A 72,089-nucleotide genomic window follows, 5' to 3' on the forward strand; every position below is an offset into this window, starting at 1 on the left:
CTGCAAAGTTACGTCTTTGAAACCACCATTGTTGCATTGTTGCACGAAAAAAATCGATCAACATAAGTATTGACACCTTACGTGCGTGTCTAGATAATGCATTTATAGACTCTACACTGTTGGACGATATAAGATTGTATCGGTTCCCTTTAAAATGTGCCCTTGACCAAGTTTCTGGATTTATACTTTTTAAGTACTCCCATACTGGTTCTTTTGTCTTTTTCATAACATCCATGGCAGCGTCAAAAGTATCAACTGTGTACGCTCTACAAGCCTCCCAAAAAATTCCTTTAACTGTGTTACTCTTCCCGAATCTAGATACTATGTTGAAATACAAATGAACACCACAAATTCCATGATGAGCGTGAGGAAAAATGTTGGAACCGGATGTTGCTATAGATGGAGACCTATCATATATAATTGTAAGCTCCTGCATATTTCCTATGCAATCACGTAGTTTTTGAAAAAATCATGTCCAAGAATCGGTACTCTTTTTTGCATATACCATACGCAACCGATAATATTTGGTTTTGTCCGTCCTTAGTAATTACAAGTAACATGATACCTTTGAACTTTCCCTTTAGGTGGGCTCCATTTACTACTAGGATCGGTTTACTAAATTTGACAAAAGCGCGTACCTACAATACATCGTATATCTATTCAAATACACCAAAAAAAATTAAAAAATTAATAAATTATTATAATACTAAACGAGCAACGAGTGCGACGTACAAAAACTCAAAGCGATCATCACCATCTGTTTTAATATGTGTGATAGTACCTGGATTATGTTTGGCCAAGTTGTGGAAATAAGTTGGAAGTTTGGTAAAAGAATCCTCTTTCGTACCCCTTAACGACAACAATGCATATTGCTTCGCACGCCATGCCTGATGGTGTGAGATATTGATATTCAATTGAGCATTCATATCATTAACAATATCTTTTCCCCGATAAACTCTACTATAATCTTCAGCCAAAACATCAGCAAGATATTCACCCAAAACATATCTGTTTGCTTGTCGATGATTAAGTTGCAAAATTGTTGAAGAACAAGTATGTACATCAACAAATTTATTCACTTGGAAAAGTCCATCAGAATTTTCAATTGCTTTTGCTCTTAGTAACCAATAACAATTTTTCGAAACACACACAACCTCATACCTTGATTTGGTGGATTTACTTGTCCTCGTCTGAAAACCTTCTCGAATACATTTTTTTTTACCAATACACTGCTTTAAAAGTTCTTTGTTCTTAAATATACTCTCACATTCAATCTTTTGAAGATTCTTGTCTACCATCTGTGTTGAGATATCTTCATTAATATCAACTGGGCATGCTGCTACGGGGGGCATACCGTAAAAAAGGTTATTGGGAAATTTAGCTTTAACTTCATCACCCAAGTCATCTTTATCTGAATTGGTTTGTAGGTCGGTTATATCTAAACGTACATCAGCAACATCAACATAATCCCCGTAAACATGTTTTTTTTCTTTTTTTCTTTTTACTCTGATTTTTTTCTTTTTACTTTTATCTACCACACGCCTATTCATAACTTTAACTTCTTGTTCGGCAACATCATCACAACGACCACCCACATCATTAAGATATGTACCAACATCATCATCACCAACATACTTGCAATTCTCAGGATCCACATAGTTAATAGGTGAATAACTAACATTAACATTTTCAGCAACACTGTGAAACTGAGGTACACTAGGAGTATTGAAACTACCTATCAGATCGTTGCTCCCTTTATAACTGCATAAATTACCAACCGGCTGATTTCCACTGTGACCACCCTCATTAACCTCATCTACTTCATCAACCACCACAAACACTTTCATAGCCTTTTCTCCACTACATTTGATTAAATTTATTAACATTCTAACATCCATGTCTTCAACTATAACTATATAATAATTTAATTCAGGATGATGGAAATGAAGACTAATTTTATATTTGTCTAACAAACCAAATTTGTTTCTCACCAAAGATACAAAATAACTATAACTAATATACTCAGAAAATATCAAAGCAAATTCAGAAATATCTCCCCTGTGGACATACGTATTCCAGATTTGTTTCAATAACTTGCCATCTCCCATCTGTTACAAGACAAATCAAATATTCAATCATTTTTAGAGAGAATTTTAAAGAAATTTCCTGAACAAATAACAACAAACTGATAATTTTCTACAAAACTTTTTATATAGTAATATTATTTCGTAGTTAAACCAATTGATTTCATAGTCAAACTAAAAAAAATAAAAAAATAAAAAACACGCAATTTCGCAAATGGAATACAAAGTAAATCGCAGATGGACACAGTCCATCTACGATTTTAACCGTCATATGCCCTATATATAGAGAAAAAAAATAAAATAAAAATCCACCTGCAAATTTGCAAATTTACAAGCTGCTAAAACACGTTTGTACTTTAGTCACTTGTACATTCGCAGATGGAATGTGCAAATCACAGATGGAGCTATTCCATCTGCGAAATTCGTGGCTATTTTTGCAAATTCGATTTTTTTAGCTATTTTTATAATGTAATTAAAATAAATTGTTATTTTTTTTCTCTTTAAAATATAATTTATGTTGGTAAACAACTAGTAGTATATACAATGAATATAATAAATAAACAACAAATGTAGTAGGGTCATGGTGTAAGTAAAGAAACATCAAGTTAGACTGTATTTTTGATACAGGTTAGACTGTATCTTAGACTGTGTTCGTGATACAGGTTTCAAACACCCAACCCTAAAACGCATCATCTGTAATAAGACGCCACCTTTCCATCCTCTCCATAGACGCAACTTCTTCCACCCTCTCCATCACCGGTCTCCGGCGCTTCTCCTTCCTTCGCCGGAACTGCTGTCCATCGAGAGTTTCCTTCTCCATCACCAGGTTTGTTTTGTTTTCCCTGAAATCTAATTTTTTGGAGTCTAATGAAAGAATTCTAGATAGATTCGTTAGTTTATGATGTTATACATGATAGCTTCGTTATTTCCTGAAATTGATTTTGTGAAGCTGATTGTTACTTCTGATGTTGGTGGAGTCTGATATACATGTTGATTTGATTTTGTTATTTATGATTTTGTGAAATTGAGTTTATGTTTTATGTTAATCTGATTTGTACCTTGCACGATGATATATCTTTCCATCAAACTAATTCAAAAGTTGCAAAGGTAACAAAAATGGAGGTTTATATAGTATAAACATTCTGCATTTCGAGTTCCTGAGATTGAATAGCGCAAAAGACCCAAGGAGACACATACAGATCATGCATTGATCATCATACACTCTTATTTGGTTTCAATCAATATATATCTCATAATCTGCAATTATGATCTTCAAAATTCCAAGTCATTCTATTTTCCTTTTGTATATTCTTGTTTGTTTTCTGTTTCCGTTTCAAATAACAGCAATGTAAGTCTTTGTGATGCTTAATCCTCATGAACATGCTTACAACTCAACCATAACTAATACTATTTTACATTGTATAACTTATAGCTTTAGGAGGCTATTTGCTGCATGCTATCACACTTATTTATTTGCTTATTTTATTTTTTTCATAAAAAACAATTCCATTTACTTTGGAAATGGTTATGGACAAGAAATAGCATATTACTGCTTAGGGAGAAGATCTTATGATTCTCCTAAAACTGCTATATATTTGGCTTATTATCAAACCACTAAAATTCTGTTTTTTGGCATGACATCTTTCAGATAAAATTGATCTCAGTATATAAGAAAAACAACCAATTCTTCACCTCCTTCTCAAGCAATGGAGTTCTTGGAAGCAAAGGAGATCCAAGTCGGAATTGCTGTTGCCATTGTTGCTGTTGTTGCAACTGCAGCCTACTTATATACCTCAAAGAAAAACAAAGGTGTTTGTTTTTATTTCCATTTCAAACAATTTAACTCGTGCAACTATTATTTTCCAAGCTTCAATTTCCCATGGTTTCCATTTGTAAAAACTAAATAACAAAGTATTGTTATTATGTTGTCAGTAGTAGGGAGCATAGACCCTGAAAATTTTAAGGAATTTAAGCTTGTGAAACGCACACAGCTTAGCCATAATGTTGCAAAGTTCAGATTTGAGCTTCCTACACCTACTTCGGTCTTGGGCCTTCCTATTGGACAACACATAAGTTGCAGGTTTATTTATTTATTTTCTTCACTCAATCTCTACATATATCACATGTTATCTTTAAGTGATGAGTGTGTTAGGTTTGTGCTTCCTACAATTATTTACCTTGTTTTGTTTTTGTACTGTAGGGGTAAAGATAGTCAAGGGGAAGAGGTTATCAAACCATACACCCCAACCACACTTGACACTGATGTGGGATATTTTGAGTTAGTTATTAAGGTACACATCAATATTAAAATTTGATGCACTTTTTTGATTTTTAATCTTGCTGTATAAATATATCATATATGTGTAGATGTATCCACTAGGTCGGATGTCCCACTACTTTAGAGAGCTGCGTGAAGGTGACTATATGTCTGTAAGGGGACCCAAGGTACATAAAATCTTCTTTTTCTAGAATGTTTGCAATTGTTAGAAAGAAAGACTGAATTTTTACTTCCATCTATAATTAATGTCTGTAAATTCCATTCCAGGGGCGTTTCAAGTATCAACCTGGTGAGGTGAGAGCTTTTGGAATGCTTGCTGGAGGCTCTGGAATCACTCCAATGTTTCAGGTTTTTATTATTTTTTTTTTTAATGTCAACTGGTTGTATAACTATATATGATGTATATAACATCATAAATTTAATATTTTTGTGATTTTTTTTTTCGATGTAGGTTGCTAGAGCTATACTAGAAAACCCAAAGGACAACACCCAGGTGCATCTCATATATGCTAATGTCACATATGATGACATCCTTCTTAAGGCGAGTAATTATAATTATAAGAGTTGTCCATATTAATTATAAATAAACATGGCTTATTTAAATTTGAGTGATTGGATGATTTTCAGGAAGAACTTGAGGGACTTGAAGCTAAATACCCAGGGTGTTTCCAAGTCTACTATGTGCTAAATCAGGTATTCAGATGAAACCCTAATTTTTGTCCTATTAACATCAGTCTCAATCTCAATCATGTCATGTGTTGTACTTTTGCAGCCACCAGAGGAATGGACAGGCGGAGTTGGTTTTGTATCGAAAGAAATGATCCAAGCCCACTGCCCCGCACCCGCACCCGATATCAAGGTACCATTCAAACATGTTTTCATTTTTTTTTTTTTTTTTTTTTTTAAAAATGAGAAGTATATTGTGAGAGAAAAAAAAAAACATGCAGATTCTAAGGTGTGGGCCACCACCAATGAACAAGGCCATGGCTGCTCATCTAGACGCGTTGGGATATTCAGCAGAGATGCAATTCCAGTTCTAGTTCTCCACTATTCACATACGCCGTGGATTCTACATATTGTTGCTCTATTTTGAACAATACGAACATGCTACTACTTAATCATGATGGAGTCTATAATATACTCAGAATAAAGTTTTTGCCATTGATGTTTGGTTAACTTTTAGTAACAAACAAAAACATCACTATATATATATATATATATATATATATATATATATATATATATATATATATATATATATATATATATATATATATATATATATATATATATATAGAGTAAATTACACGAATGGTCCCTATGGTTTAGAGTAATTTGCGCGTTTGGTCCCTAACTTATTTTTTTAACTCGAAAGGTCCTTACTGTTCGTTTTTGTTACGCGGTTGGTCCCTATCTTACCTAAAAAGAGTATTATGCCCTTGATTTTTTTAATTTATTTAAATAAACACACCCCTAATCCTACCCCCTCACCTTACCTCACCTACCCCATCATTTTTTCCTCTTTAAATAATAGTCTTTTTAGATAAGATAGGGACCAAACGCGTAACAAAAATAAACATTAGGGATCAAACATGTAACAAAAACAAACCATAGGGACCTTCCGAGTTAAAAAAATAAGTTAGGGACCAAGCATGCAAATTACCCCAAACCATAGGGACCATTCGTGTAATTTACTCATATATATATATATATATATATATATATATATATATATATATATATATATATATATATATATATATATATATATATATATATATATATATATATATATTCATCTTGTTGCATATGAAAGATAGGGTGACAATATATGATGGAGGTCTTAGGTTCAAAATCTGAGTACGTTTCTTGACGGGATTTACATCTCAAATGATTTGATTTGCTCTCAACCATTTTATTATATTATCTTAATAATTTTTTGGCAATAATAAAGCACAAATGTAACAAATTCTACAGGGTAACAAACTAATTATCATGTGAGAAGTAGAATTAAAAAAAAATCACTTTGAATTATTTATTCAAATGTTATCATCGTTCTTTATGTTATAATAAATTTAGTCGAATGTCTAAATCTTTTCTTTTGTTCTATATTAAAAAAATGTATATTTATTTGCCCAAAATTTAAATATCTAAGGGGAGCACCGTAATACCTGCCTCATTAATCCCGATTTAAGACTTTAAAAAGAACATGTTCTTGTTGTAACCCTGAATAATTAAGGTGTTTGATTGGAATGAAATTCGGAGGAAAATGTTTTTAATTTGAATTTATGTGTTTCGATGGACTTAGAGGGAGGAAAAGAATTCTTAAATGCAATAAAATTTTCACCATACGGAGGAAAATGGATTTCTTTTAAAGTTTGATGGAAAACATTCTTTTGTATCAAGGAAATTGATAGATTATAAAAATACCCCATTTACTTATCAAAAAACTAACCGCCACTACGACCACCATCTGTCACTACCACCACTACCATTACAAGTCACAACCAATGCTACCACTCTTGTTGTCACCACCATAAGTATTTTAACTCCTTGTTGGAGAAAATACATAATATTTTTATTTACAGAAAAATCATAATATTTTGGATTAGTTTACGAAATAGTCCTAAATTAATTTGGTACCGATTTCAACCGTTCAAAAAGAGTCAAACTGTAAATTTTTACCGGTTTTTAGGATTTTTTCATTCAAAAAAAAAAAATCTTAGGACTAAAGTGTAACTTTTCCGTAAATATTGATACTTTTCTGGAGATTTCCCAATAAATAAATAAAAAGATGTTATAAATCAATATCTCAAAAAGCTTTTAGAGTAAATTACACGAACGTCTCTATGGTTTTGGATAATTTGTACATTTGGTCTATAATTTATCTTTTTAACTCAAAAGATCTCTACAGTTTGTTTTTGTTGCGTGCTTAGTCTCTGTCTTACCTAAAAATATTATTTTGCCATTGATTTTTTAATTAATTTAAATAAGTTGTGTAAGATAATGTAAGGTGAAGTGGAAGTGGGATCGGAGGATGGGGGTGTGTTCATTTAAATAAATTAAAAAATCAAGGGCAAAACAATCTTTTTAGATAAAATAGGGACCAGACGCGCAACAAAAACAAATAGTAGGAGCTTTCCGAGTTAAAAAAAAAATTATTAAAGACCAAACATGCAAATTACCCCAACCTATAAGGACCATTCGTGTAATTTACTCAAATAGTTATTGATAGACAAACAAAAAGCCAAATGATATATTGCTTATAAAGGAACCAAATATAAATAAAAGACTAAACTGCACGAATGGTCAATGTGGTTAGCTGAAAATTGTCACTTTGGTCCAAAAAAGTTTGGACTAGCACCAGAGGTCCAAACTTTTTATTTTATTGCGAGTTTCGTCCGATTTTTTTTGAACTTTTTTACAAAGACGATTTTGCCTCTGATTATTTAATATTTTAATTTTCTTTTATTACAACAATTAAAAAGAATTAAAAATAAAAGAAAAAAGAAAATACCCTCTCTCTCTCTCTCTCTCTCTCTCTCTCTCTCTCTCTCTCTTCGAATATGAATTAAGTTCATCGAAAAAACTTTCGTATTTGGAATTTAACAAACATGCATTCTTCATTCCATCCTCACTTTTTTAGATTAAATATCCAGTTTCCACTAAAATTTATTGTTCTTCACATGTTTTTTTCAACAAAAGCACACATTTGAGTTTTTTTTGGATTAAATGCTTTGATCGTTTTGAGTTGCTTCGGGAACCTAGAATCCATCGAACCAGCAATTCATTTAGGAGCTCATGTATCACTTCAGTAAACACCAAACAATCTTCATCATCAATAATTTTCCGATCAAACACCATACCTAAAAAACTTTCATGTTCTTGATTGTTCTTCGAAGATAATTACACCCACTCCAGGGCTCAAAGATTTCAACCAAACAAAAAACTCTCACTCACACACACATAAACAAAAAAACCCAACTAAAACCTCCATCTCCATCTCCCATCGATCTGTATAAAGATTCTAGTAATGGATTTCTTAGAAAACCCACTTCGTTTGAGCACTTCCGGTTTAAATTTTTTACTTGATTTCTTCATGTAATGGAACAAAAGTGTAAAGTATTACAAAGTGAATCCGAGTTGTATTCAAATACCCATTTCTTTGCAGTGGGCATCACTGATGTCCTCACAGAGGTGGGTTTACATCACACATGTAGGTTTACATGGTTTTCAGATCTATGACACATCATAGAGGCAGGTTTACAAGGTTTTTCAGATATGGGAGAAGGGAGAGAAGGGTTATCAGATCTTAAAGAGGTGGAGAGAAGGGCGACGATCTGAAAACAACATCCTATTTCATCAGAGCTAGGGTTTTCGGTGATGGCTTCCTACGTTGGAGGTGAAGATCTGTGAAAACCCTAATAGCGACGATGACGACTTATGGTTTCCAATAGACGATACCGGAGAAGGTAGAGGGTGGCGTTCTAGATTCGGTAACGTAGAAAATAAGGCATGAAGAAGATGTTGGTGGTCACATTCTTGAAGGTTGTCTGACGGTGGTTGTTGGGGAAACGACGACGGTGGCTAACGGTGGTGATGAAGGCGGCTGGTGATGGTGTATCAGCAATTTTCATCTTCCTGCAAGTGGTGGTGCATCGGTGTATATGAAAATGAAAGAATATGGAGTTACAGACTTTAACAGAGAGAGAGAGAGTATTTTATTTTTCTTTTATTTTTAATTGTTGTAATAAAAGAAAAATGAAAAATTAAATAATAAGGGGAAAAATCGTCTTTATAAAAAAGTGCAAACAATATCGGACCAAACTCGCAACAAAATCAAAAGTTTAGACCTTTGGTGTTATTCCAAACTTTTTTTTGGACCAAAGTGACAATTTTCAACTAACCATAAGGATCATTCGTGCAGTTTTGTCTAAATAAAATCAAAAGTCTTTCTAAATCGGTTCCATTCCATCCATCTCTACTGTATTATTTTTCTTTTAGCAACTAATGTTACACTGTTAATTTGTTTTGCAGCCGCCTCCTTTCAAACTTTTGTTTTTATAATTTACAACTAAATTTAAGTTTTTTTTTTTTTTTTATTTATTTATTTATTTATAAATTTGGTTAAAAAAACATTTTATAATTACCTTATAGTTATAACTTTGGTCTATTTTAATGGAATTTATAGATTGTGATATAAATATGTTTAAAATCTTTCGTTAACTTCTTTTAGAAAATTACTTTTTTTTTTTTAAGTAAGGGGGTGTTTGGATATGGAAAAAAATAGATTGTTTATTGCTTATTGCTTAATCCCACCGCAATAAGCAAATTTAAGTGTTTGGATAGGAGTCTTTAAAAATCAGCTTATTGCGGTAGGAATAAGCTAAACAAGCTGATTTTAATAAGCAATGGAAATGCTTATTGCTTATTGGTCATTTTACTCATATAAGCTGTTTTGTTTGTCAAACACTTAAAATGCTTATTGTTTATTGTTTATTCCCACCGCAATAAGCTAATCCAAACATGTTTTTAAAAAAATATTTATTCCCACCACAATAAGCAAATAAGCAATAAGCTAATAAGCTAAAAACTATTTATCCAAACACCCCCTAAGTCTTTTTAAAACAAAAATTAAAACTTTTTTTTATTTTTTTTTCAAATCTAAATTACATAACTTATTTTACATGTTCTTTTATACGTTTGTTTATAAAAAATTTATATACTTTTTTATAGACTTTAAACATTTTTTTTTTCTTTTTTACAAATTAAAACACTATTTCTATTTAAAAAAAATTAAAACACAAAATTTAATCAACTCTTGATTTGTTTATATTTGTTTTTTTTTTCTTTTTAGTATGCAATATAACATCTAATTTATTGTTTGTGTTTAACATAACTTTTTTGAACGGCTATATAAGTGATAGACAATCAAAAAGATTATGATTAATAGAATAAGGTCTCGTTTGATAGTTATTGATTGACAAAGTGATGACTGAGAAATGTTTGTCTGTCTGGGTAAGAAATCCTGACCGAATAATAAATCATTTTGTTTTGATTGCATATCTGACTGAATGTGCTGGTTGATCAAAAATGACCATTTTACTCTGCTCCTTGATTATACATCCGATCAGACACAAACACTTGATTTCAAATCAAACACATATAAAAAAATGCAATAGAGCAACAAAAGTCCAACATACATAATATATACTTATCAATAATATATATCAACAATATTATTCTTATTCACAAGATACAAGTGCAGATTTCAAAAAAGAAAGATGATATACCCTTCATTAAGCTAAACCTATTAACATATATATTGAACCTAAATTACCCAAAATGCCCTTCCACTACCGAAGATTTCCCAACAATATTTATCTCAATTTAATTAACTATTTTTCCATTTCTACCCCTAACAAACACACTAGGATGAAGTGAATGGGTAGCAATAGAACTAATCAACCAAATAAAGCAAAATAATATTATGAGTGAACTACAAGTCTAAAAAAAGAAAAACATTTTATTTAACATAAAAATGAATGAACTAGTCTAGATCAACTAATTCCTATGGAGCAAAAATGAGTTTAAAAACAATTTTATATAGACAATGTTCACCAATAGAGGCAATTTGTGATGGAAACTCATATCCATCGAATCAAAGAATTAATTTCAAGAATCGATTTAAAGGAAGAATGTGAAGACGAGATGGAGAACCTATGATTGAAGGAGATGGTTCGATATCAATCAATTTCAAAAATGATTTCATGAATCAAATAAAGAAGAAGAATGGAGGCGATAATCCCCGATAGGAAGAAGCATAGTGCAGAGGCATTAAATCGGTTTCATGATGAAAATAAGAGAAGGCATACCTAATGAGAAGAGGAGAATGAGTCGATCAGTGGGGGCATAGGCATGAAAAAAGGAACGTAGGGAAGGACACAATAGGAAACGTTTCTCCCTTTATATGTAAGCCCGTTGTTTTATTCTTACCGAGCGAGACCTTTCTTTCCATGGAAAATTTTGATTTACCAAACAACTTTAACTGACCGAGTCAGCCAAAAAATCCAGACCCGACTCGGTCAAACGCATATCAAACAGGGCCTAATAGTAAATGAATATAATAGACAAACAACAAATATAGTAGGGTCATGGTGTAAAGAAACAACAAGTTAGACTGCATTTTTCTCATAGAATGAATAAAACAGGCTAATAGTAAATAGCTTATGACTCCGTGAGTTTGGAGTATTTAGATCGAATTATGTTTTTCTTTGGGTCCCGGACAAATGGCGAAGTTGGATTCGTGCATGCTTGGTCTCTTCTAGATCTTTGGTTATTTTAAATGGTGCCACTACTGATGAGTTCAGTTGGCTAGAGGGCTTAGACAAGGTGATCCATTGTCTCCTTTCTTGTTTATTATAGCAATGGAAGGTTTGCATGTTATTGTGGAAGATGTTGTATCGGATGGTATTTTCAGAGCTGTGAAAGTAGGGTTGATGGGGTTGTAGGTTTCTCATTTATTCTATGCATATGATGCTCTCTTTTTGGGGGAGTGGGACGAGGAAAATATAAAAAGTCTTATTCGCATTATAAAATGTTTTTATATGATGTCTGGGCTCTATTCAAATCTGGTTGAATCTAATTTGTTAGGAGTTGGGGTGAAGTTTCATGAATGCCAAGTTTTATCCACGGGATGTAATGCAACTACTTTTCCTTTTAAATACCTTGGGGTTCCTATTGATGAAAATATGAATCGTATTTCTACATGGAGGGAGATAGTTGATAGATTTTTAAAAAGATTGTCTAATTGGAAAGTTAAAATGCTTTTGTATGGGGGTTGTTTAACTCTCATAAAATATGTTTTGGGAAGCTGAAGGATATACTACATGTATTTGTTAAAGATGCCTATAAAAGTGTGTAGCATGTTGAAGTCTATTCGAGCCAAGTTTTTTTGGGGGGCTAATGTGCAGGAACGTAAAATTAGTTGGGTAAAGTGGGATTTAATTTTAAACTGTAAAGAGAAGGACATGCTTGGGGCAGGAAGTTTGGTTGCCCTTAACAATGCTTTGATTTACAAATGGAAGTGGCGATATTGTACTAATACTAATGCTCTTTGGACGATGGTTATAAAGGCGTGTAATGACAAACAATTTGGTTTGAAAGGGTGAGAAGGCTGATCGACAAGGGTTTGGAATAATATTATTTCTTTAATTAGTAAATTACATTCCACAGGTAAAGTTGATGAAGGTAATATGAGACGAAGATTGGGTGATGGTTGTCTTATTCAGTTTTGACGGGATAAGTGGCGGGATCAACTAAGATTTAAGATGAAGTATGATCTGTGGCGAATCTAAGATTCAAACTCACGTGTGTCCCATTATAAAATAAATGAGTCAAAATTTTTGGTTATGAGTCGGTTTGTCGATATACTTTGATCAAGGTGTTTGTTATTCATCGTTGGTATCATGATCATACCATAAAGAGCTTCTTTCACCTTTTTATGTAAATTTTTAGCATTATGCCAAAAATAATAAAATAAATCATTACAAATCTATATAAATCATCAAAAACAAATACATATACACTATCACTATATATCTATAATATAAATAAAGCATCTAAACAAATAATATATATAAAAAATACTTTAAAAAATATAATAAAATAATAATCATAATTGTTCATTTTACCTAACAAGAAGAGTGCCTTTTTTTGTTTCATTTAAGCTTTATTACGTTATACATATCCGAAGTATTATTTAGTACAATTTTAGTGAAGTAAATTAAATTAATAATTGCGACTGTTCATTATAGAAAACAATAAGAGAGACATATGATGCCTAACATATGATCACAAAAGCAATGATAGGTTTAGACTATGACTTTTCTAGTTTGTAGGTAGACTATGTTTTTTTTTTCTTTAGTTGCTTTTAGGGATGTAAACGAGCCGAGTCGAGCCCGAGCCTGACCAAGCTCGAGCTCGGCTCGTTTAATTTTGAGGAAGCTCGCGCTCGATTCAAGCCTTAAAATGAAGTTCGGGCTCGGCTCGTGAACAATTCAGTGGGCTTGCGAGCCTAATCGAGTCTAAACAAGCCTCCATGGATATGTATATATATATATATATATATATATATATATATATATATATATATATAGAGAGAGAGAGAGAGGGGTTCGTTTAAGCTCGTTTAGGCTCGCGAGCCCACTAACTGAAGCTCGGCTCGAGCTCGTTTAATAAACGAGCCTCATATTTAGGCTCGAGCTCAGCTCAGGCTCGTTTAATTCGATCTCGATTCGAGCTTTTAACGAGTCAATCCTGAGTAGCTCACGAGTAGCTCGGCTCACTTACACCCCTTGTTGCTTTACAGTCCATATCGACCATATCGACTACTACAAGAAATTTAACCTTAAGTCCTAAAAGAAAGAAAAGAAAGACTTACCCAAATAAAAATTGATTAGAGGAGAAGCAACGCATGTTTCTGGTTGCAGTGCCGGCGATAAATGGTACGGTCCGGTCGGATGAAGGCGGGGATGGTATCCGGTACGAGTGGTGAAGAGCATGTGAGAGATGACCAGTAGTCTAAAACTATGACCCCAAGGCATGTTGAAGACAACATGCGGTCATCGGAAATTGAGACAGTTGGAGTCGTTATTGTCGGCGACACCAAAAAATCAGTGGCGGCCTGAAGGGGCCAATTCTGTTTTTGGAAGACAAAGGGCACTCGAAAATCATAATTTTCTAGGTTTTTGTTTTTCCACTTTACTAATTTCTACCCTTTACAGTTTATAAATCGATCTGAGCTTGCAATATTCTTTCTTATTATATATTTGAAAAATATTTTTATTACTTAACAAATCCTAAATTTCTGCTATTAGAATTTCTTTTGTAAGTTTTAAAGATTAATAAGAAATTGCGATTGACAAATGTGATAAATCAAATCAAAATATTGTATTATTTATTCTTTTGTGTTATTGTATCCAAGGGTGTCCGGACTTTTTCCCAACAGGTGTCCCATGGAATTTACGTTATATCTTGTAAATAAAATTTGAGATTTAGGGGTGTCCATGGACACCCTTTATAACACTGTACACTCGCCCCTGCAGTATGATAGACTTTAATGCTTTATCTTTGAATAAAGGAGTGGTGAAAGATTTTTGGATAGACACAGGGTGGAGTTTTGAATGGCGTCGTGAGGTTTGCGCAGGTGCTAAGTTGGATCAGCTTCAAGATTTGCAAGTGGAGATACATCAAATTCATTTAAATTCGAATAAGGATTCGTGGGGCTGGCATCTCGATGGTGAGGTGGAGTATTTTGTAGCTTCTCGTAGAGAAGCTTTGGATGTGGGGCTTTACCAATTATGCCGGTGAGTATGATATGGAATAAACATGTTCCTATAAAAGTCAATATTTTGATTTGGAGAATATCAATGGATAGATTGCCCACAAGGGTAAATTTGTCGCACAAAGGAATTAACATACCTTCTATTAGGTGTTTGATGTGCGATGATCAGTTGGAACATAATGATCATGTTTTTTTCAATGTGATATTGCTAAACAGGTTTGAAATCGGATTCTTATGGTGCTGGGACTCCCAAACTTTGATTTCAATACCATTTTGTAAGCTCAAGAATGGATTCAATGCCTGCATGTAAGACAAGATAAGAACGAAGTGGTGTGTACGGTGTTAATGACAGGATTGTGGATTATTTGGTGCTTTAGAAATGACTTAGTCTTTCAGAATAAGAATGGGAAGGATATATCATTTGATTCCATTGTTTTGTTTCTTTTAATATGTTTACTTTTAAAAACAAAAAAGATGTTAGAGATTAAAACTTGTGACTCCATATGATTTTGTAATTTTGTTGTCTTAGGCTAGTTTCTTGTGCTAGTCTCTAATGCCTTGTTCCCAAGTTTAACAAAAGAAAAGAAGAAAAGAGAAAAAAAAATCACGAGAAAAAAATAGAAAAGAAGCAAAAACAAAAAAAAAAAATTGTGTTCCCGAATTGGAAAGAAGTGGAATGAAAATGAATCATTTTATTCTTTCTTTTCAAATCCTCCCAAATCGGAAGAAAAATTATGAGTGAAAATGATTCATTTCTTTCCACTTCTTTACTTTAACGAAACACGAAAACACAAATCTTTTTTTATTTTCTTCAAATTTCCAATCAGTTAAAGTAGGGAGGGAACGGGGTGTAACGCTTGTTTCTTTTATAGGCTGCAGTTCTAAAAAAAAATAGTAGTAAATAGTTTGTGATACAGGTTTCAAACACCCAACCCTAAAACGCATCCTCTGTAATACGACGCCACCTCTCCATCGACGCAACTTCTTCTACCCTCTCCATCACCGGTCTCCGGCGCTTCTCCTTCCTTCGCCGGAATTGCTGTCCCATCGAAGTCTTCATTCTGCCTTCTTCAGATTTTCCTTCTCTATCACCAGGTTTGTTTTGTTTTCCCTGAAATCTAATTTTTTGGAGTCTCATGAAAAAAAATTCTAGATAGATTCTTTAGTTGATGATATTATACACGATAGCTTCGTTATTTCCTGAAATTGATTTTTGTGAAGCTGATTGTTGCTTCTGATTTTTGTTAATGGGATGTTTGTGGAGTCCGATATACATTTTGGTTCTAATTTTGTTATTTATGATTTTGTGAAATTGAGTTTATGATTTATGTTAACCTGATTTATTCCTTGCTAAATGATACCAAAAGATGATATCTTTGTTGTTATTTATGATATGTAGATTGTGTCACAGAAGAAGCAAATCTCAAATGGACAAAAGTATGCTCGGAGATCTGGGGAATCTTCCAGCGGAGGATCAGGCTCGAATGGCCACCATGATCGACCAGCTTCAAATCCGTGACAGGTTCATTGCTCTATAAACTTTATCTGCTGATTCATTCATGTATCATAGTATCATACATATGGTATGTTACTCCTCTGATCCCCAATATTGCTTCAGATTTTCGTTTCTGTTTCCTCTTATGCTTTTTGATATAGATATGCACATCAACTTTGAAATTGAAATTAGATGTTTCTGGATTGCAGTTTGAGAATGTATAACACGCTTGTGGAGAGATGCTTTACAGATTGTGTGGATACATTCAGACGCAAAACATTAGATAAGCAAGAGGAGACATGTGTGAGGAGATGTGCTGAGAAGTTCTTGAAGCATTCCATGCGTGTTGGATTGAGATTTGCAGAACTCAACCAAGGTGCAGCTACACCAGATTAATCCTCCATAGCATCTATGGACCTCACTTTTGTAGTCTAATAGAGTTGCTTTAGTCTTTCAAGTAAAAACACCATAAACATATAGACTGAGTTTCATAAAACTTCTTTCCATTAACGATTGCTTTTCTCTATGCTAATGCTATTGATTTTCTTGTGCCCTTCTTCTATCTGTATATTTCACCCTTAGCGTTTGAACCTGTTTTAATGGTCCAAAAACTATCATGTAATAAACGTACATTTATCTAAACCCCTTTAAAAGGCTTGTAAATGGGTACACTTTTTACATCAGTTTCTTGAATTGTCTTTGGTCTTCACTTAAGTTTTGAGAACTGGGCTTTTCACAAAATTATTCAACCTCAAAAGTAATGAGATCGATTCAGTTTAGCTGAGTAAACTAAGATTAAGTTTCATATCAGGTACTTTTATCGTTAAACCTATAAACACTTAAGGATACGAGGTCCAAGCAAACCACATAGTACTAGAGTTTTCAAATAAGTGATGAATTTATATGAAACCCTAGCAACGTGATCATGAAGTGAGTAAGCATCAGAAATTTCAAACCAACAAAATTAATTATCCAATGTCCAGTATGTAAGGATTTAGGAAGTAGGAACACATACATTAATGTAAAAACAAATAAAATTCTAGCCCACTGTTCGTTGAGCGAGAATGCAGTTATTGCATGGTCATACAATCCAATGTTGATTATTGTTTTGTGCTTTGAACGACTATGCCAAACAATTTGCATAATCATGTATGTATGACTTTTGATTTTTTTTAATCTTCATTGTTCTTTAAAGGCCTAATGCCATAGAAGCCTTTAAGTTTGGCACCATTTTGTGTATTTGTGGCTCATTAAAGCTAGAAGTTTGCAACCTTTTATTATTATTATTATTATTATTTTCAATCTTACCTTTTTGCATATTTCTAGGTCCATTGAAGCCCTTAAATTTAACATAAATGTTTGTTTTTATCGGGTAAAACTGCAAAAGGATAAAATTTGAAAAAAAAAAAAAAAAGTTGCTAACATTTGGCTTTAATAAAACAGAAGTAGGCAAAAGTCAAAAGGGTGAAACACAACATTCATGCCAAACTTAAAAGAACTTTTATTACTTTCAACACTACACAACCCAAATATTTATTAAAAAACTACTTTCTCTATCTTCCACATAACTAATCATGAATTTTTATCCATATTAGCAACCCAACCCAACCCAATCCTTTATTTTATTTTTAAAAAATTATCAAAAAATATATCAACATTTTATGTATTTTAATATATTTTATTTATTTTTTAAAATAATATCACGTCTATTTTTTTATAATATAAATGAAATATAAAAAAGAAAAATGAGAAAGAAAGGTGGTGAACTATGGTGAGCTAGGTTGTGGGGGTAATCCGCTCACACTATTTCTTTTCTTTTTAATTTTTATTTTTTATTTTTTTGGGTGAGCCATGGTGAGCTGCTCACCAATGGGGATAGTCTTATTTCATTAAGCCTTCTTCTTTAAAGCGCAATCTTATTTATTTATTCTCTCACCAGTTTTTCAAATTTTTCATCTATTTTCCTATATAATGTTTCCAAGCCCAGAACCCATCTACATGAATCCCGTGATCTTACAAAACTAAAGATTAAGAGAACAGTGTAATGAATATATATTATGTATATCTCTGTGTGTGTTCGTAACAAGGAGTACACCCAACGTATATAAAGACTAAACTACAACTGATTCCTAAATACAAGCAGAAGTCTAGGAACAAGAGTTGACTAAGACTATTTATGTAAAACGTGTTTGATAAATCTTTAGTGCTCGTTATTACCCCCTACAAGGTGAAATGCGGGTCGAATTTGCAGTTTGTTTCGTAATATTCCCAATCTATCCTATTGCAAAGGTTTTATGAAGATGTCCGCTAATTGATCAACCGAAGAAACTGAACTGATAGACAGATCGTTGGATTCCACTTGTTCTCGGATGAAGTGAAAGTCCAAGGCTATGTGTTTTGAGCGCGTGTGGATTACTGGATTCTTTGTCATAAATATGGCTCCAACATTATCACACAGTAGAAGTGGAGGACGTAAGAGAGGAGAATGGAGGTCGATTAATAGTTGGTTAATCCAAATAAGTTCAACTGCTGTGTAGGCAAGGGATCGGTATTCCGCCTCTGTGCTAGATCCAGCAACCACCCTCTATTTCCGTGATGTACAACTAATAAGATTGAAACCATAAAAAATAGCATAGCCGTATTGAAAGCGGCTGTCATCTTTGTCTGAAATCCACCCGACATCTGAAAAAGAAAGGAGACAAGCGCGACGAGAAGGTGTAAAATGTAAGCATTGATGAGCGGTTCCTTTGAGATACCACAAGATTCGTTTGATGGCTTTCCAATGAAGGGTGGTAGGAGAGTGCATGTGTTGACACACACGATTGACGACATAGGAGATATCTGGCCTCGTAATAGTAGCATATTGCAAGGAACCAACCACTTTTCTATATTGTTTTGGGTCATGAAACAAGTCACCGGCTAGAACAAGACGAGATTGGTTGTCAGCTGGAGTTGAGATTGGGTTGGAGTCTTCCATTTTGGTGCGGTGAAGGAGGTCTTTAATGTAACCTTCTTGAGAAATCATAAGACCAGTAGCAGTTTGTTGAATTTGGATTCCAAGAAAATAGTGAAGCTGACCCATGTCTTTGAGAGCAAAGATTTTGTTAAGGCGATTAATGAAGTTCTGAATAAGACATGTTGTTGTGCCAGTGATGATGAGGTCGTCAACATATACCAGAATGTAGATAGTTGCTGTGGGGGAGTGATGAACAAACAAGGAATTATCAAACTGGCATGCCCGGAACCCTTGGGTGATGTAACACTCTAAAAATTTCAACCAATTTAAACTTTTCAAAAACAACCCAATTTCATTAATTCATTACAAAAAGGTTTTCAATACATTTATTATCAGAGTATTCCCAGAACCATATCGTAAAACATGACCATGAGGAGCGGTACGATCACGCCTTTGCCTTGCCACAATCTCCTGAAGTACCTGAAACATTAAACCACAACTGTAAGCCCGAAAGCTTAGTGAGATACCCTCAAAATACCAACCACATATACCATACAAATATCATATCATATCATAAACAGAACAACCATGCACTTTGGGTCTACTGTGTAACTGGTCCGCCGCACCAGGCCTTCAGTCCACCTGGTCCACCCTCCGAGTCTAGCCATATACATCGAGTCTGCAGTGTTCTTCCTGGCGCATCCTTTAGCGAGCTGTTAGGGATGGTATAGCATCTCATAGCGAACCTTTTGGCAAGAGGGGTGGCGAGATCACTCCCTCAAGCCTAAGCAAAAATTAACAACTACATATCGTAATATGTATCTGAAATATAAAAAAATAAGAAGTTATGAAATATTTAAATAAAAAATATTTGATATGAATTTAATTAGCGTCATTAGTAACTTATAAACTAAATTTATTATTACAAATAAGCATATTATTAAAACCCTCCGCTATAGAGTATAGATATTAGAGGTATATGGCTCAAAATATTGCTATTTAAATTATATACATATTGTTGTTTGAAATGGTTGACATTAGAGCTACAAGTGTGGATTTTGGGATACCATTCTTGGATATCAAGAAAATAGTAATAATTAAATACAAAACATAACACAGGAGATTAAGTTTCTGTACGGTGAATCAAATTAATGAATTTGAGATAAATCAGGTCATCAAGAAGTGCAACATGGTTGAAATTTTATCTGCTTTGAATGTCTCAATGGAAACACGCCTGAGTGACAGTCACTTTCACATGTTGCCTAAACTATCTGTTCTTTGGCTTCCTTCAACGTTTAAGACAAACATAAATTAAGACCTCAAAACACGACGCACACATTGATTCGTTTTTCACCATTGAATTGAAGTTGTTCTTTTTCATGATCATGATTAACCTTTGAATTCATATTGTATTTGTTCATGTGTGTATGTTTGTATGATACACCCTTTCTTTTTGAATTGGGAAACTTTTAGTAGAATTTGTTCAAATTAACTTATAATTTAGTTTTAATACCTTATGGTTAAGTCCACTTTAGGTTTAGGTTTTTCTTGGTGATTGGTTTATGGATTATTTGATTATTTCAATTGGGTAAATTTTTTAATGAGGAACATGGATGGTGAGCAATCAATATTTTCAACTTATGGTTATTTGATAACCACTCAATAATTATGTTCATCAATGATTTTCATCTTGACAACCTTCTTTTTTTAAAGAATATGTAAAAACTGTCGCATGATAATTATAATCACAAATAGTCATATAACTAAATTGAGTTGTCAATTTCCAAAAGTTAAAAGGGAAATATGATCACAAGTTGAAAATTATGATAACCAAACCAATTACACCTTACAAACACCTTCTGTAAACCAAAAGATTCTTATATCGATCCCAAATCTTTCCTATCCTTGATCGAGAACGAAAACAACATATTATGCTTATAAATCTCACCGGGATTCACAATCTGCGACGGAAAATTCCGGTGGTTAACAGCATCTGGAAATCCTTGTGTCTCCAAACACAATCCGGCGTGCGCTTCATACACATACCCCCCTTTTCCCTTCACATCTTTTACATAATTCCCAGTATAAAACTGCACCCCCGGCGCATCCGTTGTCAATTTCATCGACCTACCAGACTTATCATCCCACACGACGGCGACGACGTTCATCTTCTTCCCCTTTTCTCCATCCAGCACGTAATTGATGTCATAGCCGTCGGGAAGTCCCCCGATTTTGCTTTTTATCGTGTATGGTTTGAGGAAATCGTAGGGCGTACCTTTGACAGAGACAATTTTTCCGGTGGGGATGAGTTCGTCGTCTGTCGGCGTGATATGAGACCCGAAGATTTTGATTTTTTGCGATAATACATCGCCGCTGTTGTGGCCTCCGAGATTCCAGTATGTGTGTTGTGCTAAATTCACCGGCGTTGCTTTGTTTAGGGATTTTGCTTCCATTTTTACGCGGAGTTTGTAGTTGCCGACGAGTGAATAGGTCACCATTACTTTGAGATCTCCGGGGAACCCTGATTCAGGTGAGAAATTGAATCGAATCAGATTGAATTAAGTTAATGTGAATTGTGATTAATGGAGGAAGAAATGAATAAAGAGATTTGACCTTGTTCGCCATCAAAACTGTGGTATGTGAAGGTGATACAAGGCGATTCACAGTCTTTTTCATATTTTTTGACCTTCCAAACAACGTCGCTAAACCCGGGAGTGCCACCTGAAATTAGAAGTCCGATAGTCAGAAAGTATAGTATAGATGTAACTTATAGCAATTTATTTTTATTTATGTATAAATTTAATAATAATAATAATAATATTGTATTTTTTTCGATTAAGTCTCAACTTTTTTCTTTTTAATTAAAAAAAAAACTTGTATATTTCTATTTTTTCTGAGTAAGGTCTCACCTTTAACTTTATATTGTTTTCCAAAAAAGATAGAACTTTTTTTTTTCTTTTTCAAAAAAAACCTCAAATTTGATAGTTTTTTTTATGTAGAAAAACAAGAAAAAAAACTATTAAAATTGCCAAATAAAAAAATGAAAAAAATACAAAAAGAATTTCTAAAAAAATAAAAATAAAACCATTTGAGGCTTAATTCCATAAAAAACACAAGACATAAGGTCTTTTATAATATTAATTTTGTATATTTTGTAGGGATTTTCTAATATGTGTCCTAAGGGCACATATAATAAGTATTAATTAATCACAATTATTACCATAATTAAATGTTAAATACATTAATTATAAAAAATATTACCATAATTAAATATAAAATTTATTAATAATCTCTATAAATAATGCATTTCACATTTAATTATAGTAATAATTGTGATTAATTAATACTTCTTACATGTGCCCTTAAGGCACATATTAGAAAATCCCTATTTTGTATTTCAACTTTTGTTTTTATAAAGGGATTTTTCTAATATGTGCCATAAGGGTACATATAAAAAGTATTAATTAATCACAATTATTATCATAATTAAATGTGAAATGCATTAATTATAGAGATTATTAATAAATTTTATATTTAATTATGGTAATATTTCTTATAATTAATGTGTTTATATTTAATTATGGTAATAATTATGATTAATTAATACTTCTTATATACATATTAGAAAATCCTTTTTATAAAATATGAATTTGTTCAAATAGTTTCAAAATAAGATTTTTTATTTCAACTGTTAACATTTTAAGATATTTTGTAGTTAACAACTTAACAAGTTCCTAATTAGTGTTCATATATAATTAACCAAAAATAGATCAAGTTGTTAAATGTCTAATCAAATAATGTTTTTTTACTCTTTTTGTTCTTCATTTTAGCAAATATTTATATTGATTTGCAAGAACATTATATCAATATATATATATATATATATATATATATATATATATATATATATATATATATATATATATATATATATATATATATATAAACAATAAATAAAAGTGAATAGTGATCCCATACCATGAAGAATGTTTCCCTTCTCATTAGCATGTAACTTATAAGAAGTCCCATTTAACGTGAACTTAGCTCCTCCTATTCGATTAGCAACACGTCCAACAATAGCTCCAAAGTAGGTTGAATCATTCTACAATCATTAAAAAATTTAAATTATATTGTTAAAATAATTTTATTTATTAAATTAAACAATTTATTTGAGTAATAAGATTGGAAGGAATATTTTACAGCTAAGCTGAATAATAATATTCGAAAGAAATCAGTTGTCCCAAGAGAAGTTGGACTTTTCGAGTCAAATTTGAAGATGTGTGTTCAAGCGATATGAAAGGATTAGATTGACTACAACTTGTTTCTTGGCATTATATATATTGGTCACAATAAAACAAAAAAATAAATCAATAACTTAATATGATTATTGTAGTTCCCAAACATATAAAAAATAAATGGTTTTTGGTTTGGAGTATAAGTAGAAGACAATAGTAAAACTACTTGTAGCAATTCTTAATAAATAAATCGATTTAGGTTATGTTTTATCTTTTTAGGTGAGAAGTGAATCCAAACTTTTAGCTAAAGGATCTTAAACCCAACCTTATTTTTGGTGTAAAAAAATGTATATTTGTTCCAACCTAACACTATTTTTTAGTGTTACACAAAATTTGGTGTGACAAGATTTGTTAACACCAAATTTAATGTTAAACTTCCATTAATCATTGATAATTGTTCAAATTTGATTTTATATATTTAGTTTATTTAAATTGTATTAAATGTAAAAATTATTTCTAATATATTTATGTTTGTAAAAAGTTTTAATAATTTATTTAAATATGCCATAAATTTAAAACTTTCTTTAATAATATATTTGTTTTAATAATATAACATTTAATTTGAATTATTTGTTTGATTATATTTATTTATTAATACAATTACTCTAACTATTGAAAAAAAAAATATGACTATCTAATAATTAGAATCACATTTTTTATAAAAATCTAAATAAATTAAAAGAAAAAATATTATATACATGAATATTTTTTTGATGTAAAAGTAATACAAGATTGAAGATTACTTATTATTTGCACCATTTATACACCAAATATATAAAAATGAACTTAATCGTTCTATTTTTTTTTTGGAAAGGGGACTTCCCTAACGAGGGTTTCCGGGCCAGCTTTCGCGCACCGATTAATCCCCCGCTGCAAACATAAAGCTTTGTCTCATGCCCTGGAGTCACTGCAGGCGAACCTCCATGGCCACAAAGGCTGAGTGGTGCCAGGATTTGAACATGGATCAATAGGTTATCCACCATATCTTCCACATACCTTTACCAAGTCACCACAACCCAAGTCATATTAAGCTGTTTATTATTCCCGTTATCCAACGTGTCTCACACCCCTTGTTTAAAAATAGTAAAAGACAAGTGTTTGGTGAAGAGGTGGTGATTGAGGTTTATATCTAATCTAGGTCTAATGCTTTCATTATTATCGGCATTTCATGCTTTCTAATCACAATGTTATTTCTTGCAATTTGCACTTGTTCAGAAGATAGATCAATTAAGAGTGTCTTTTATTTTGATATTTTTGTGATTAACTTTTTAAATTAATGATAATCACCACTCAAAACATGTTTTTGTCGACTTTGGCTCAAAATGGCAAGAACCAAACTTCAAGACTACTAAAAGCAGCATCAACTTTCTTCAAATAATAAAGATAACAAAACCAACTTTAAATAAAGAGACTTCAAGGTATCATAGTTTTTAATCTCCTTAATAAAATTTAAAAAGACTCAAGACACTAGAGAAAACTATATTCTTATCAACTTTCCATCAACACACATTTGGTCTTTTATCATTGTGTAGTTAATAGTTATTTTAGTATATCTAAATTGGATACAATTTTGTTTATAACAGCGTATTCTCAATAGATCTGAACCTCAAAACCATGAACCTACAAACCTACAGTTTCAAACCGAAAAGCCACAAACCAAATTGAAAAACAAACATATACGGTTTGGGTTCGGTTTTAGACCAAAACCAACCCATGTTCTCCCCCATTAAGATATGTTTGGTATGTCGATTTTAGTTACAACTATCTTAATTTAAACCTAATAAAATAATTATTTTATTTTATGTTAAACTTAATTATTTTAAAAGGGATATGATCTTATTATTAAACAAGATAAATCAAATCTCTAACAAAAATTTAAATGTGGATTCCCACTCTCTACATATATAATTCAATAAAGATATTATATCACTATTTTATTTATTTTCTAACATGATAAATACATATAGTCAAAAGTCATGATCTCCATTTATTTGAAGTGTAGAAATTCGTGATCATCATTTAATTCCCTGTTTTCTAAAACTCTTCATAATTAATGGTGATGATATGTTTGAATCTTATTTCCATTCAATATTATCAAAACATATTATTAGTAAGCCTCTAACAAAATTATTAGTGTGATTTGATTTCCATTAGCTATTCCAAAAAAAAATGTCCAAAAAAAAATGTCACCAACATAAAGATAAGAACATAACAAAAGATCTCACCTTGTATGTATCGATAGAGTCATATCCAAGAACCACATCTTCAACTTTTCCTGAAAACACACTCATATATTATTCTTAATTTCTTCAAAATACATAGGAATTGCCAAAAAGAATTCTGGGAATTTAAAAAAAAAACAACCAAAAAAGATTCAAAGGAAATAAAAAAACACACACAGAAAGGTGAGTTTAGTTTTGTATAACCTTCTAGTTAGGATGAAAAACAAGAATTAAATACATATATGAACGTAGATTTTATCAAAAACAATTAGAAATTACCAAAAAAACATTAGGAATTCAAGAAAGACCTAAAAAGGACTCCATGGAAAAAAAACACAGAAGAAGGTGAGTTTAGTGCGTGTTAGTACTATGCTTGTTAAGATAAACATGAATATGATTATTAAATTCCCAAAAATCCCATAGCAATTCCAACAAAGATTATGGGATTTAAAGAAGAGAGAGAAAGTAAATCAAGAATGTGTACCATTTTTGTCAGGAAGAAAAACAGAGACAATGGTTGCTCCCCAATTGGTTAATTTGACAGAAAAATGGCCATTGTTGAGCTCATAAATCCCTGTATCTTCATGTTTTGTTGCACTCACACATCCCGATAACAACAGAAAACTGTTGATGATGATGATGAAACAGTGGAAAACAGTTGGGGATTTGTACATCGTTAATTTGGATATAGAGAAGAAGAAAATAGATTGATGGAAATTAATGGTGAAAGTGTAAAGAGTAAATTTCAAGAAATGGACTTTGGTTTTTCTTTTTGGGGTTTCATGGTGGGAATATATATAGAAATATAGGATAACTAGTTTGAAGATCTGGAGTGGGAGTTTGGGACTGTGAGAAACTCACGCCCATTTTTTAGACTTTAATATTTATTTGTTTTTTTAACAAAAAATAAAAAGAGATTTGTGTTTGTGTTTGTGTTTGTAAAAAACAAGCTAGTAAACTAAATGATAAATATAAATGACATTGAAATGTATAATTTAAACGAGAGTATATATTATTATATTTGAAAATTTTGTAGAAAAATCATCAATAACTTATCAGTCAATTATTGTAACTAGTTTTTCAAAAAGCTATACTTGAAAACTTTGTGGGAAAAATAGTCTCCGTCCTTTTACCCATCCATCATGTCCCCACCGTATTTAATCACCAACGAGTTTGGGGGAAAGAATCATCGTCGGGTATACGAGGAACCCGTTAGGATAGTAAAAAGAAAATCTGTAAATCTTAAAAATATAAAAATATAAACAATAATCACACAATATTATGAGTATTCAACTATTCAGTATTCACCCATCGATGTGGACAAATGGAAGAGGATAAAGAAGGCGAGACTAAGTCAACTATTCAACCGTTGTGGTTTACACTTTTCCACATCATTCAAGCCCATTATTTAGAGTTTTAGACCGTATATTTACAGATACATAATGATAATTTTTACAATTATGTGAATATAAGTTAAAAAGAGGACATATGAGGCTTGTTAATCATACTTTACTCACATGGAAATGATCTCAGGCTTAGCCATGGCTATTAGTTTCTCATGATTTACCCTGTCTCCTATAACACGATCTTGAGTTCTTGACACATTTCTTCAACAAAGGCATCTTAAATGTAAGTGTCGTTACATATATGGGAAATTATTTATAACGTGATTGAACCTAATTAAAATAAATGTGCGGTTTAAATCTATCGGAACTGAAAAAACTTGATTCCGAACCAAAAAAGGTGCAAGCTAAAAACCACCAGACCATACCGAAAAAATACCAAAATCGGTCCAAAAAATGTCTGACTGTATTAGACTGGTCCAAGAAAGAACGGATTGTTACAAGCAGTGGCGGACGTTGGATAAAATCTTAGGGGCCGCACACATGATTTTAGGGGTAGCACGCTGGAAAATTTCTAAAAAATCTACAGTATACTATAAATTTTTAGGGGTTGTACTGATCACCTCGGAAACCCCCTAAATCCTCCCCTTGTTATGGTTACGAGACTAATCTCATAAAGGTTAGACTGTTTTAAAACCGAAACAAGATCAATCCAAAAGAACCAAAACTGTGAACGTACAAGTTTCTTTATTTCTTACTTGTTTCGGATTTCCGTGATATAAGTGTAGATAATTGTATTATGAATTTTGATATTTATAAAAATACATATTTTATATGAACAAAAAACAAGAATGATGGTAGAAAAATTACAAACAAAAAAAAAAGGCATTTAAATAAGTTAACAAAGTCTAAATCTCGAATTATATACACTTGAAATACCAAAATTACCTTTTGGTAAAAACTAAGAAGATATCCGTTAAGTCCAAAATGGGTTGCAGCGCATATTCCACCCCGGGTGGCCAGCTCATGGGGCCCACACTTTCTGAATTTTTCCATGTGTCATCTTCCAATGATATGATAAATTATTATGTTTCTTAAAATATACTGTAATTAAAATATGACAGTAAATATTTTAATAATTATTTTATAAGAATATCGTTAGAATAGTCAAACTCCTAGTGTATTTAATACTTAAAAGGATAAATTTCAGAATAATTCATACACTATATATTTCTTTATCCAAGAAAAATCACTAATTCTTCTTATAATCTTATCTAATACATGTTTGGCAAAATTAGCTGTAACTTGAATCTGCTAATTTGCAAATGGTAAGTAATTATAGTTTTTATATTTACAGAAATACTTAACAAAAATAGTTAATTTTTAAAATTGTAAAATTAAATTAAACCTAAAAGCTCTTGAAAACTACTTTAAATAGCTTTTAGATTCAAGCTAAAATCTCCTATTATCAGCCAAGTTTTTTTTATCAATTTTTTTTAAAGCTAAAAACTCCAAAAAATCTCAAAAGCTTTATAAACTAGCCCTTAAGCTCTTTTTCACCTAGTAAAAGCCATTAGTAATTTAAATACTTACAATAATTTCCTTATAATCATTTGTAACCTGCTAACTCTGATTTTAACATGTAAATAAAAGATTAAACAAAAACATATAAAAATCAAATAATCACCAACTTTTCTATAAAAAATTCGTAACAGCTTTTCAGATAGAAGGCCAAAAAAAGTAAAAACTTTTCCAAAATTTTCCCTATATATAAAACATCATTTAATAATTGTGGATAACATATTTCTCATTGTAGTTATAAACACCAAAAATGTTGGGTACTAAAACAAAAACATGCAAGTCACATTAGGAGTCCTAAAAGAAAAAAAAAATCATGAAAAACGTTGAATAACAATACAACAATCCATAAGTTAACAAAATTAGACTATAAGACGCTAAAATCAAATGCAAAAAAACACATCTATGGTCTTTTAAAAAGCGACTATAAATAATTAAAAAATATAAAACAAACCAACTTTTTTTTGTCTGGCTTCATTACTACTGTACATTACAACATTCACTAACACTCATAAAACCAAAATTAAACTAAAATTAAAATTTAAATTAAATAAAACAAATAACAAGATTTCTCCACTCACCTCACCTCTTCCACCCTGCTAAAAGCAAAACAATGAAAAGTTAAATGCACGAAATAGCAATGTACTTCATTATAACAATTTACTAAAATAACCACAAAACAAAAGAATAAAGAAATATACTTACCATCTCCACCAGGGGTAATTTGGGGTTTATTATTTTTCCCCCCTCCTTTAACATTAACTTGTAAAGGCTTCTGAACACGAGGCGACTGTAAACCAAGTTTTCCGGCGGCGGTGGTGGTGGTGGTGGTGGAGGAGGGAAGAGAATGCCGCCTGACATTGACAAAACCATTTTCACCGCCATCTTCCGCCACCTTTGCCGCCGCCTGAGCTCTCAGCTTAGCCTTTGCTGACTCGGTTGCCGCCATGTAACTCGGTACATGATGATGTTCTTGTTTTACTGGAAAAGACTTTCTTCTCCTCGTTTTCTCGTTTTCCTTCCCATTTGACTCTATATTTAATGAATTGTTTTCGAGGGTTTTTGGTTTTTTTGATTGTAATTTAATTGGTTTTCTCTTTTTGGGTGGTGGAAGTGGGTCCCAGAAGTGGCAAGTTGACCAACGGGAAAGCCAGTTGGTGACTGAATTCGGTTCGGTTGGATCGTATTGGATGTTCAGGGGCATTTTGGTCTTTAATGAAGTAACAAGCTGAAATTATCAGAAAAAGGGTATATATGTCAAATTCTTAAAAAATCATAATAGCAAGTTAGCAACCTCTTAAATTGCTTTATTCAATAAATTAGATCAAGGCAAATAACTAAAAAACCATTATATTTTTTTAATCATAATTAATACATTAATTATGTGTAAAAATCCTCTAATACAATATATCAATAAATAAATAAAAAGACTATTTTATTATTTATAAAAGTTTATAAAAAATTGAGAGTACCTTAACAGCAAACGCATTTGTTGACAGCTTCTCTGATTTGAGGGATATTTGAAGCAAGTCAACCTCTTCCTTTTGCTAATAAAACATACAAACAGGATTAATTGCACAATTTTTTTTTTCTTATTAAACTTTAAAAAATATCTACCCAATTATATAAGCGAAAATTGCTAGGTAGATTATTCAAAATATGTTGCTATACCTAGGAGCACATGAAAAGAAAAAAAAAAAAAAGATGAGTAACGAGTTACCAAATCCAAATGTTCTTGTGGTGTTTCTTTTTGAAGAATTTGAGGAAAGCTTCCGGAAAGTCTGACTATTTGACCACGAACAACTGCCTGAAACTCAACAATTGCACGCATACATTGTAAAGTTGCAACAGCTTGTCTCCTCACCAAATGCCCACGAATAACTGCTTGGAGCCTTATAATGCCTTTAAGTGCCCAAAATGCCCTTCGAGCCTTCACAGAGTTATATTTATATCAGTAAAAGTATCACACTTATTAAGATTTAAAAAAAAAAAAAAAAAACATTTTTCTTAAATAAATTGTTATTATGTGTAAAAAACAGTAACTATGTTGCTATTATAAGTAAAAAAAAATTGTAAGTATGTTTCTATTTCCTGCAATGTTCTTGTAATATGCTTCCAGAAGCTTACCAAGTATCCCCTGAAAGCTGCTTGTGTCTTTGTAGCAGCCTGTTCTAGTCTGATTAACTCATCATCATTTGCAGCATTTATTAAGTTGCCACTGGAGCTGGAGTTCTTCTCTAACTGTGATTCTTCTCCATTTATGTTGCTGACGTGGCACACTGGTGTTGATATGATAGTAGAGTCAGCAGCAAGATCATTTGATTGTGTGTTGAGAGTAATAGAGGTCTTTTTGTCTAAAGTAGCATCCTTCAAGAATAATAAGATATCAAATCAACATGTATATGTGTTTTACAAGTAACAGGTGTAACTGTGAACTGTAAATTAACGCTTTTACTTACTTTTGAGAGATTAGATTTTGATGACTTCTTCCCAAAAAGAACAGTTTTCATCCACTTTCCAGGAGATTTCCCCATTGTTGAAGTGTAACAAGTAACAACCTCAAAAGTCCCTGTATTACATAAATGAATTCTTAACAAACTAGAAGGAAAGAATCATAAATCCCACAAAGTAACAAGAACAAATGATGTCATTCATGCATGGATTTATTTAGTATTAAAGTTTAATGTTTCAAAAACCAGTTTTTCCCCATTCAAACTCTTTCTCCATCACTTGTACAAACATGGAAATGTGTCAAGAGTTTTTCCTCCTTATTAGAGCTTCACGTTGTTAATAAAAAAGATTCAGGAAAAAAAAAAAAAACTAAAAAAACAATACATTTACTCACCAGTCAACGAATTCATGTATCAATAATAAGAAAATTAACAAATTCACTTGTGCTAATCGTATTATCATGGTCTATAAGTAATAAAAACCTAAAAAATCTCCCAGATATAATTAGATATAAACAAGTTTGGTAAGTAAAACCAAAAGTCCAAAATAAGCACCGAGGTAATTATAGAATACGATTATCGTGTAATTATGTAACAGGTAGAGATACAAAAGACAACTAAAAGCCTATTGCAAACATCATACGCAATACAGGCATCGAATTAAAGCAATGTATCTATAACTTAGCACAGATCTGTAACAGCGCCAAACTTCAAGTTATGAAAAATAGAATTACACGACGACCTAGGTTTTTAACAAGTGTGCTTCGGATCTGGAAATGTACCTGATCAATAAATCGCTCTTAAAACCCTATTTTGTCAACTTGCAAAACCGCAACAAAATTTAAACTGGAAGAAAACAGAGACAATATCTTTGAAGACACATAAAATTAGCGAAAACACAAACAAACGAGATTGAAAACCAAAATTTTGATGGGTTTTACCATGAATTGAAGCATGAAGCCTGCGTCGCCTCGCCTCTACTTTCTCTCACTAGACAGAGTGTGAGTGTGGATTTTGGTTTCGCTATTGATTGTTGGGAGCATGTAAAAAACAAAATTTCGAATTTCGAACTTAAAACTTCGCACTTTTAAGCTATTTTTTGTATGTTTCCTTTTCCTAATTATTATTTTGTTGCACACACAAAAAAAAATAAAACAACTTTTTACTTGATATATAAATATACAACTATTGGGTGGCCTGTTGTCCATATAATTTTTCTAAGGCCGGGAGAAATGGACTTGATAAGCACTCGCTATGGATAAGGAATACCGTTCTGACACTACTCGTCAAGGTAAGCTCGTTATGGATGTAGCGAGAGGAAAGAAGGTGGATTGGTGGCTTCTGATTGGTTTTTAGCTATTGTTTTCTTTCTTTTTTTTCCTTCAAAATCATATCTATTAAATTAATAATTACAATCCCTATTTTTTTGTACTAGACGTACTAAGCTTATATGACATAAAGATTATATATACTAAGCTTATATGTATAAACATACGTGACAATATACTCGGAGTGTTACCATTTCCTCCAAGCTAATATTTTCTTACATATGGGTAAATTTGCTATTAGACAATGACAATTTATCTGGTTTTGTGAAAAAGGTGGGTTAATTTTTATAATTTTGTTTTTTTAGGGATTATTTCTGTAATTTTATGAAAAACATACATACTTTTGTGAAATATAAGGCCCATTATGAAAAACATACATATTTATAACTTTATGAAACATAGGAATCATTTCCATAAATTTGTTATTTGGAGGGACCATTTATGTAATTTTTTGAAACATCAGGACCATTTTTGTATAAATAGTTCTATAAATTACAATACCATTTTTATAAATTTTTGCTATGTAGGGGACAATTCTGTAAAATGCAACGATGGGATAAGAATACCCTGTAAACATTTTATAATTGGTTCTTTTGCCTGGCTTCGTGTTGGGCTTCGTTTTTCTTTTTCCTTTATAAAAGATTGGTTGTTTCTAAAAAAAACAAAGAACACATCAACATTTAATAAGTAGGAAGCAAGATTTAAAAAATAAATAAATAAACGCCTTAATAGTCGCAAAAGCAAGTACGGGCACCACAATCACAACCATGCAAAAGGAATAAAACGACCAAAGTAACAATCGACTTAATTTCATGTAAGTTAATCTTTAAACCTTAAGCCATATAAAAACAATGTAGGTATCAAACAATATTGGTAATGTTGGAAACCATCAATTCACCAATAAAGGCAGTGTCATTTGTTAAAATATATGAGAAACATCGACACTAGCATGAGAACCAATAGAGAGACCCGTGAAAAAAACCTCTCTTCATCGCATTCATGTATGTGGCATGCAAACTTTTCATGACCAATAAACAAAAACGGAGAAAATGAGGAACCCTCTATGAAACTAGAACTTGAATGTGAGAATACCAACGACCATGATTGTTCCCCTAGAAGAACTCATACAACATCGGAATCCAGCCCCTCCCTTAGCACCACGACATATACTATCGAGAATGTCATCAAGAAAATCTTATTGTATACCGAAGCTTTTTCAAAATCTATCTTGAACATCACAACTTTATTATGATTAGACTCGTACCAAGCCACAATCTCATTCATAATTATGGGCCATCCAGAATCCATCTAACTACAATAAAAGTTGTTTGCTCAGTACTAAATATATGATGCACCACCAAGCTCAAATGATTAACTAATACTTTGTCAATAGTTTTATATTGACAACCTATTAAACCAATAGGTTTGAAGACATTGACAAATTTTGCATCATGCACTTTGGAAATCAATACGATAAAATATGAATAACATTCTCTAAGAAACATGTTAGAATTGAAAATTTCTAACACCTTAACCACATCACCTTCTGTGAGGTACCATAACTTTTTGAAAAAAAATCAAAAGTTAAACTATCTAGCCCTAAAGATTCTCCAGATTGACAATCCCCACTATTCTTTTACATTCATCACGATTCACAAGTCACATCAATTCAGAAAGGAGTAAAAGTTTCAATCATAAAGGAAAGGATTATTGATTACTCGGTTGACATATTTCAGGAAAGACTCGAAGATATAAGTAAGGATGCAAACAAGTCAAGCTACTTGTGAGCTACTAGGAATCGAATCGTTAAAAGCTTAACTCGAAACCGGTTTTAAACGAGTCCGAACCTAGCTCAAGCTTAATATTAAGCTCTGAGCTTAAGCCTATGTCACTAAGCTTGATAGGTTTGTGAGCCTAAACGAGCTTGTATATAATATAATTTAATATTATGTCTATATATTAAAATAAAAACATATTTGGAGATTAAGGATTTAGAATATTATTAAAAGAGCTTTTTAACGAGTTCGATCTGAGCTTAAGTTTATTTAGACATGTTAGACAAAAAATAAATCGAACTCAAGCCCAAACCAAACTTGTATAATTCTTTACGAGCTCGAACCAAGCTCAGTACAATAAAGCTCGAATCAAGTCGAGCCCAAGCCCCGTATAATTTAAATGAGCCCAAGTCGAGCCTAACCAAACTTGAGCTTAACTCGGCTCGTGTGCACCCCTAGATACAAGTACAAGACCTACTAGGTTTGGAAAACCGATCCACCAACTAAGGGGAAAGAATCCAACTTCACTCAATCATGAACAACGCCCGAATCACCATCAACTAACACCCCACAAAAAAAAAAAAAGTTAATTGAACCCATTGTGGAGTTGGTGTTGAAAAAAAAAACGACTATTTTGTGAAAATGCTTCAAAACAATTCTTCTGAACTTCAAGTGACAATATCGAGTACAAACTATATCGATAATACACAAGATTTAGTAAAGTAGGTATGAAGAAGTAACAAATACTAGCATAATTTAAGACCCATAATACAGTACAAGAAACCATCGTATGTACACAGAATATATGTCCAACAATAAGCAAACAACAACACATAGAATAGAAACTAGAAAGCTTAAATTCCCTAAATACTTCCATGCCATAAAAAGCTTGAAATAAACATAACTTTTACTAACCAGTCTTATTATTGATAATAATATTTGGTGGGGTTTTGATTTTTGAAGCAAATACATATCTCATAGAAACAGACCACCATACCACGAGAATTTGATCTTAAAATGATTTGAGTACATATATATTTAGTCGGCTGTCCAGCTCTGCTCCACAATTTCACGCACTTTTCTGTTATATTCGCGCTTATTCTCACTAAACATTCTTGCTGCTTCTGAATTTGCTGGTGAGTTTGGATTTGGATCACATAGCAATGACTATATAATAATAACAATCATAGAAAAAGATTAGCCAATAAAACATTAGTCAATATGTTGTGTTAACATTGAATCAAAGAAACTGTATACCTGAATTGATGTAAGGATGGCAGCAACATCATAAATTGGACTCCATTGATTTTGAAGAATGTCCAAACATATGCTTCCATCTGCATAAACTAATGAGCGAAAAAAATGCAATGGAGTTAAGACAATGTCACCATGTGAAGAGCAAGAAACACTCAACTTACTATTGGGGTGAAACATTCGAGAAATGAATCGCACTGTTGGTGGTTTGTTGGGATAATCTTCTGAAAACTGGAGTGTCAGCTTGAACGTACCTGAGATCAGTTACATATCAAGAAGAAAATACACAAATTAATAAAATAGAATTTATGATAAAGATGGGAATCCCTTTAATCATCTGTCATTTATGGACTAATGAGTGAAAGATGAAATCCAAACTCACCTCCATCCCATGGAGTGTCATCTGGTCTGAAAAGCAAATAGAAGTGATCAGTGAATGATCATTTCATTTCAAGAAAAAAAAAAAGACCATATGATGATGAAAAGAAGATGAAATTACACTTCCACATACCCAAAAATGACAGCATTCCATAGCATTATATTGTTATCCACAGGTGCACCACTGATACCAGCAGGGGGATCCTGCTGCAACCTCTTAAAGTCCCTCATTAGCCTCTTCCTTGAAGGTGTAGACATTTTCCTCCCCTGTTACAACTGAATTCAATGAACAGGAAAAAGTAAGAACATTCTCGTGTCGTCTACATGTTAATCATCTACATAATTGATGCCATGAGTGTTTGGATGTGTGTTTCAGTGTTTGTAAAGTGATTCTTGCGTATTATTGTGAATAATTAGTTTCGAACTTGTTTACTTACTGATCCAGAGAGTATATAATCAGAAAATTAGAGTCATAAGCTCGAAATCGCACTTTTGCATGCAATCAAAACGCAATAATCATTTTATAAGAACATACAACCCCTAGAATCATCGTGAAAACAGAACCACACAAAAGAAACAAGTTCCCTAATCAAATTATTAGAATGTGAACCCTAGATCTATAAATACGGACCAATTTCACAAAACATGAAGCGATTTTAAAACCGAAAACCCAATTAGAGACGGTTTTGTTGTTCAATTCTAGGATTCAGGTATGTACGTTGACTATGGAGATGATTATGTGACAATATGAATGTGGAGTAAGAGAGAAATGGAAGACATGGAGGAGGATTTTGCCTGAGGGGTTAAGCAGCGGAGATCGGCGGTGTGGGTGAACCAGAGTGAAGAGGAAAATGATGATCAGCCGCCGGTAGCCGTGGGGGAATCCGTGACCTCCCTCTGCAGTTTGGCCTTTTAAACTCGTGTATCGGAAACGAAGATGAAGGTTCGACTTCGCGTAACATGTAAGCTGGTGATATATCGTTTGTATGTCGTCATGTCGGCATAACACATTTGTTAAAATAGAATAATACCAAAAAGTAAATTAAAAAAAATAATAATAACATATATTTCCTATAAACTTTTTACGGTTTATTCATTTAGTCATTTAACTTATTTTATGGTTTTATAAGGGAACAAATTACACTGTGTCGGGTCGATTAGGTTCTTTTGGGCAAAATGAAATGGTCATCCGGTTACCCTTTTGCCATATCAGATATTTGTTGACCAACTATTCTTTAACCCAGTACTATTCATCTTCTTCCTCATCGCATATCCCTCAGTCATGTTACCTGATACACATTAGTAAACATCAAAAATCATGTTGTCATGTTCTGATTACGCCGATAATTATGTGAGGTTAACAAAGTACACACCCTGTAACATTCATCCCAAAATATTGTCGCTAATTTCTAATTTCTTGTTACTAGGACCTTCGCTTTTATACCATTAGCTCCTTACTCACCTGATTCTTCCTCTTATTATCGTCATTGGTGCTACAATGGTGAAAAAAGGGATCGAAGAATGGCAAAGACAACAACAGGTATGTTCATAAGTTTGAAATTAGATATTTCATGATTGAATGGTAGATCTTATAGGAAGTTAAACCTCATTTATTTTCGAAATTTCTAATTTATTTTCAGGATCATGAGGTTAGTAATCGAAAAAGTTAAAGTTCATAGTAGTGGTGGAGTTTTCGAATCGAGCCAATGGAAGAAACTAAGAGTGGTTATATAGTGAAAGTAGAAAAAGATGAATTCTTCCCTGCAGATCTTCTATTGCTTTCATCCAGCTACGATGATGCAATTTGTTATGTTGAAACAATGAATCTTGATGGCGAAACACAGATTCCAAGCTTCGAAGCACAGATTACATCTATGGCTCCCCTGCAACTACACCGGCCACCGCCTACAAACATCGATTGCATCTTTTCTGCTTTCGTTCTCCACCTTCGTCGAGTCAACCAGGCATCGAAGTGCTTCCCACTTTTCTGATTTTAGTTGCATTCCTCTTCATTCTCGATCAACTGCCTTTGTTACAAACTCTTCGATTTTAACACACAGGAAAATGATGAACAAGAAAAAAAAATAGGCCTAATTTTTGGATATGTGACACTCAAACCGGTTATAACAAGTCAAGATGACTAAAAAGACAGGTAGCCCATGGGTTTGTTCCCTTATAAAGTCACTTAAAAAGTTGAGTGATTAAAAAAGTTAACCCTAAAAAGTTTATAGGGAATATGTCATTTTACCTATAAAAAAAAAAAAGAAAAAAAAAGGTTATACATTTGTAACTTTTATTTTTTATAGGTTTAAGCATTTAACTTGTTATGTGTGTTTAAATATTGTCATTGTCATCGACTATAGCAGATGACGATGGTAATATATAAACAAATTAACAAGTTAAATGGTTGAATGTGTATAAAAAAGTTGCTTAAATATGAATAAAATGAAAAGTTAATTACCCTAATAGTTCGTTTTCTCTATTTTTTTATAGCGTTTTTCCGGGGTGGACCTAGAGGGGGTCCACCGACAACCCTTGATTTTTCCGGCCTCAGTGGAAAAATTTTCAAAATTTTTATTTTTTCTATTACTGTGCAACTTCTGACTTTCCCGTGCAACCCTACAGTAAAATCATACGTCCGTCCTTGACGATTTTATTTTTCATATTTGTTTGTATTATTTTTTTAAAACGTTATTTTTAAAATATCCATAATTTCCTAAATATTAATTAAATGTTGATAAATTTTAGAGTTTACTTTTTAATTAATAATTATGTTTTTGTTTTGAGAAATATTTTATATAGCTTCTTATAATTTTTTTTAATCATATACAATATTTTTAAAGTAAATAATATCTAACAATAAAATTAAATAAGTTAACTATGTAACAATAAGTATAAAGACTCTTTTGAAAAAATAAAAAGAAAATATTATTTAGCAAATAAAAATCTATATAATGTAAATGTTTTAAAATTATTTCAGTTTTTTAATACTTTTTTATTAGAAGTTTATAAACTTTTAATTTTTTAATACAACGTTTTAAATTAGTATTAAACGAAAGTATTTTAAAATGTTATTAAAAAAAATAATAAATTGTCATACAAAATCTATAAAACACTTTAAAAATGTTGTAAAAGAAAAAGTATAAATAAATGTATGAAAGTTATAAAAAAATTGTATGAAATGTAAAAAAAAAAAAAAAAAAAAAAAAAAAAAAAAAAAAAAAAATTAAAACATTTATAAAATATTTGTTTTAAAAGCACTTTTACTAAAATTATATGAAAGTACAAAAAAAAAAAAAATTATAAGTAAAGTTTAAAACATTGTATTAGAAAAACTTATAGGAAAAAAATATCATAAAAATGTTATAGTGTGTGACAGTGGTAATATGTGAACACATTTAACAAGTTAAATGATTAGATGTGTAAAAAAAATGAAGTTACCTTAATGTGATGTAACATCCCATTTTTCAAGACCAAAATTTCATTTTTAATATAACGACTTACAAAAACAATTATAAGAAAACGTCATAGTGTCACATCATATCATAAAACCATATTCATATGTCTCAAAAAGCATTTTATGAAATAGTAATAATGTCAAAGTATAATCCCAAGAATCTCATAATGCGAAAATCCTGTGTGGGTGTGATGTGCTGCTACCGTGTCATCTCCTCCCCATTCGTTGAAAATGTACCTAAAAACAAAACTGAAAACCGTAAGCACCAAGCTTAGTGAGTTCCCTCATCATACCATATACCACATAACTAACATAATGTCGGACAATTCGGTGGTGCCCAAGCTACCCTGTCTGGCAATTATGGGGTGTCGACTTGCCCTGTCTAGCATCTATAGGGTGCCGACCTACCCTGTCTGGCATTTCTGGGGTGTCGACCTACCCTGTCTGGCATTTATGGGGTGCCGACCTACCCTCCGATTTATCTCAACCAGCTATGAGGACTATTCCACCCTTACTACTACCACATAATAGCATAACCATACTGTCGGGCATATATGGGGTGCCCGACCTACCCTTCGGCCCTTACAACTGTCACACGGGGACTATTTCCCCTACTACCTACTATGTAACATCCTGATTTCCCAGGTATATTATTTTATTTAATTATTTTGGAGTTTAAGGAGGAACTCAGCGAGTTGGAGCCAAGACTCGCCGAGTAGGGTCGCGGATGTTCATTCGGGTTCACGTCCGGACTCGGCGAGTCCAAGCTGTTTAATGAAACCCTAATCCCCCGGGTTTGGAGCCTATTTAAGGGCACTTATAGCCTCCCATTGCGGCTACTAGTCCCTTGAGAGAACCCTAAGTAAGCCAAATCGTTGTGAGGGAGAAGAAGTCACTTTTTGATCCTTGAACCCTTGGTTTAGCAAGAAGAAGGTGACAAGAGCAGATAGGAGGTGCGATTCAAGCAGTTCCAGAGTTCAGAGACATCATTTTGAGGTAATGGTTCGAACCTCCTTCAGTTTTGGTGTTGATCATTAGATTTAGGGTTTTCTAACCCCATTGGAGAGTGGTTATGTGGAGCAAATGGTCCCTCTTCGAGTTTGTGCCTTGGATCTGGACTCAAATAGGTCCAGAGACCTTGACCCTTGGAGCTTTATGGACCAGTTTGGGGTTATTGGCCTTAGGTTGCCATTTTTGGGACTAAATGTCCTTTTGATGCCTTATTGTGGTTATACAAGCATCAAGTTTCGAACTTTACGTGACATTCATGCTTAGGGAGGCCATATCTATGGTTTGGGGAAACAGATCTGACCTCAGGAGGTCAGTAGAGTTTGTGCATGGCATGAACTCGCTGAGTTGTTCTTGAGACTCGGCGAGTAGGGTTAGGGTTTCACGTAAATTGCTCAGTGAATAGACTTTCCGAGTTGGGGGATGACTCAATGAGTCGTGAGGGGGTTAGAGGACTGGAGTTCAAGGCGGTACTCGCCGAGTTGTTCTTGAGACTCGGCGAGTTGAGTCGGGGTGGCCCCGCGATTCCTGTCTAGTATGAATCGTCGAGCATAGGGAGGGACTCTACGTACCAAGCGGGACAAAGAGTTAATGGACATGTGTGTACTCGTCGAGTCACCAGAGTGCACTCGGCGAGTTGGGTCAAAGTTTGACCATTGACTTTGTTGACCTTTAGGGTTTGGTCAGCAATGTGGCCTTTGGGCCAAGAAGGGGGTAAAATGGTCTTTTACCCTTAAGAGGGTGCCAAGAGAGGATTGAGTCTAGTCTCGAGAGTTATGTTCAAGAGAGCATTTGCCTTATGTGATAGATGGTGGCGAGTTCGAGATGCAAGCGTGAGGATATCTGCTTCTTACTTGCCAGGTGAGTCTTCTCACTATACTTTACCTTGAGTAGGTAACCAGAGTTATGTGACAGAGTATTTGTATGCTATGTATGTTATGTGTTGTACTACGTTATTTCTATGTGATTTATGTTGTGCATGTTTACATAGTTAGAACCGGAAGGTTCCCAGAGTTAGAACCGGAAGGTTCACAGAGTAGGGTTCACGGACCCACAGAGTTATAGCCTCGAGTGGCTAATATGTGTTATGTGTCGTATTTTGGGTAACTCGCTAAGCTTCGTGCTTACAGTGTTTTGTGTTATGTGTTTCAGGTTTCTCTCAGGATCACGGGACGGCACCGGCTTGATTGTACACACCAGAGAAATAGTCATGTCTTGAGGATCCTGGTTTATTATGCAAGTGAAAATGGAGTTATGTTTTGTAATTCGATTATGAATGAGATATTAAGAAAAGTGTTTTTAAGAATTAAACCATTATATTTAAATGAAAAATTGTTTTGAAATTTACGGTGTTACATACTATCACATAACATCATATCATACTAGTACATAATCATAACAAATAGCACATACCAAATAATTATCACGGTGACAATCATCTCTACTATAACCCTTACTAGTGGGCCGACCTTGGTGCCTTAGACCCACTTCTACCGGAAAGGTAACTCACCTCAATGTCGTGCAGTAACTGAACTGTCCTCGACGTTGGGATCAACTCCTCTCAAACTCCTACACATAACAACCTTCCTTAATTACCATTTCATACTTGTTACCCTTTCAAGGGTCAACTCAGGTCAAATTCAAAGTCAAGGTCAACACCTTGGTCAAAGTAAACTTTTGGTCAAAGTCAACATCTGGTTGACTCAACTCGCCGAGTTGGTCCACCAACTTGTCGAGTTCCATAATCCACAAAATACTGGAACTTCGATCCTACTCGTCGAGTTCTCCTTCATACAGACGCGGGACCTTTTGCTCATGACCCGTCGAGTTCATCATTGAACTCGTCGAGTCCTCCTTCATGTAAGTTGGAACGTTTAGCCCTTGACTCGCCGAGTTCTTCTTTGAACTCTGATATGTGCATATTCAGTGTGTATTAAGTATAGTTTTTTATTCATATATTAGCTAAATTATCACATATTATGGACAAAAGGTACTTAAAAGTGTTAAATTATGTTTTTCAGTCCAAAGATGAAGCTCGGAAGCAAAAGGAAGCAGGAGAAGCGGTTAGGGGCTCGAGAATGGAATGAAGAAGAAAAACACTAAAAATGGCACCTACTCGTCGAGTCAGATAGCCTACTCGACGAGTCCGGTCGAAGAATCAGAAAGATAATGACTCAGGATTCCAAATGGTTATCGCAATACGGGGAATGTGAGAGGGACTCGACGAGTCACCACTTGACTCGACGAGTCGATTCGCTTATTTAAAGATAACTCCACAGATCGATTAGAAGGAGTTATGGGACGGTTCAGAAGTGTTTTGCTGCGATTGAGAAGCCAGAAAAACCCTAGAAGTCGATAAAGAAAGCTAGAATTCAATTCCGGGGAGTAATTAAGGCACAATTTCATCATTCCACTTATTCTTTTGTTTTATCAATATGATTAAGCAACTTGACTTTGTTTGTTTGCTGTTATTTACTTTAATTATGAACTAAAACCTTTAGACTTCTGTTTGGGGATACAAAGTTGACAATATGGTTTGATTGATTGGTAGGATTAATTCCAAGTTAGTGAATTTTTGTTATTTTAGCTTGCTAAAGAACCTTGTGTGTGAATAATAATTAATTTTCTGTTAATAGGAAGATAATTGATTAGCATGAACATCTATTGATTATCAACCTCATATGATATGTGACCACTATACTATATGTCTAGGATTAATGAATATGAAACTAGAATTAATAAGAAAATTGAGTAAATTCATATGCAAACTTGTAAGATGACCATCAAACAAGAGGTTAATTAAAAATAATAAATTAATTAGCTATTGCAAGTCTAACTTAACCCGAGTAATTAATCTAGTAAATATAATTAAATTAAACAATTGGCCACTGTTTGAGTTAAGTTTATTTGCTAAGGATTAGGGTAGTGAACATGAACCTAATCACTTGAATCGGTAACCAACGAAAGAATTAATCCATTGCACTATTACCTTGAAATCAACCATAAAGTTAACCAAGTTGAACTAAACAGAAGTTCCTTTCCAATTATTGAATCTAGTTAAGTCGTTATTTTCTAGTCTTAAATTAGTAATAGTAGTAAGTTTCTAGTCTTGTAAAACTAGAGAAAAACCTCTATTTCTTAATTAACCTAGATAGAATTAGTTTTTAATTTAATTTGTCGTTCCCTGTGTTCGATACCCTGCTTATTTAGCTATACCACAATTGATAGGTTCACTGCCTTTTGTGTGTTATTTGATAATTAAAGTAAGTTTAAAACTAAGTGAGTATTACACACATCAAGTTTTTGGCACCGTTGCCGGGGAACGGTTCTAAAATTAGCATTAAAATTCTAATTCAATCGATCATTTGTGTAAGATTCATCTTACACAAAGTTAATTTCTGTTTAAGTTTTTAGGTAAAAAAAAAAAAAAAAAAAAAAAAAAAAAAACTTGATTTTGCCTTGGACTCGCCGAGTGCATTCGCCCAGACTCGGCGAGTACGACGCTGAATCAGATTTAATTTTTTTTGTTCTTTTTACGCGTTTTCTGTTTTGTTTGCAGTTGTTTCATGACCCGAGGATCTGATACACCTCTGGTTCCCCCTCTTGAAGATCCGGAAACCGCATTAAGAAGGAACAAAGGCAAAACCGTTGGAGAATCCGCTTCTTCAAAGAACTCACCACTCAAAAACCTCAAATCCGTTTTTAGCAAGAAAAGGAGCAGCAAATCAGGAGCATCCAGTGCATCGTTGACAATCGAAGACCCGATTCAAAAAGACACCGAGTACGAGACCAAGGAAGAAAACGAGCCCACATACGAGCACACATCCGAGTTTGAAGACGATTTAGCCACCGCTATGGATAATATTGACGAAATCCCCATGGGGGAATGGAAGAAGATGATGCGTGATGACACCGGCCCGGGACTTGTGCAACCCGCAATTCCCGCAACCTCTACTTTTGAGCTAAAGGGCCATATTCTCGCTCAACTCAAGGAGATTCCTTTTCACGGGAGAGATCACGAAGATGCCTATAATCACTTGGATGAAGTAAATGATGTGGCAGATTACTTCAATGTACCCAATGTGCCTCGCGAGATCCAGCTTCTTCGCATGCTTCCTGTCACATTTAAAGGAGCTGCAAAAGATTGGTTAAAGTCACTCCCTCCCGGATCGGTCACCACATGGGCCAAGATGAAAGAAGAGTTCATAGACCATTTTTGCCCACCTTCCAAGATAGCCAAGCTAAAGAAAGCCATTGTCAACTTCGAGAAACAACCCGGAGAATCTCTTTATGAAGCTTGGGAAAGGTACAAGAGCCTACTTAGAAATTGCCCACACCATGACTTTAATAGCCAACAAGAGGTCTCCATCTTTTATGATGGAGTTAATGTCACCACGAGGCAACTACTCGATTCACAATGCCCGCTCACCAGAAAGCCGCCTCTGGAAATAAAGGAATTAATTGAAGAATTCTCCAAGCATTCTAGAGAATACCACAATCCGAGGAACGAAGTGAGTCGTGGAGCAGTGAACTCGGTGAACGATAGCATGACGGCGATAATAGCTAAACTCGATAGCCTAGACCGAAGAATGACGAAAATGGATCAAACAATCCATGCTATTAGGGTAGGATGCGAAAATTGTGGCGGCCCCCACTTCACCAAGGATTGTGATCAAGACGAAAACGGAAATAAAAAGGCTCAAGTATTTTATTCCAGTGGCGATAGATACGATGAAGATTGGAGGAAACCAAAGAAGGAATGGCTCCCATACGAAGAATATAAAAAGGCTAAGGAGGAGAAATACAAATAGAGGGAGAGGGGATTCTATCAAAAGGAAGAGCCGGTGATGGAAAAGAAGGCCAGTTTAGAAGATATGCTCACAAGATTCATAACCGCATCCGAGAAAAGACACAATGATCATGATGTAGCAATGCAAGAAACCAGAAACATGTTGAGGAATCAGCAAGGATCCATTCTCAACATTGAGAAACAGTTGGGACAACTTGCACATCAAGTGAATGAAAGAAGACCGGGCCAACTTCCGAGCAACACCGAACCCAATCCAAGAATGGAGAACGTAAGCGTAATGACCTCCAGCAGTGAAGGAAAATTTACAGAAGCACTAAGGATCTCCAAGAAGAAGGAAGAAAAGGTAGAAGAATCGGAGCCAGCAAAACCTGACCCGACTCGCCGAGTCACTCCATTGGACTCGACGAGTCCATGCGAAATTGAAACACCTATCAGTTCTTCGAAACCTTATAAGCCTCCGCTGCCATACCCAATCAAAGCCATGCCTGCAGAAAAAGTAGAAGCATACAGAACCTTCATGAATCATGTTAACGCTCTACAAGTTAATGTGCCATTTGTGGAAACAATACTTCAAACACCTAAATACTTCAACTTGCTTAAGGGCCTTTTGCTGCTAGGAAGGATTTGGCTGAAGTCGCAGAAGTATTGATGAGTGAGCTACCTGAAAAGAAGGGTGATCCAGGAAATATTGTGCTTCCGTGCCAATTTGGTAATAAGGTCTTCACCCGAGCATTAGCTAACTCGGGGGCAAGCATCAATCTGATGCCTTTTTCATTCTTTAAAAAGTTGAATTTACCAGAACCAAAACCGGTGAATATGAAGATCCATTTGGCGGACAAGACAATAATTCATCCACAAGGCGTTTGTGAAGATCTCCTTATAAAAGTTGACAAGTTTATTTTCCCAGTAGACTTCATGGTTGTTGATATGGAAGAAGACCCCGAAATTCCAATTATTTTGGGGAGATCATTCCTGAACACCGCGTGTGCTTTAATTGATATATGTGAGTCTACATTGACATTAAGAGTGGGTGATGAGGCTATGACGTTTAAAGCTATTCCAGAAATCAAGCAAGAAGAGGAAAAGATTGAAGAAGTCTCAATGATCCAATTGGATGATGAGATATTAGAAAAAGAGCTTGCACGTTTGATAAAAGAGGATCCAAGCAAGTTTGTGATACACTCTGAAGAAGGAGGAGATGTTAACAAGGACTTGGATGAATTAGAAAAGCTACTGGAAGGAGCCCACTCAGAAAAAACCCAAGAATTGATGGAATTCATTCCGACTCGCCGAGTCACTTTAATGGACTCGACGAGTCCAGACGACTTGGGCAAACACTTGGCCGACTTAGATCTGCTTGTTACTAGTTCTTCACATACCTTGGATTTCGATAATATACATGATTCTTTAGAAGAACAAACAACAGAAGGAGGAAAGGGAAGGAAAGTTCAATACGCCGATGTAGCATGTCTTGATACGGTTCATTTCGAGGATGGGTTAAGCACTGGAAAGGACGAAGAGATAAAGGAAAGGAGGGAGGAAGCTGATCACCTATTCACTACTAAAACTAAAGCACGGACCATCATGAAATGTGAAGTAATTAAATTTAAAGAGAAGGAGGTTCAAGAGAAGGTGAAAACGAAGGGGGTAAAGAAGAAAAAGAGAAAAAGGGAAGCCCAAGCAATTGAGGATGAGGCAGTGAAAAAGAAAAGAGATGCATTGAAAAGGGCTTACAAAAAAAAGATCCACGCTTACAAGACCAAGTACAAATCACAAAAAGTTAGGCGTGCATTCCCGATTGTAACATCTGAAAAATACAACCAATTTAAATTTTTCAAAACAACCCGATTTTCATTAAAATGTTTACAAAAAGGTTTTAAATACAAATCATTTGAGTATTCCCATAATCACATTGCTACAAAATCATGAGGAGCGGTACGATCGCGCCTTCGCCTTGCCACGGTCTCCTGAAGAACCTGAAAAACATTAAACCACAACTGTAAGCTTGGAAGCTTAGTGAGATACCCCCAAAATACCAACCACGTATACGCCCTTCTAGGCTGCGACCTTCCGGTCCAAACATATAAAACATACATATCATAACAGAATATAGAACAGCCATGCATATCGGGTCTACCGTGTGACTGGTCTGCTGTATCGGGCCTTCAGTCCATCGGATCCATCTCCAGGTCTAGTCATGTCCTTCGAGTCTACAATGGGGTTGGTCCGCCCGCATCGGGCCTTCAACCCACCTGGTCCACTCTCTGAGTCTACAGTGTGACTGGTCCGCCCGCATCGGGCCTTCAGTCGGCCTGGTCCATTCTCCGAGCCTCGGCACGTCTGGCCCGCCCTCGTGGGGCCTACAGCCTATCCGGACCGCTCGCTGGGCCTTTGGAACAACCGATCCGCCCTGGGTATCTTGGCCTACAACACAAAGCAAGACCCGCCTCAACCCATCTCCAGTCCAAACAACCATGTGCACAAAACATACATTCATACAACAATCATAGTCAACAAACCGAGCAAGCAGATCACATAGCATATCATTACCCTAACCGGGTTACCGACCTAACCGGTCACTAGCATAGCATCACTCTGTATATCGGGAAACTGACCTTAACAAGGTCTCCAAGCATGTACCATCCTAGCTACCAGGATGCAGACACATCAAACAATAACATAATAACCATATCCGAATCTCAATCCAATAAAGGGTCGGCCTTGGTGCCTTAGACCCTGTTGATATAGTGAGGATAACTCACCTCGAAACTGTCGGCTAAAAAGATAAGATCTCGCTGCTCCGAACTCTGACACGAACTCCTCCACTGAACATCAAAACATACAACTCAATAAATACCCTTAATTACCAAAATACCCCTGGAAGACAACTGGTCAACCTTGGACAAGTCAAAGTCAACCCCTGACTGACCCTCTTCGCCGAGTCAACCCGATGACTCGCCGAGTCCATATGCTCAGAACTTCCTTCAATCAACAACCCAAATCGCCGAGTCACCCCAAGACTCATCGAGTCCAACAACTCTGAGTCCACTCGCACCCAACTCACCGAGTCATCCCTTGACTCACCGATTCCTCGACTCAACCAGAAATATTGGGAATTCCTCGACAAGACTCGCCGAGTCCAAATGGACTCGTCGAGTCCAAGGCTATCTTCAACCTACTCACCGAGTTGTTCTTCCAACTCGTCGAGTTCCAGGCCATCTTCAAGCAACTCGTCGAGTCGCCCCATGTGACTCGACGAGTACCACCGGTCTGAATCCATACAGAAGCATCTCAGGGCATGCAATTGATCCAAAACATAGATCCAACCTCCTACAATCCATCCATCACGTAAAGTGGCAAACTTTACGTGAATCTAAAGAGATCTAGGCCTTATTCACCTTAGAACCAAGGTTTGGGACATGGTGGCTTCACTAAGCACTCAAACACAGGAACTTTAATGCACTCTAGGCCTTCAATATTCCAGATCTGAGGTAGCAACCTCAGATCTAACCTCCAAACTCCAAAACATTCCAAGATATACTCCCCACAAACCCCAAAATGAGAAACTAGGAAGATACCGCCCAAGAACGAAGGTTTTACCTCCAAAAGATGCCTCAATAGCAACCAAACTCGAATTCACTCAAAGCCCTTTGATCCAAGCCACTTCTCCTTCAAGATATCTTCAAACAACACCTCTCCAAGCTCTAATTTGCTCAATAATGGGACTCTCCACGAATATAGGGTTTCTGGAACTCAAGGGGGGGGGGGAATAAGGGAGGCTGTGGAGGGGTATAATGCTCTTTATATAGGGCTCAACCCCGAAAATTAGGGTTTTCTCCATACAGCACCTACTCTCCGAGTCCATCTTTGGACTCGCCGAGTAGGCCACTTGATACGCAACCATAGTCGCGACCTGACTCGCCGAGTCTATCCATGGACTCGCCGAGTCACCCTCTAAAACTTACACTTTTAGCCCTTCAACTCTACTCTTGCGATTCCGGGATGTTACAATTCTCCCCCACTTAAATTAGGCTTCGTCCTCGAAGCCTACGGCATCTCATCTTCAAATTACTTCTCACGACACACCGCCTGGCCTTGACCGAACCCAGTCCCTCAAGGCACAACCATAAAAACCAGAAGCTCACTTTCTCCTTCCATACGGTGCCCCAACCACCTACTCAACCCGGGCACCAGCTGTACCCTCCGATAACCACACTCAACAATCGAGAATTACCCATGATACCTTACTGCTCCAATTCTCATCTTTTACTTGACTCATATGGCTATAAAGCCACGAACCATCGGATCCTCGATCCGAATTCCACCCTATCCATCCCATGATGACCGAAAGACCCATTCTTCCATTCCGGAGCAACTCCCCCGAGTTCTCCTCTCGCAATCACACACACATGCTGATCTAGCTCTAGCACCCTCAGGTTTGGAAAACCCGATACACTGATGATATCTTCAAACATCCTTCCAGGATGAACCGCTGATACATACCCAAAACCCGGTTCAGAATCTCACTGGGAGTCCAAGACTCTTTCTCTGTATCCCTTCCGAACCCCTCCCCCTGGCTCTACGCCACGGTATTCCCTCCGCGCCCTGAGCAACATATCAAGTCGAATGAGATTTTATTCTACCGCCGCAACACACTACTCAAAGACCATCGACGGACCACTCCAATCGTAACTCTACACTGCCGCTTTCACTTCCGTGAATTCGCACTCCCTTTTCGGAATTTCATTCCTCCCTCTTTCCTTACCAAGGAAACCACTCGTCCGCCCAGTCACCATGACAGGCACTATGGTGCTCATCCCACGCTACGTTACCTCTTTAAAGCGTACCCGACATCCATGCATCCCCACTACTTTGACTCTCATCACAGGGACTCTCAAGCCCATGCACTACCTTCACTGCTCAAGATCGCTACCCGGGGCCAGACCTCCCAATGTAACCACACTGCAACATACGCAACCCATAACCTCGAACCGATCCAACAATACTCGCAGAGTCTTCAGCATGACTGGACCGCCTCCCCAGGCCTTCAGCCAATCTGGACCACTCTCAGAACCTTCAGCCAATCTGACTGGACCGTCCTCTGAGCCTTCGGCCTGACTGGTACGCCTACCGGCCTTCAGTCTATCCGGACCGCTCAACTAACATCCCTCATTCCGAATTATCCCTTCGGGAAATCCTCTCGTGCATACCGTTCTAGCCCTCTAGGGGTTCCGAACTCTATCTCCATCATACATACTCGATCCCGACCCGCTCCCATGCCTTCCACAATCAACTGCTCTAGGTCTGTATTCCGCCCCGCACGCCTGTTACTCAGACCCAACGATCATCCGGAGAATCTCCAATTCTCCCCCACTTAAGATACTTACAATAAATCACCGGTCGCCATCACCGATCTCCCAAAGTAACCTTGCAGAAAATCAACACTTACACGCAAAATGTTTCTCACCAGCGCCAACAACTTTCATAAAAATCATGTTTCCACACAGAACAACCCGCTCGAAAGGAACCCAATCTTCAAATATCCATTCCTCAGACTGCAGAATCTACCCGGCCTTCAAACCAACGCCGCATCCGCCACCAATCCTCACAAGGATAATCAATGATAGCTCGAAGTACGAATCCATAACCATATCGATCCTTCAGGGAACAAAGGATACCAAAACGAAATCTCGATCACAACTCGCCAAACCCTCAAGGAACAATGGATACCACACGAAAACCCGAAACGCAATTTCATAACCAACCAACGAAACTAGCAGATAACAATACTCCACAACAATCATAACTAATCAAAAACAACAGAGATAAACATACCCGCAGCAGCAAGCTGAAAAACACGACCCTAAGCCCTTGGGGGCTCCGCTCCACCCTGACCTCCACCTGTGATCCTCAACGTAACCGGTGCTGGAGCCTGCACCGGTCCTGTAGCAAGCCGTGGACAGTTGACCTTCAAATGTCCAACCTGATGACAATGATAGCATATCCTCAAATCCCGAACCGACACCGACTGCCGACAATCCCTCGCATAGTTTCCCTCCTTTCCGCACTTGCGGCATGCTCCACCAAACCGACAAACCCCGGCGTGACCCCTTCCACACTTTCCACAGACGTGGCTACCTTGATCTCCCATCCTGGAATCAACAGTCTTAGACCGTTTCGTCGCCGGCTGCGACTGAACCGGAGCTTGCCTCAGCTCACGCATCTGCAACTCAATCTCTAACTCACGCCGCCTGGCGGCCTCTTGCAACTCCAGCAAGGTCTCGCACCTCTGTGCAGACACAAACTGCCTGATGTCTCTCTTTAGCATACTCAGATATCGGGACATCTGAGCCTGCTCCGAAGCGAACTTAGGGCAAAACATCGCCCTCTCAGTAAACATCCTGGTGATTTCCATCACCGACTCCGAATCCTGTTTCAGCTCCAAGAACTCCTGAGCCAACCTCTCCCTCTCGACCTGTGGAACATAACGAGTGCTGAACATCTCTCTGAACCGATCCCATGAAATCGCAGCCCTCTGCGCATCCGAGTACGACCCCGTGGTCAATCTCCACCAATCCTTTGCCCCGAGCCTTAACAGGTTCAGACCGTACCTCACCCTCTGATCAGCAGGGCATGAACACGTGAAGAAACATCCCTCCACATCTGATAACCACCTCATAGCAACGATCGGATCCTGAACTCCATCAAAAGTGGGAGGCTTCGTATTATCGAAGTCCCGATACTGAAAACCTCAACTGGCTCCTCCCCCTGCCACTGCTACTGCTGCGGTAGCCGCCGCGACAGCCGTCTCCGTGAGAGCCGCATAGTGCTCATCAAAATACTCCACCATGGCGGTCTTGATCGACCCAAACAACTCCGGCAGCTCAGCCCGAAACAATGCAGCAACCTCATCATGCAGGATCTCACGAATCCTCGCATTCAACTCGTGCGTACTCATCTGGCTGACAACCTTGGGTTGTACAGACCCACCCGGAACTCCCCCTCCTGCTCCTGATCCTGACCCGGATCCACTCCCAGCGTGCCCTGAAATCTCCATACTGAAGATAAAACACCAAATCTCAGACATATTCCACTAGCCCGAGAACCAGCTCTCATCCCAACCCTAGAGGTCATGGTTTCCCTAATACGCGTATGAGTCCGTGCTTTCAGTAGTACCAGCCCATACTACCTTCCACACCTACCCATATTTGTATGAAGTACTCCCACAACACCCTAGCGACATACATAACAACACTCTATCCTCACAACTAGAGGAACACTAGAAATCTCTCACAAGGAACCCTAGGCTAGCAGGCATCATAAATCAGGCAACTCATCAAGAAATCCTGAAGATCCCTAGCCTAACTCTAGCATGCTGTTCTATCAAAGCTCAATAAAACAATTGTCATGTATGGTATTTTGGGGCTACTTACTGGCTCCGGCTGATCGTACCTCCGCATCCTCCTTCACTTATTTTGAAAACCATTTTAAATTCTCTTTTGAAAACCCTCCTCGATTTGAGACTGGAGTCACACAAGTGTTCCTCCAATTCACTCAAACCAAGGCTCTGATACCAACTTGTAACATCCGAAAAATACAACCAATTAAAATTTTTCAAAACAACCCGATTTTCATTAAAATGTTTACAAAAAGGTTTTCAATACAAATCATTTGAGTATTCCCAGAATCACATTGCTACAAAATCATGAGGAGCGGTACGATCGCGCCTTCGCCTTGCCACGGTTTCCTGAAGAACCTGAAAAACATTAAACCACAACTGTAAGCCCGAAAGCTTAGTGAGATACCCCTAAAGTACCAACCACGTATACGCCCTTCCAGGCTGCGACCTTCCGATCCAAACATATAAAACATACATATCATAACAGAATATAGAACAACCATGCATATCGGGTCTACCGTGTGACTGGTCTGCCGTATCGGGCCTTCAGTCCATCGGATCCATCTCCAGGTCTAGTCATGTCCTCCGAGTCTACAGTGGGGTTGGTCCGCCCGCATCGGGCCTTCAACCCACCTGGTCCACTCTCTGAGTCTACAGTGTGACTGGTCCGCCCGCATCGGGCCTTCAGTCGGCCTGGTCCACTCTCCGAGCCTCGGCACGTCTGGCCCGCCCTCGTGGGGCCTAAAACCTATCCGGACCGCTCGCTGGGCCTTCGGAACAACCGTTCCGCCCTGGGTATCTTGGCCTACAGCACAAAGCAGGACCCGCCTCAACCCATCTCCAGTCCAAACAACCATGTGCACAAAACATACATTCATACAATAGTCATAGTCAACAAACCGAGCAAGCAGATCACATAGCATATCATTACCCTAACCGGGTTACCGACCTAACCGGTCACTAGCATAGCATCACTCTGTATATCGGGAAACTGACCTTAACAAGGTCTCCAAGCATGTACCATCCTAGCTACCAGGATGCAGACACATCAAACAATAACATAATAACCATATCCGAATCTCAATCCAATAAAGGGTCGGCCTTGGTGCCTTAGACCCTGTTGATATAGTGAGGATAACTCACCTCGAAACTGTCGGCTGAAAAGATAAGATCCCGCTGCTCCGAACTCTGACACGAACTCCTCCACTGAACATCAAAACATACAACTCAATAAATACCCTTAATTACCAAAATACCCCTGGAAGACAACTGGTCAACCTTGGACAAGTCAAAGTCAACCCCTGACTGACCCTACTCGCTGAGTCAACCCGATGACTCGCCGAGTCCATATGCTCAGAACTTTCTTCAATCAACGACCCAACTCGCCGAGTCACCCCAAGACTCGTCGAGTCCAACAACTCTGAGTCCACTCGCACCCAACTCACCGAGTCATCCCTTGACTCACCGATTCCTCGACTCAACCAGAAATATTGGGACTTCCTCGACAAGACTCGCCGAGTCCAAATAGACCCGTCGAGTCCAAGGCTATCTTCAACCTACTCGCCGAGTTGTTCTTCCAACTCGTCGAGTTCCAGGCCATCTTCAAGCAACTCGTCGAGTCGCCCCATGTGACTCGACGAGTACCACCGGTCTAAATCCATACAGAAGCATCTCAGGGCATGCAATTGATCCAAAACATAGATCCAACCTCCTACAATCCATCCATCACGTAAAGTGGAAAACTTTACGTGAATCTAAAGAGATCTAGGCCTTATTCACCTTAGAACCAAGGTTTGGGACATGGTGGCTTCACTAAGCACTCAAACACAGGAACTTTAATGCACTCTAGGCCTTCAATATTCCAGATCTGAGGTAGCAACCTCAGATCTAACCTCCAAACTCCAAAACATTCCAAGATATACTCCCCACAAACCCCAAAATGAGAAACTAGGAAGATACAGCCCAAGAACGAAGGTTTTACCTCCAAAAGATGCCTCAATAGCAACCAAACTCGAATCCACATAAAGCCCTTTGATCCAAGCCACTTCTCCTTCAAGATCTCTTCAAACAACACCTCTCCAAGCTCTAATTTGCTCAATAATGGGACTCTCCACGAATTTAGGGTTTCTGGAACTCAAGGGGGGAATAAGGGAGGCTGTGGAGGGGTATAATGCTCTTTATATAGGGCTCAACCCCGAAAATTAGGGTTTTCTCCATACAGCACCTACTCGCCGAGTCCATCTTTGGACTCGCCGAGTAGGCCACTTGATACGCAACCATAGTCGCGACCTGACTCGCCGAGTCTATCCATGGACTCGCCGAGTCACCCTCTAAAACTTACACTTTTAGCCCTTCAACTCTACTCTTGCGATTCCGGGATGCTACACCGATGCTCGGAGATGACGAAATGTAGATGGGAAGGAGTCTAGCTAATGACTCCTTAAAAAGAAGCGCTTGGCGGGAGGCAACCCGTTATATAGAGTTTGCTTTCTTTTACTTTTTCATTTTTTTATTTATTTTCCCTTCGTTTTTTGAATCTTAATCTTTCAAATCATCGGACATGTCTGCTTGAGAGTGTGCATAGGTTAAGTGTGGGGTGAAATGATTTACAATAAATAGCAAAATTGTGAAAATTATGCATTTTTTTAAGCGAGTCGCCGAGTTGACCACTACTCGACAAGTCCATATGGATTTCAGAAAAAAAAAAAAAAAAAAACATGACTTCGCGACCAGACTCGCCGAGTCTGACCACGACTCGACGAGTCGGTATTATTTACAGAAAAAAAAAATTCGAAATTACTTTTACAATGGGTAACTAGGGTTTTAACCCTAAGAATCAATTTTCACAAACATACTCGCCGGGTGCCGTCATTCTCTCTCTATCTCAAGCATTCATCATTGTTCTTCAAGTTTCTTTCAAATTTCTCAAGCCCAATCTCAAAAGAAATCATGTTCAGAAGGGGACAAAGTTCCAGTGGCAACCAAGGGGATTTTCCATGGCTAAACTTCCCACAAATCGAGTCCGCTTCGACAATGCTGAAATGGAAGAAGAAGCTGGCTGATATCAAGAAGAAGGAGGTTTATGTGCCCAACCGGATAGATTGGGATTGGCTGCAAAATGTTCGATATGAGGAGGAATTAGCTCCTTACCTTTTGAAGGAGTTTCACCATGAAGGCTAAACAATGGTCTGTGACAGGTGGAGTCGGGTCTTCCGTATTCAAGAGCCGGTTTATTTGGAGCTTTGTTTGGAGTTTTTCTCCACGGTATCTTTCACGAGGGGAGTGGATGTTTATCACCCGGCCAGCTTTAGTTTTTGTCTTGGGGGCGAGTTTCGTCAATGCTCTGTGGTGGATCTTGCCTGTCGATTAGGGATCTACGATCAGCCCTTGGTTTCAACACACATCTTTCGGGCCTTTTCGGCACAAACCCATATGGTGTTTCCCGAGGGAGTTACGAGTACGGGCTGTGGAATACTATTGGTAACAAAGTTTATATCCCAAAGTCTGCACAGGAAGGGAGCATCCGATCCCCAACACACCGCCTCATACACCGCCTTATTTCATCTACCATCAATCAAAGAAAAGATGATGACAAGGTTTCCAACCTCGACGTCTTCTATTTATGGAGCATCATTACACCCGACGTCTTTTGCAACATTCCTTGGTGTTTAGCTTCATATCTCTCGGAGGGTGCGGTCAAAGATCGCCAAAACTTCCCGAATTAATGGTGGGATGTTTGTCACCCGGTTGGCCAACTCATTCGGGTTGATGAACCGTGGTGCATGGAGCTTCATGACATTGATCCCTACACCTCCGTTCAATCCCATTCTTTTCCGAAGAGCGAGGATTATTGAAGATTATGGAGGTGGCCATTATGCCATCCCGAATGATGACCCCATTGTTGGTCCCAAAGCACCGGGAAGGAGGGTAAGATCAAGAAGAGAGCGGGATGTGGAGGACGAGCCGCCGGTGATTCTGGTTGAGAATGAAGACGTACCAATGGATTGGTACAATGTGGAGATGAGGCGGCTACAGGATCAAATGGCACGGGGGTTGAATTTTAGCAACCAATCTCATATCCGACTTTTTGACCATTTCAATATCCCACATGTTGATGGTGGAAATTACCCGTTTATTCCGTCTTGGGATGAGGTGATTGGTGCGAGAAGAAGTGGTGCCGGAGGAAGTGGAGCCACCGCGGATGATGATGAGGAAGAAGATTGATTTGTGTTTTAATCAAACAATTTTTATTTTCTGTTTTTTTATTATTATTTGGTGTGTGTGACTTGTTCAAGACTTTATTGTGTTTAATGATTGTATGCATTAGTTATTTTTCAGGATTGGATTAGGATTGCTTGCTTAGGAAGCGTTTAGAGTTATAGCGAACGGGTGTTATAACAAGTGAAAGCGAGTCACAGAAGCGGAACGTTAACGTCAAAGTGTCGAGTCCGGTCCCTCGGGGTATGAGCAATTGAGTCTAATCATGAGGAAGAGTTAGAGAAGTTTTTAGAAGCTGTCACAGTTGCAAAATGCCAATTTTTTTTCGTTCAGTGGCCTACTCGTCGAGTGCACTTAACTGACTCGACGAGTCGCCTTGTATTTCCACATATTCTGAGATGGCGCGCTGGTACTCGACGAGTTGACCATATGACTCGACGAGTCATTCATTTTTTTATACCGACGGACTGCTGATTTGATGCTACTAAGTGTACCACTTGCTCACTTATTCTTCCATATCCATTCTTGAAGATCTTACACCGATTTCCGCGTATTTGGAGCGACCCACACGACACGACACACCCAAGGCATGGATGAGATGTTACCATGTCTAAAGTTAATTGAAGTTGGAGCTTAAATGAAAGTGATCAACCTATCCACTGCTATCCCAGGGGAGTTTGTTCCAATTCCCTCTTTAGTTTTTTTTTATGTTTTTATGCATAATATGCAATGAGGGCATTGCATCACATAAGTGTGGGGTAGGGGTTGGTTACATAATAGTCAATTTTATAGTCAATTTTAAAAAATTTTGCATACCAAAAGTATTACTTAGGACTTAATTAGAAAAATTTGGTAAAAAAATTAGGATTCCATGTTAAAATTGTGTTAATAATTGCATGAAAACCCAAATGTTTAGTTGAGCCTATATACGTTCTAGTGTATTTGTGGCTTCCTTATTCCAGTGAAATCATGAGACAAAAACACGACCTTGCTCAGCCTGAGGGATGCAATATGTTTAGCAGCCTAAACCTGAAATGTATCCAGGAAAATTTTTATCGTTAGCCAGTAAAGGTTGAGATTGAGCGCCCCTGCTTAAGCATGTAGGGATTTGAGTGACAAAAGTGAGGTATACATGTAAAAAAAAGAGAGAATTACAAGAAAAGTTGTAAGAATTTTGGAGCAAATGAAGTGAAGATCTAAAGATCAAAATTCCAAGAAATCTAAAAAAAGTTGAAGATACCAAAAATAAATCAATACAAATTGGTGAATTCAAAGAAATCAAAAATCAAATTATCAAGGAAGTGAAGAATTCAAAAAGCTCCATAGTGGTATCCAAAAGTTGTAATTCTAGAATATGTATGCTTGGGTTGCTCAATTAAAAATACCTTGAGGGTAAAGAGGTTTTCTGAGGATGGATTCGGAGGGTTGCATAAAGTGAGCATAGTTTGGGGTGAGTGGGCGAATGTTTATGAGGATTGTGAGTATTTGGAGTATGGGGGGTTCTTTAGGAAAAATTTTAGACACAAATGCATGCGTTGCGGTCTTGGCATAATGGCTGGGTTAGATTGGAGTTGTCATACATAATTCTAATGTGTTAAAATTAAGTTTTGCTTGGGGGAAAGCAAAAGTCAAGTGTGGGGTATTTTGATATGTGCATATTTAGTGTGTATTAAGTATAGTTTTTTATTCATATATTAGCTAAATTATCGCATATTATGGACAAAAGGTACTTAAAAGTGTTAAATTATGTTTTTCAGTTCAAAGATGAAGCTCGGAAGCAAAAGGAAGCAGGAGAAGCGGTTAGGAGCTCGAGAATGGAATGAAGAAGAAAAACACTAAAAAAGGCACCTACTCGTCGAGTCAGATAGCCTACTCGACGAGTCCGGTCGAAGAATCAGAAAGATAATGACTCGGGATTCCAGATGGTTATCGCAATATGGGGAATGTGAGAGGGACTCGACGAGTCGATTCGCTTATTTAAAGATAACTCCACAGATCGATTAGAAGGAGTTCTGGGACGATTCAGAAGTGTTTTGTTGCGATTGAGAAGCCAGAAAAACCCTAGAAGTCGACAAAGAAAGCTAGAATTCAATTCCGGGGAGTAATTAAGGCACAATTTCATCATTCCACTTATTCTTTTGTTTTATCAATATGATTAAGCAACTTGACTTTGTTTGTTTGCTGTTATTTACTTTAATTATGAACTAAAACCTTTAGACTTCTGTTTGGGGATACAAAGTTGACAATATGGTTTGATTGATTGGTAGGATTAATTCCAAGTTGGTGAATTTTTGTTATTTTAGCTTGCTAAAGAACCTTGTGTGTGAATAATAATTAATTTTCTGTTAATAGGAAGATAATTGATTAGCATGAACATCTATTGATTATCAACCTCATATGATATGTGACCACTATACTATATGTCTAGGATTAATGAATATGAAACTAGAATTAATAAGAAAATTGAGTAAATTCATGTGCAAGCTTGTAAGATGACCATCAAACAAGAGGTTAATTAAAAATAATAAATTAATTAGCTATTGCAAGTCTAACTTAACCCGAATAATTAATCTAGTAAATATAATTAAATTAAACAATTGGCCACTGTTTGAGTTAAGTTTATTTGCTAAGGATTAGGGTAGTGAACATGAACCTAATCACTTAAATCGGTAACCAACGAAAGAATTAATCCATTGCACTATTACCTTGAAATCAACCATAAAGTTAACCAAGTTGAACTAAACAGAAGTTTCTTTCCAATTATTGAATCTAGTTAAGTCGTTATTTTCTAGTCTTAAATTAGTAATAGTAGTAAGTTTCTAGTCTTGTAAAACTAGAGCAAAACCCCTATTTCTTAATTAACCTAGATAGAATTAGTTTTTAATTTAATTTGTCGTTCCCTGTGTTCGATACCCTGCTTATTTAGCTATACCACAATTGATAGGTTCACTGCCTTTTGTGTGTTATTTGATAATTAAAGTAGGTTTAAAACTAAGTGAGTATTACACACATCAAACTCGTCGAATTCTTCTTCATATCAGTTGGGACATTGCCTTGAACTCGTCGAGTTCTTTGATCTTCAAGTCCATATCCACGTACATCTTGTTGAGTCATCTTCTAGACTCAACTAGATTTCTCGGGAACGGAAAAGGTTGGGGAACCATGACCCGACTCGCTGAGTCGTGATATTGTCATATTTATACATATTTCTAGGCAATATTTAAGTACATTTTTATACATATTTTGGTTATTTGCATAGAATAATGGTACTTATAAGGTTAATTTATATTTTGCAACCAAAAAGAAGATATTTTGAAAGAAAGGGACTAGAAGTGGCAAAGAATGGAACTTTGGAGGATGAAGACTTGAAAAATAAAATAAAAAAACTCCAGCAAAAACAAGCTCTCATGACGTGAGTATTAAAGACTCACAACGTGAGTTGGGACATTCCAAAAGATAAACATCGCGTAGAAGAGTCCTTGTCAAACACAGATAGCAACTAAACTCATGACGTGAGACATACTTGCTCACGACGTGAGTGTGGATAATTCGAAAAATATAAATGGACCTTGATCCTTACGATTTAAAGAGGTTAGCTGACTGGAGAGAGGGTTTAGAAGTCAAAAATTAGAGAGAACGAAGGCCTGGAAAGTGAGTTGAACACCAAGAAAGAAGAAGTTCATGATTCGATTTTACTTTGGTACTTTTAAACATGTTTTTTATTATAACTTGTTTTTGTTTATTTGCTAGAATGTCCAACTAAATCTAGTTGCTTCTGTTGGCTAGATGAAGATGGAACTCATGGTTTTATTCTATTGATTTAGACTTTTCTTGTTGGTTATGTCTTGTGTTTGATTGGTTATATGTAGCATGCTTGATTTAATAATTAGATTGCTTAAACTTCTTATTCTATGTAGTTAGTAACCACTAATATGCATGAATTTGAATACCTAGTAATTTAGTGAACATTACATTATTAGAGCTAAGATCGAACCAATCTTAGTTAAGGAATTGAATTGTTGAATTTAGTTGTGCTAGAGAACTCACATTATGAACATAATTGTGCTTATCAACTCAATCTCACATAGCTTCAATTCTATTTAATAAATTGATTATGTGTTAAATTATGTGTGACCATATATATCTCTACATGAAGTAGTTTAATATTTGTAAATTTGGAATTAAACTGCTAATAATATTTTTAATTGGTAACCAAAGGAAATTGTCAATAATCAATAGTTAAACCATTGAGGGAAGGTGGATTCAAACTAACATAAGTGTTTTGTTAATTGATTAAATTAAGTTAAGAAATTAAGTTCATCTAAACTTGCAAAATTAGATAAAAACCATTACTTTGATAGAAATTTAGGTTAATTTAATAGTAGGTAAATTAATTAATAAAAACCGTTCCCTGTGTTCGACCCCGACTTGCTTAAACTACATTACAATTCGATTCGGTACACTTCCTAGGTGCATATTAGTTAGTTACGTTAGTTAGGTTAATAATTTAAAATTAGGTGTAGCTATTTGCACGCATCAAGTCCTATGAACGACTCATCGAGTCCCCCAAAGTCCAAGTCCATACAGTCGATTTTAGTTGGGCTTACATCCAAAGCATAGATCTGGCCTCCTAAGGTCAATATAACACGTAAAGTTACAAACTTTACGTGCATGCATGAGTGTTATGATGCTAAAACACCAAAACTAAACCATAAAGGAGTTCTAATTCATGGGATAGGGCCATAGCTCGATAAAGGTGACTACTTTAAGCTTCCATAACTCAAATGATCCCATATCCGAAGTCATTACTCTAATATGCACTCATATCCCGGAAAGTGATTTAGGAATGACCCAAAAATGACAATATGCAAACATTAAAGAAGATCTTAGTGATGGAAAGCCAAGGTTGAAGTTTTTTACCTCAAACAAACTGGAAATGCAACCAAAACTCTGGATCTACTGCCTTCATCTTGGACCTCCAAGCCTTTCCTTCCTTCCCCAGGCTTCAAATAACAAAAATGGCACAAAATAGTTCAAGAACGCACAAAAGTCGATTAGGGTTTCGTGAATAAGGTCTGAGGGTGATGGAGGCTGGAGTGGAGGCCATATAACTTGTTTAAATAGGGTGCAAACCCTAAAATTTAGGGTTTCATCCAGACAACTCTACTCGTCGAGTAGACTCTTCCACCTGCGTCCAAGATTCGCCCCTACTCGACGAGTTTGGGGCCTCAACTCGTCGAGTCCCATTATAAAAATGCAAAAACTCATATTTAAAATACGTGTAACACTGTAAATTTCAAAACAAAATTTTCAAATTTTTATAAAACATAATTCATTTAATATTAAGAAAACAACCATTTTCAATCGTTCAATCCAAGTAATACAAAATCCCAAGATCTCAAAATCATAAATTCCGTGCGTGTGTACTGATCAAGCCGGCGCCTTCCCGCGGTCGTCACTAGTACCTGAAACAATTAACATCAAACACTGTAAGCACAAAGCTTAGAGAGTTCCCCAAAATACCACATATAACACATATTAGCCACTCGAGGCTATAGCTCTATGGGTCCGTGCACCCAACTCTGTGAACCCTCAGGTTCTAACTCTGTGAACCTTACGGTTCTAACTCTGTAAACATGCACAACATAAATCACATAGAAATAATGCAGTACAACACATAACATACATAGCATACAAATACTTTGTCACATAACTGTGGTTACCTACTCTAGGTAAAGTATAGTGAGAAGACTCACCTCGCGTATCTCGGAATCACTAGCGCTCGATCTACCGAGCTATCGTCCTCCTACAACACAAACATATCTCTACTTAATACCATCTTGATCCTGGCTGACTAACACTACAAAGTCAAAGTAGTTAACTCTGGACAACGGTCAAAGTCAACCCCTGACTGACTCTACTCGCTGAGTCAACCCGATGACTCGCCGAGTCCCCAAGCTCAGAACTTCCCTCAATCCGCGACCTGACTCGCCGAGTCACCCCGAGACTCGCCGAGTCCAACAACTCTGAGTCCGCTCGCACCCAACTCACTGATTCTCGACTCCACCAGAAAATATTGGGACTCTTCGACAAGACTCGCCGAGTCCAAGAACAGACTCGCCAAGTCTAAGGCTATCTTCAACCTACTCGTCGAGTTGTTCATCCCACTCGTCGAGTTCCAACTCATCTTCAAGCAACTCGTCGAGTCCACCCTTGTGACTCGCCGAGTACCACCGGTCTGAATCCATACATAAGCGTTCCAGGCCATGCAATTGATCCAAAACATAGATCTAGCCTCCTACAACCCATCCATCACGTAAAGTGGCAAACTTTACGTGAATCCAAAGAGATCTAGGCCTTATACACTTTAGAGCTAGGGTTTGGGACATGATGGCTTCACTAAGCACTCAAACACAGGGACTTTAATGCACTCTAGACCTTCCCCATTCCATATCTGAGGTAGCAACCTCAGATCTAACCTCCAAACTCCAAAACATACCAAGATAAGCTCCCATAAACTCCAAAATGATGAATCCATATGAGTAACAGCACAAGAACAAGATATTACCTCAAAAGAACACCCCAACTGCAATGAAACTCGAATCCAAGCAAATCCCCTTGCTCCAAGCCTCCAAACTCCCAAGATTTCTTCAACAAATACCCTTCAAGCTCCCAAATGCACTTTGATCCACACACACACACGAATACTAAGGGTTTATGGACTTGAGGATGAGTAAAGAGGCTAGGTGAATGGATGTTAAGTTCTTTATATAGGGCTCAACCCCGAGAATTAGGGTTTTCTCCACTCAGCACCTACTCGTCGAGTCCATCTTTGGACTCGCCGAGTAGGCCACTTGACACGCAACCAATGTCGCGACCCTACTCGTCGAGTCCATCCATGGACTCGCCGAGTTGCCCTTCAAGATTTACACTTTTAGCCCTTCAACTCTACTCTTGATATTTCGGGGTGTTACAATTCTCCCCCACTTAAATTAGGCTTCGTCCTCGAAGCCTACGACAACTCATCTCCAAAAATACTCTCACAACACGCCACCTGGCCTTAACCGGACCGGGTCCCTCAAGGCATACCCATCAAAACTCGAACTCACTTTCTCTTTCCTTGCGGTGTCCTGACCACCGTCTTAACCCAGGCACCGGCTTTACCCTCTGATATCCACACACAACAACTAAGTACTTCCCATGATGCATCACTGCTCCAAATCTCAATAATCACTCGATCCATATGAGCTAGAAAACCATGAACCACCGGATCCCTGATCCGAATCCCACTCTATCCATTCCATACTGATCGAAAGACCCATTCTTCAATCCCAGAGTAACTCCCACGAGTCCTCTTTTTGCAATCACACGCACATGCTGCACCAGTCCTCGCACTCTCGAGTTAGGAAAACCCGTAACACTGGCGACATCTCCAACATCCCCAGGGGGAACCACCACTACACACACGACTCCCGGATCAGAATCAAGCTGGGAGTCTCAAACTCCATCCCTGCATCCATCCTGAGACTCTTGGCTCTACACCCGCGGAATCCCTTCCGCATCCTCAGCAGTCACCCCAACATGATGTCATTCCATACCACCACCGCAATCACGCTGCTCAAGGACTACCGATCTAATGACACCTCCTCCCATACAACAGCTCAAAGGGTGGCACACTTGTGCTCAACTGATGGTTGTTGTTGCAGGAAAGCTCTGCCAAGGGCAAATACGTGTCACAACTCTCTCCGAAATCTATTATATATATATATATATATATATATATATATGCCCGAAGTATGTCCTCGAGCGTCTGAATCGTTCGCTTGCTCTGCAGTGTCCTCAAACATCACCAAGGTAAACTCTACCTCATTTCTCATATCCCTCCTCGATACTGAACACCAGACCAGCTTTTGGCCCTACAGCTGAACCTCTAAAGGTCACACATATCATGACCCGAGATATCACACCAACTTCCTCCCTTTGACAAGTATTCCGGCCCAGTGACACGCAAGCCACTAAATTCTCTTCTCCTCATACGAAAAATACAATCCGATCGAAGGTCGAATCAACTCTGACCTCTGGAGTCTGATGCGCATATCTCCTGCGCACCTTGCTGAATCTCTCGACAGAGGCGGAGGCCCCAGCCTCGCCCTAGTTTAACCATTAGGCTCCGAAATCCAATATTAGGGCTACTCAAGCCTAAAACTCCTCTGCATCGTACACTGATCAGAGAACACTCCATCATCACACTCTCTTGCTATCTAGAGAGTTCTATGGCTTCTTGCAATATCACGACAACCTCTGACTAGTGAGTACTACGATTCCTCGTAGCACCACAACGCCAACCGACTAGTGAGTACTACGGCTCCCCGCAGTACCACGACTCCCACTCTTTGACTTGTGAGTACTACAGCTCCCTGTAGCATCACAACACCCTCTGACCGGCGAATACTACAGCTCCCCGTAGTATCACGACTCTCTCTCTCTGGCTTGCGAGTACTACGGCTCCCCGTAGCATCACAACACCCTCCTTCTCATTACAACGCCACACTATGCTCACTAACTCATGCACCGAAGACTATCATAGGTAGTTACACACTTGCCCCAATATGCATTACAGACTCTAGCGGCAACCGCTATACGCAGAACCCATCTCTGCGGAGATCCACTCCCTTAAATAATTCCCTCTTGATGACAATACGCGAAGGGCTCCCACTGGAACCCTATATACATGATACGTCACTAGCCGCTTCAAACTCAAGACTCTAAATAACTCCGAAATCAAGACGCTATACGCGGAAACCACAGAATACCATCACCGAACATCACCATGTCCTGCCTCTACCCCTGATTCTCCTACTCCCAGCACCATACATATACAACAAAACATTCCTCTGAGCCTTATAATAATTCTTCATTGTACCCAATGCGCAACTTCAATGTATCCAGACACTCACTTGGAATACAAGGAAAGCGTTGATGCTTCAGAACACACTGATGATCCTCCGGAATCCTTTCCTCTACTGCTCAGAATCCACACAAGAATACACATACCGGCCCGGAAGTTGGCTACTCGATGATCTTCTAACCACCACAAAAAGGCATAAACAATCCATACTTCGACCCAGAAGTTCTCGACTGCCCATACTGTCATCACGAGCCTTCCACTTGAAACAACCCTGACCACCGCCAGATTCCTATCCATTCACCACCTGCCGTGGAGACGCCCATCTCTCTCTCAGACATATACCACCTGCATTTTCTCGCCCTGCAACTTTCCCTGATCACCAATGACCCTGATCCCATGAATTCAAGCTGCAGGTTCCTGTATTTAACCCCTAACCGCTCTTGCACAAATCTCTGGTTCCCTCGATAAAATTCTCGGTTCTCCCCCACTAAGGTTCGAACCGTCCCCAATTGGCATACAACCATCCTGCCAATTATTTTTACCAGCAGAATCGAACCTGCCCCTGGCAAGTGTTGCGCAACGCCCGAAAATCCCCTTTAAGGAAATCAATCGATCTCATGGACTCTAAACCTCAGATGAAATCCTCAAGAACTTCTTGTCACGATGGCCTCTAGTCGTTCCAGGTCTCGTACCAATCCAATACCAAACAACTCAACTGTCCAATAACATCACTGACCCATAGACTGAACCACGAATCATCATACTCACCCACCTCGACTCATCAACCAATGTTCCAACACATGGATCGTCCCAAGAACAAGGACCTACTTCCATATTCAATACCCAACATAGATCGAAAACCACTGCACTGATAAACTCTACTAGTCTCCCCACTGATACCACTACAATATGCCATACTATACTCAAATAGGTGTAACGTGGTCCTCAACTATCTCAGTCCTAACTGACTATCTGCTCATGATAATCACTGCCTCGCGGCACACATGCTACCTGATACTCTGGAGGAAAATCATCATCAATGACAACCTGCAGGGTTTACCCCCAAACCCAAAACTTAAACATCATGCCTCTCATGTTTCGCACACGAACATAAATAACACCACTCAGGTCATAGAAGGTGACATCTCCTCTATCGATTGATTGCTCAACTCAGACCAAAATTTTCCCCTCCCTCTGACTCGATACCAAAATACTCTGAAAAGCTCTCAACCCCCCTCTCAAAGGAAGCCTCTTCGAACTCAATCATGGCCCACAGGCCTAAAACCCATAGCATCCAATCTCTACCTCATCAATCGAGACCGGATAACCGGAGAACCATAAGCATCATTCACTACGAACCATGGTATCCATCCCATGACATCTCTTCTCAATATTCTCTGGTGTATGGTACCCGAACCATAACATCAATCCTTCATCTGCTCCGATGTATGGTACTCGAACCATAACATCACTCCTCAATCTGCTTCGATGTATGGTACTCGAACCATAGCATCAATCCTTCATCTGCTCTGATGTATGGTACTCGAACCATAACATCACTCCTCAATCTGCTTCGATGTATGGTACTTGAACCATAGCATCAATCCTTCATCTGCTCCGATGTATGGTACTCAAACCATAACATCACTCCTCAATCTGCTCATTAGAAACTTCAGAATACCCCCTGTATCAAGTATGGGTCCTCTGCTTTCAGTAGTACGGGCCCATACTACCTGCCACATCTACCCATACTTTCCACACGGACTATCCCAGAGCTCCTAAGTAGCTGCTCGACCTTCTTGATCCCTAATTTCGTCGCGTGCTTGCTCTCCAACGAAATTCTCTACTTTGCCAGCGCACTCATCTGGCTACAGATACTCTCTAGGCTCTTCCTAAATTCTCACACTTCTCTGCCATCAGCTACTGAAGAGCTCCTAATGATGCCAGCCATCTACCTCCTGAATATCGTCATATTCGCTTGGTAGCTGACTCCCATCATCGAGAGTTCCACAAAGCACGAAGCAAGCAGCATTCGAGCATCGAAGGATATATATAACTCACTCTGGGAGATAACTCCGCTTGCTCAGCTCATCCCCGAAAGTACCACCGAACTCTGCAACTCTTCCCCTCGCGGGTTTTAACTACTCCCTTGCTAAGTACCACGGTACTTATCTAGGTATCTCCCTTAAATTACTCTTCTACTCGAATCCCCTCAAGGATTCCAACTAAATATTCCCACTCATCACATACTCAAAAGCACATCGCATAAAACAACAATCCCTAGGCTAAGGCATCACAAATCAGGCCACTCTAGTCCTAAGATATGGAATACCTAGCCTGTCCCTAGCATGCAATAATATCTCATAAAGTGCATCATAAATATCTCATAACACCAAAGTAAGGGTATTTTGGGGATTCACCGTTCGGGCGCTGGCTGACCGTACACACCTTCCACTCTGCTTGGTTCCAAAACCTCTTTTTCTTTTTAGAACATTTTAGTTTCGTTTGAAAATTTCTCAAATCCTCGGTTTGAGTCCAAATACGCCCGAAGGTGCATCCGAATCCCTCAAACCAAGGCTCTGATACCAAATTGTAACACCGTAAATTTCAAAACAAAATTTTCAAATTTTTATAAAACATAATTAATTTAATATTAAGAAAACAACCATTTTCAATCGTTCAATCCAAGTAATACAAAATCCCAAGATCTCAAAATCATGAATTCCGTGCGTGTGTACCAATCAAGCCGGCGCCTTCCCGCGGTCGTCACTAGTACCTGAAACAATTAACATCAAACACTGTAAGCACAAAGCTTAGCGAGTTCGATCCCCAAAATACCACATATAACACATATTAGCCACTCGAGGCTATAACTCTATGGGTCCGTGCACCCAACTCTGTGAACCCTCAGGTTCTAACTCTGTAAACATGCACAGCATAAATCACATAGAAATAATGCAGTACAATACATAACATACATAGCATACAAATACTCTGTCACATAACTCTGGTTACATACTCAAGGTAAAGTATAGTGAGAAGACTCACCTCGCGTATCTCGGAATCACTAGCGCTCGATCTACCGAGCTATCGTCCTCCTACAACACAAGCATATCTCTACTTAATACCACCTTGATCCTGGCTGACTAACACTACAAAGTCAAACTAGTCAACTCTGGACAACGGTCAAAGTCAACCCCTGACTGACTCTACTCGTCGAGTCAACCCGATGACTCGCCGAGTCCCCAAGCTCAGAACTTCCCTCAATCCGCGACCTGACTCGCCGAGTCACACCGAGACTCTCCGAGTCCAACAACTCCGAGTCCACTCGCACCCAACTCACCGAGTCATCCCTTGACTCACCGATTCTCGACTCAACCAAAAAATATTGGGACTCTTCGACAAGACTCGCCGAGTCCAAGAACAGACTCGCCGAGTCTAAGGCTATCTTCAACCTACTCGCCGAGTTGTTCATCCCACTCGTCGAGTTCCAGCTCATCTTCAAGCAACTCGTCGAGTCCACCCTTGTGACTCGCCGAGTACCACCGGTCTGAATCCATACATAAGCGTTCCAAGCCATGCAATTGATCCAAAACATAGATCTAGCCTCCTACAACCCATCCATCACGTAAAGTGGCAAACTTTACGTGAATCCAAAGAGATCTAGGCCTTATACACTTTAGAGCTAGGGTTTGGGACATGATGGCTTCACTAAGCACTCAAACACAGGGACTTTAATGCACTCTAGACCTTCCCCATTCCAGATCTGAGGTAGCAACCTCAGATCTAACCTCCAAACTCCAAAACATACCAAGATAAGCTCCCATAAACCCCAAAATGATGAATCCATATGAGTAACATCACAAGAACAAGATATTACCTCAAAAGAACGGCCAACTGCAATGAATTTCGAATCCAAACAAAGCCCCTTGCTCCAAGCCTCCAAACTCCCAAGATTTCTTCAACAAATACCCTTCAAGCTCCCAAATGCACTTTGATCCACACACACATGAATACTAAGGGTTTCTGGACTTGAGGATGAGTAAAGAGGCTAGGGGAATGGATGTTAAGTTCTTTATATAGGGCTCAACCCCGAGAATTAGGGTTTTCTCCACTCAGCACCTACTCGCCGAGTCCATCTTTGGACTCGCCGAGTAGTCCACTTGACACGCGACCAATGTCACGACCCTACTCGCCGAGTCCATCCATGGACTCGCCGAGTTGCCCTTCAAGATTTACACTTTTAGCCCTTCAACTCTACTTTTGATATTTCGGGGTGTTACAATACGTACCGGGAACCGGAAGTTACATGTGAACAAGACGAAAAAATAATTACCCTAACAAGTCATTTTCCCTTACAAAAAATATGAAATCACAAAATTTATTTATCTAACATCGTATTCGTCCACTTAAATAAAAGCTTAATTTATTTTATTTTAAGTGAAAATCATTTATCTATGACATATAAAAGTCAAAAACACATTTTTCTTATATGCAAATATAAGTGAAAATATCACTTTCAAACTAAAGAATCGACATATAAAAGTCAAATCATATTTTTCTTAAATAAATGGATAAGTGAAAATATCACTTCCAAACGGGTTATTTGATGTTGAAAGTAACCAGTTATATAATTTATTACGATACTGTTCATATGGATATGTGGAATACAAAAGTTCTTACAATGAGTCTATATGTGTTGGTGCTATTAGGTGTAAATGGAATAATGTTGTTGACAGTGATCCAACCAATGGTTTGAACATTCAACCAGACACTAAACTAGTTACTTTACTAGTTTGATGGTTCAACTAGTCCGATCATTCTAATCGGTCCCAAAAAAATAAAGTCGGAGATTTTTGAGAGCTGTATAAAAAGAATGGAGTGCTACATTTTATAATATTTTTATAAATAAAACCAGCATTTTGCATTTTGATCAGACTAATTTTGGCTTGGTCTTTGGTTGAATTGTCGGGTTTTCACGGGTTTGATTACAAGTGGTTTTTAGGCCTTAAAAAGATGGTAGCCTGACCACTTTTCGTTTGAAAACGGCCAACCAGGTCCAATTTTCCAGACCATATATATCCATCATTTTGCGGCGATGAATCAACAATCTAACAATCAACTTTTAAAAACCCTTCAAATATGTATTTGTGGTTTTGAAAAGTTGTAAGTTTTGGTGTTTTTATTTATTTATTTATTTATTTTTTAATAAATAATTTTAAATTTCGTTAGTAAAGTTGGGTTAAATATATATGAAATGACAAATTTACCCTTTTAGTTTTTCCTCTTATTCCTTTTATGAACGATTAACGAAGGTGGTAATTTAGGTCGAATGCAACGGTGGTGGTGGAAATGGGTGGAGGCGGTGGATGAATGCGATGATGGTTGTATCGATTGTTGAGGCTAGAAGGAGTGGTAACACTTCTAATACCTTACAACATCATTTTTTTGCCTTCAATCTCACTGATATTTTTTCCTTAGCAATTCATAGGGAGTGGTAATACCCCTAACATGTTTTAAAAATAGGTTTTTTTAAATAAAAAAAATAGGATCAAAAGGTGATTAAAGTGCAGCAACCAACCCCAAATTTACACCTTTATCTCTCTTCACGCTGCTTCCTTGGCGAGCTAGTCATGACAACTTGCTTAGCGACTCTTAAGGAATGGTGTACCATATCTTAGTGAAGGTTTTGGCGAGAGAGGTGACAAGGGTACTCCCTCAAGCTTGAAGATGGTGCGGGTGCATTTTATAGGCAATGATGTTGACAGTAACAATGATTGAAGACGACGATGGTTATTAAAGGCTACGATCTTGGAAAGCGATAGTGGTGGTGGTTAAAAAAGATCTACTTGCTATTTTTTAAATAGACATATAGATCAAATCTAAAATTTTAAGAAGATATATCGACCATTTTAAAAAAACAACAACAATAATTAAACGAAATGTTAAAACAAAAAAACCCATCTCTACCATTTTTTTAAACCAAGGCCAAGTTTGAAGCATTTTTAAAAGATTAAAAATGACTCAAACCATTTTGACATTTTTCAAATTTTATGTTATTTATAATTTATTCTAATACTTTTTTTTTCACCACTTAAAAAACAGTGCGTATGCTAGAACTTTGTAAACTTCGGAATGGGTTTTGCAATGGACATGTGAGTCATGATTTAGGGCAAACAGGAATAACAAAGGAGGAAGACGAGCTGCAAACGCAGCTGGTAACCATTAAACACCACTATCAGCCGTCAGTAATGATTCCCATCTCCAGGCGATACAAAACCCTAGTTTTTGATGCATAAACACTCAATGGGTTATCTCAATAGAGCGTCCAAAGCAATCCAAGTAGTCAATCGCAAATACAGACTCAGCCCCAATCATCACCATCATTGTTATAGGTTAGGATTACCTTATTCTAGCTCATATGAACACGGATTCTGCTCCAATTCACGGAATAGTAACCGCAAGGACGATAACAACGCCATAGATTTGAGCCAGTATCCTACCGAAA

General features: G+C 36.9%; 6 protein-coding genes across 10 annotated transcripts in view; 3 read left to right on the forward strand and 3 right to left on the reverse strand.

The window, feature by feature from the left end:
• The first annotated feature begins 2,770 nt into the window (after nt 1–2,770).
• Nucleotides 2,771–5,523, forward strand: LOC145044107 (NADH--cytochrome b5 reductase 1-like). The gene is made up of 10 exons (XM_078992923.1): nt 2,771–2,910; nt 3,733–3,893; nt 4,020–4,164; nt 4,285–4,375; nt 4,452–4,529; nt 4,630–4,710; nt 4,814–4,903; nt 4,990–5,055; nt 5,135–5,221; nt 5,310–5,523. Exons 2-10 carry the CDS (start codon nt 3,791–3,793, stop codon nt 5,400–5,402), a joined length of 834 nt encoding a protein of 277 aa, XP_078849049.1. The 5' UTR covers nt 2,771–2,910; nt 3,733–3,790; the 3' UTR covers nt 5,403–5,523.
• Nucleotides 5,524–15,586: 10,063 nt separating this feature from the next.
• On the forward strand, nt 15,587–16,734 carry LOC145044108 (mitochondrial import inner membrane translocase subunit Tim9). 2 transcript variants are annotated; one of them, XM_078992925.1, is made up of 3 exons: nt 15,587–15,802; nt 16,119–16,229; nt 16,412–16,734. In XM_078992925.1, exons 2-3 carry the CDS (start codon nt 16,135–16,137, stop codon nt 16,596–16,598), a joined length of 282 nt encoding a protein of 93 aa, XP_078849051.1. In that variant the 5' UTR covers nt 15,587–15,802; nt 16,119–16,134; the 3' UTR covers nt 16,599–16,734. The 2 variants fall into 2 exon arrangements, with proteins under 2 accessions (XP_078849051.1, XP_078849050.1); XM_078992924.1 differs by having other exon boundaries at nt 15,588–15,802; nt 16,107–16,229.
• A 4,160-nt stretch (nt 16,735–20,894) lies between these two features.
• LOC145044109 (Galactose mutarotase-like superfamily protein) lies at nt 20,895–26,521 on the reverse strand. Its single transcript, XM_078992927.1, has 5 exons — nt 26,160–26,521; nt 25,679–25,728; nt 23,137–23,260; nt 21,772–21,879; nt 20,895–21,679 (listed from the first exon to the last, which is right to left on the reverse strand). Exons 1-5 carry the CDS (start codon nt 26,347–26,349, stop codon nt 21,036–21,038), a joined length of 1,116 nt encoding a protein of 371 aa, XP_078849053.1. The 5' UTR covers nt 26,350–26,521; the 3' UTR covers nt 20,895–21,035.
• A 2,481-nt stretch (nt 26,522–29,002) lies between these two features.
• LOC145044110 (protein IQ-DOMAIN 31-like) lies at nt 29,003–32,114 on the reverse strand. Of its 4 annotated transcripts, none has more exons than XM_078992931.1 (8): nt 31,988–32,114; nt 31,829–31,892; nt 31,056–31,165; nt 30,724–30,963; nt 30,317–30,526; nt 30,069–30,143; nt 29,302–29,824; nt 29,003–29,192 (listed from the first exon to the last, which is right to left on the reverse strand). In XM_078992931.1, exons 3-8 carry the CDS (start codon nt 31,128–31,130, stop codon nt 29,179–29,181), a joined length of 1,137 nt encoding a protein of 378 aa, XP_078849057.1. In that variant the 5' UTR covers nt 31,131–31,165; nt 31,829–31,892; nt 31,988–32,114; the 3' UTR covers nt 29,003–29,178. The 4 variants fall into 4 exon arrangements, with proteins under 4 accessions (XP_078849057.1, XP_078849054.1, XP_078849055.1 ...); XM_078992928.1 differs by having other exon boundaries at nt 29,003–29,195; XM_078992929.1 differs by having other exon boundaries at nt 29,003–29,195; nt 31,829–31,915; nt 31,988–32,106.
• A 2,940-nt stretch (nt 32,115–35,054) lies between these two features.
• Nucleotides 35,055–36,716, reverse strand: LOC145044111 (ubiquitin-conjugating enzyme E2 2-like). The gene is made up of 6 exons (XM_078992932.1): nt 36,577–36,716; nt 35,915–36,057; nt 35,786–35,811; nt 35,568–35,657; nt 35,407–35,495; nt 35,055–35,316 (listed from the first exon to the last, which is right to left on the reverse strand). Exons 2-6 carry the CDS (start codon nt 36,037–36,039, stop codon nt 35,188–35,190), a joined length of 459 nt encoding a protein of 152 aa, XP_078849058.1. The 5' UTR covers nt 36,040–36,057; nt 36,577–36,716; the 3' UTR covers nt 35,055–35,187.
• Nucleotides 36,717–71,689: 34,973 nt separating this feature from the next.
• The window catches only part of LOC145044112 (Small GTP-binding protein), a 4,886-nt gene continuing 4,486 nt past the window's right edge, over nt 71,690–72,089 (forward strand). The window contains exon 1 of the mRNA XM_078992933.1: nt 71,690–72,089. This exon is cut by the window's right edge and continues 125 nt beyond it. Coding sequence (XP_078849059.1) covers nt 71,873–72,089 — 217 coding nt within the window. The 5' untranslated portion in view covers nt 71,690–71,872.

This window comes from Lactuca saligna, chromosome 4 (genome assembly GCF_052625555.1).
Source record: "Lactuca saligna cultivar CGN05327 chromosome 4, ASM5262555v1, whole genome shotgun sequence".
Lineage (NCBI taxonomy): Eukaryota > Viridiplantae > Streptophyta > Magnoliopsida > Asterales > Asteraceae > Lactuca > Lactuca saligna.

What these genes read in the sequence shown, in the direction of transcription:
- LOC145044110 (XM_078992928.1), bottom strand. Translation starts at nt 31,130, where the DNA reads ATGGGGAAATCTCCTGGAAAGTGGATGAAAACTGTTCTTTTTGGGAAG. An exon ending in CACAAGAACATTTGGATTTG is followed by an intron (nt 30,144 to 30,316) that starts GTAACTCGTTAC and finishes ATGTTTTATTAG; the next exon opens with CAAAAGGAAGAGGTTGACTT. An exon ending in CAAATGCGTTTGCTGTTAAG is followed by an intron (nt 29,825 to 30,068) that starts GTACTCTCAATT and finishes TGATAATTTCAG; the next exon opens with CTTGTTACTTCATTAAAGAC.
- LOC145044108 (XM_078992925.1), top strand. Translation starts at nt 16,135, where the DNA reads ATGGACAAAAGTATGCTCGGAGATCTGGGGAATCTTCCAGCGGAGGAT. An exon ending in CAGCTTCAAATCCGTGACAG is followed by an intron (nt 16,230 to 16,411) that starts GTTCATTGCTCT and finishes TCTGGATTGCAG; the next exon opens with TTTGAGAATGTATAACACGC.
- LOC145044107 (XM_078992923.1), top strand. Translation starts at nt 3,791, where the DNA reads ATGGAGTTCTTGGAAGCAAAGGAGATCCAAGTCGGAATTGCTGTTGCC. An exon ending in TACCTCAAAGAAAAACAAAG is followed by an intron (nt 3,894 to 4,019) that starts GTGTTTGTTTTT and finishes TGTTGTCAGTAG; the next exon opens with TAGGGAGCATAGACCCTGAA. An exon ending in ATGATGACATCCTTCTTAAG is followed by an intron (nt 4,904 to 4,989) that starts GCGAGTAATTAT and finishes GATGATTTTCAG; the next exon opens with GAAGAACTTGAGGGACTTGA.
- LOC145044109 (XM_078992927.1), bottom strand. Translation starts at nt 26,349, where the DNA reads ATGTACAAATCCCCAACTGTTTTCCACTGTTTCATCATCATCATCAAC. An exon ending in ACTCTATCGATACATACAAG is followed by an intron (nt 23,261 to 25,678) that starts GTGAGATCTTTT and finishes TAATGATTGTAG; the next exon opens with AATGATTCAACCTACTTTGG. An exon ending in GAAGGGAAACATTCTTCATG is followed by an intron (nt 21,880 to 23,136) that starts GTATGGGATCAC and finishes TTCTAATTTCAG; the next exon opens with GTGGCACTCCCGGGTTTAGC.
- LOC145044111 (XM_078992932.1), bottom strand. Translation starts at nt 36,039, where the DNA reads ATGTCTACACCTTCAAGGAAGAGGCTAATGAGGGACTTTAAGAGGTTG. An exon ending in TGACACTCCATGGGATGGAG is followed by an intron (nt 35,658 to 35,785) that starts GTGAGTTTGGAT and finishes AACTGATCTCAG; the next exon opens with GTACGTTCAAGCTGACACTC. An exon ending in CCATCCTTACATCAATTCAG is followed by an intron (nt 35,317 to 35,406) that starts GTATACAGTTTC and finishes ATTATTATATAG; the next exon opens with TCATTGCTATGTGATCCAAA.